General features: G+C 39.5%; 1 protein-coding gene and 1 non-coding gene across 2 annotated transcripts; both read right to left on the minus strand.

Moving 5' to 3' along the window:
- Window positions 1-10,472: 10,472 nt before the first annotated feature.
- On the minus strand, window positions 10,473-25,207 carry LOC133780501 (cold-responsive protein kinase 1-like). Its single transcript, XM_062220205.1, has 12 exons — window positions 25,030-25,207; window positions 24,787-24,920; window positions 18,359-18,384; window positions 16,796-16,799; window positions 14,861-14,958; window positions 13,131-13,297; window positions 12,367-12,789; window positions 12,123-12,283; window positions 11,867-11,940; window positions 11,624-11,774; window positions 11,364-11,513; window positions 10,473-10,550 (listed from the first exon to the last, which is right to left on the minus strand). Exons 1-12 carry the CDS (start codon window positions 25,205-25,207, stop codon window positions 10,473-10,475), a joined length of 1,644 nt encoding a protein of 547 aa, XP_062076189.1.
- Window positions 25,208-68,433: 43,226 nt separating this feature from the next.
- Window positions 68,434-68,540, minus strand: LOC133780875 (small nucleolar RNA R71). Its single transcript, XR_009869683.1, has one exon. It is a non-coding gene; the product is annotated as a small nucleolar RNA R71 (small nucleolar RNA).
- Window positions 68,541-72,089: the final 3,549 nt, after the last annotated feature.

Consider the following 72,089-nt stretch of genomic DNA (forward strand, 5'->3'; position numbering starts at 1 on the left):
CATGAAATCCACAGAAATCTTAGGAGAAATCAAGCTTGAATTTCTGAAAATTGATGGTGGGATTTGGAGGTTTAGCTCAAGAGTTAACCAAGAACAAATCAGGGTAAAGGTAAGCAATTAATTCTTTTTCTCAAGTTAAATTTCTGAGATTTTGTTGGGTTGTGAATGTTTATGGGTTTTTGATATTCAAGGTGGAGTTTGAGGCTTGAAACTTTGAAGATAAGTCATGGGATCCTTTGGGAAACGATTCTACAACTGAGGTAAGGTTTAAATTAAAGTTTGATGGTTGAAATTGAGAATTTCTATGGTTGGTTTTGAGTTTTAGGTTTGAAATTTCATAAATTTGGAATTTGGATCTTGGTGAGTGCTAGGTTGGATTTTTGGTGGAATTGTGTTGTTTAAACCATCCTAATGTTGTGATTATTAATTGGTTTTGAATTGGGAGATTTGGGATGGCTTTAGGTGAGGTTTTAAGCTTGAAAATGGTGGGTTTTTCTGGGTTCGAAGGGTCGGGCCGCGGCATAGTTCTTGGAGGGCCGCGGCCCTTGAAGGCTAAGTTGTGCTGAGGATGGAGGGCGGGCCGCGGCATGGTCCTTGTAGGGCCGCGGCCCTTACCTGTTTCTGGGCGTTTTTGTGGCCCTGTTTGGGGGCCATGCCGCGGCATGGTTGGGCCATGCCGGGGCGCTTAAGGAATTTTGGGATTTTGAGAATTTGGGCTTGGGAATTTAACCTAGGGTGCTCGGGGTTGAATCTTTTACAATGTTTGGTGAATTTCAATGTTTCGAGTACTAGAACTTGGTTTAGAAACTCATTGGAGATTAATCTTATTGGTATCCATTATCTTGGTTGTGACTAGGAGTTAAGCTAGTGCTCGGGAAGTGGATCGTGCTCGGGGGCCGTCATTTTTCTATTTAAAGCATTTGGAATTAAGGTAAGAAAACCGTAACACCCGAGAATAGGGCATGGCCCCACTGTGTGATTGTAGGGCATGGCCCCAGATTGTATTATGTGCAAATGTTTAAACCTTAAATGAATCATGATGTGTGTGAATGATTATTTCAAATGTACTATATGTGTGATTATGATGAAATGAACGGCAAGGGCCGAGTACGGCGTAGGCCGGGGCGGCCGTGGGCCGAAAGTAACACCTAGCACATGGGATGCTATAATCAAGGCGGGGCCCGGTGGATTCATGTGTTATGCTATAATCAGGGCGGGGCCCGGTGGATACATGTGTTTGCTTAGTCTAATGGTTGACTTGTTTATCTGTGGATTATCTGTTATGATAAAACTGTATACATTGCATATGTTATGTTCTGCATGGGTTTTCTTGCTGGGCTTCGGCTCACGGGTGCTCCGTGTTGCAGGTAGGGCAAAGACCAAGTCAACCAACCATGAGTACGGAGAGCGTGAAGCGACGCGTACATGTTTGGCCTGCCCGACTGCTTTGGTTGGGGGTTTATTTGAAAATGGCTGTAATAATCTATGATTTTATGATTTATCAACTGTAAACTTATTTCAAGATGTAAATAGTTTTCAAACCTTATTTTTGGGATCCCAAAGGTTTAATACTAGCAGTTTTAAATGAAACGACGCATTTTCTAAGATTACAGCCTTAAAGTTTAATTAGTCACACTTTTGTCTCAAAACCTCGGTTAGCGAGTGCTTTGCACACTGTTTTGTCTTAAAAATCACTTAGTAACGGCTCTAAGGAAGTAGGGCGTTACAATAAAGGACATGAGCTCGTGTCTCGCGGCGGCGTCTACCAACTGATCAATTCTCGGTAATGGGAAGCAATCCTTAGGACAATCTTTATTCAGGTCAGAGAAATTGATGCAGGTTCGCCATTTTCCGCTTGGCTTCAAGACCAGGACGGGATTCGCAACCCAGATCAAATATTTTGCCTCACGAATGAACTCGAACTTTAATAACCGAGCTACTTCTTCTTCCAATGCCTCAGCTTGGACTGTTCCCAAACGTCTCTGTTTTTGGGATTTCACATGCTCGCTTTTATCCAAGTTTAGGGTGTGCATGATCACACTCGGGCTTATTCCCACCATGTCTTCATGAGACTAGGCGAACACATCTATATTCCCTTGTAAAAATTTAACTAGCTCCTTTTTCCTATCATAGCCAAGATTTTTCCCAATCTTAACGACTCTTGAAGGGTCTTTGGGATCTATATTTATCTCCTCGAGCACCCCTATAGCTTGGAGCTCTGACCTGTCCTCGCCCATTCATGGGTCGATATCATCACTTGGGGCGATGTCTCTATCCTTTTTTTCTTGAGGTTCTTCCGTCTTGGAGGTAACTTCCACTTCCTGGGACTCCTCACCTCCGTCACTTATGGCCATTGCTTGCTGGCCGGGTTGTGTTTTTCCCTTCATGGAAATGCTATAACATTCCCTGGCAGCGAGCTGATCGCCTCTGAAAGTGCATATTCCCACAGATGAGGGGAATTTGATTGCTAGATGGCAGATAGAGGTTATGGCCTCAAACGCTATCAACGCAGGTCGCCCCAAAATCGCATTGTATGCGGCTAGACAATCGATGACCACAAACTTAAGAAGCTTGGAGACAGTCTGTGGATCTTCACCCAATGTTACCACTAATTTGATCATTCTGATAGCTGCCAACCCTTCACCAGAAAACCCATATAGAATCATGGAAGTTTCCTTCAGCTCGGTTGTAGACAATCCCATTTTTTCTAGGGTGGACCTAAAGAGTAGATTCACATAACATCCATTATCTACTAGTGTCCTCCTAACTCTCTGGTTGGCGAGCTGAACTGTTATCACCAGAGGATCATTATGTGGGAATTGGACATGGCTGGTATCTTCCTCTGTAAAAATGATTGGTTGTTTTTCCAATCGCTTTTGTTTTGATAACTGTTGTTCCAGGGCGAATTCTACTCCGTTATAGGATTTCAGTTCGTTGATATATCTCTTCTGGGCACCTCTACTCGTGCCTGCTAGATGAGGTCCTTCCGAAATGGTGCTATATCTCCTCATGTTATTGGAGGAGGATTGTCCTGATTCACATGAGCTCCGGCTTGATTCACTAGAGCTTCCAGAACTGACGGAGTGTTTTGTCCAATGGGCTGACTGGGAGCTACTCGATTTCAGGCGTACTGAGCCAAAGGTCCTGCCCTGATGAGAGTCTCGATCTCATCCTTTAGGTGTCTACAGTCGTCAGTATTATGAAGGCAAGCATAATTTTCCAAGAAGGCGACATAATTTCAAAGGATCTCTCTTCGCCCTTTGATTCTTTAATGGTTATGGTTTCTCCCATGGAAGGCGAGCATAATTTGCCAAGAAGATGCGCTCTCTAGTTTCCGTGAGATCGGTATATGTTGTGTAGACCGGTTTAAATTTCTCCTTGGACTTGTTTTTCTTTGTTCTGTTATGGTCGCCCTCACCATTTCTCTTTCTCTTATTATTTCCCCCATGGTTATTTTGGGCAACGGTTTAAGCCATAGCTGCTACATCCGTTACCGCTCCAACGGGCTGGACAGGGACTTGGCTGGTTCCTGTGACGGAAGCACGCGCCTCTTCTAGGTTAACCCACCTTTGAGATCGGTTCAAGAACTCGTCCATAGTACTAACTCCTTTCCTCTGTAGCTCTTGCCATAGGTCGCCTCCAACAAGGATTCCCATCCTCATTGCCATGAGCTTAGAACTCTCATCAGCGTCTCTAGCCCGTGCAACAACATTGGCAAACCTACTTAGGTATGCTTTCAACAGTTCACCGGGCTATTGCTTTACATTTGCTAGAGAGTCAGCCTTAATCCGAGCTGCTTGAGAAGCCCTGAATGCTCTATTGAAATCGGCCGAAGAACTCTACCACGAGCTGATTGAATGCCTCTTGTACTGTTTGAACCACTGCCTAGCTGGCCTAATCAGAGTCGAGTGGAATATTAGGCATCTTAGCTCGAGCCGGATGTTGTGGGCCATCATCATGGTGTTGAACATCCCCAAGTGGTTAGATGGATCTCCATCTCCGTCAAACTTTGACAAATGTGGCATCTTAAAACCCTGTGGATATGTAGTCGCCGCAATATTCTGGGCGAAAAGCTCAAGCTCATCCTCTGAATCGCACTCATCTTTCTCTTTTTATGAAATGAGCCTTTTCATTATCTCCTCTATCTGAGCTAACCTTTCGAGGGTTGGGTCCTTGGTTCCTTGGTTATTTTGGGGTTGTTCAATAGCTCTCATCCCATCGTACGCATTCGGCGGGTTGTAGTCCCTCCAAGTTCAAGCTTGGTTTGGTGGGACGTTCTCGTTATCACGTACTTCAGAAGGACCTCCCCCTTGATGAGTGTAACTAATTCCTTCATTTGGCGCTGATTTTCTTCTCTATGAGTTTAGGCGATCTCGCAGATTAGGTTGTGGATCGAATCGAGGACTCTGAGTCGAACTCAGGTGATTTCTCAGATCCCCTTCGGACCTGCCACTTTGATGGATTTCCGTCCAATAACTTCCATTAGCGAAGCTCACTGATCGCGGCTGAGGCTGAGGATCTGGATTATTGACACGTGTCCGTGGGACATAAGTAGGGGCAGAAAGAGGAGGATTTCTCCTGCTGTCCCGATAAACAGGAATGTCCCGTGCAGAACAAGGCGATATCGGATGTCTTATGGGTGATGGGGGATGCCTGACTGGCGAGGCAATTCTTGTCCCATCAGGGCGAACTAAATTAGCCCTCAGTCACTCTGCTCCACCATTTTCTAACTCTTTGTGTCTGGAAATCCGATCGTGACGTAGGAGGGTTTCGACTCCTCCTCGTGGGTTGGCATGGGTATTCCCAGGCACGTGCGATGGTGGTACCGAACTTGGGGTCATGGTTCTAACCGATCGACTGACCTACCGATGACCCCTTGGAGGGCCACTAGGCTGAGCATTTTGGCGATCTCACGCTGTGGGCACAGAACTTGGGGTGGCAGTTCTGACTGATCGACTTGGTTTAGATCGGTTATTCCTGTGGAACTTATGAGACCCACTTTGCCTCTTTCCGACATTAACGTCGATTGCAAGATAGGGTAACCGAGTCAAAACCTCCTCGATTTGCATGTTTTCCTTAGCAAGATCGCTCCTTAACGACATGTTTTCCAATTCTACTGTAGTTAAGTAGTCTGGGTTTGGATTCGGTGGCAATGACGTAGAACTCCCAGTATCGCCGTGGCCCACCGGTTGCTTTCTCGGTCATTGCTGAACTTCAGGGCCATGCTCATTTGAAATAGCGGTATGGTGGGCCCCTGCCCACCAGGCTGTTCCATCTCATTGTCATGCATTGAGCGAGTGACAACCATAATGAGATTTGATTGGGATTTTGATGAAAGCACTAATTTTCCTCTCAATGAAAGCACCAAACTGTTGACGCAGTTTTTCGCCAACAGTGAATTAAGAAAATAACAAGGTTGAATTAGTGCTTGATGATAAACTAAAGTAAGAAAATAACTCTCAAGAACAATGGTCTTTTTACGTGGTTCAGTGGTTAAAATCCACCTATTCCATGAGTCTACATTGTTACTGCTTTTCTCTCTCTATTTTGACAGAGTTTCAGTATTACAGAATAATCCTCCTCTTTCCTGCCCAATATTCTCAGTATTTATAGAGAATTTCCTTGGACAGGGTTTGGTAACCGTGTGAGTCAATCACGAATTTACACATTTATTACATTTAATATGAAATATTCCCATTTATACTAGGATATGATCTGATCATGAAATAAATAGTCTCCTAATATCCGGGACATTAAATATCACAGGCTGGCCATAAACGATCGTATACAGTATCCGGGTTTCGGGGATCCGTGGATAAGCCATATCTTCAAATTACCCTGAGCTGGATATACCGTTGAGCTCGTACTAAGGAGGTCGTGTTTTATGAATATTATAAGCTCGCGCTTATCAATTTATGCATCCCTAACTCGTACAACCATCATGAAAATTGTGTTGTCTATATGAAAAATACATGGACTCCTTGGCTATTTCTTCCATGCATTTATTTGCCAGCTTTACACGATCTGAGTGAAAGACCTGTGCTGAAAATAGGATACACATTTGCCCCCCAAGTCCCTGCTTGTGGTTTATGACGTCACCTTCTGACCTACACAGTAGGGACTTTTAGACTTCTATAGCAATAAACCATGCTGCCCACTACTCGAGTAATGGACACGTGGAACACTACAATTAGCGTCTGTTTGGGTTTCGAGGACTGCAATAATTGTCTTGTCAACTTTTTGCCGCCGTTTTGTCTTTTGAAACATAGCCCTTGGATCTTATACTGGCCAAATTGGATGGCTCCAATTGATCTATGTTGTTTATGTATAAATAGGATAGACAATTTCCACAGTTCACCACCTTTTATTCGAAATCTTTCTTCACCTTCTCTCTTCTACATTTTCAATTCATTTTTCTTTCTCAGAGAAAAGAAACCCAAAAATCTTTTGTTGCAGCATGTCTCCGAAATCCAGTTACTCAATTACTCAGGAGTCTTCCGAGAATTCTTTCTTGCAAAATCTACTTCTTCCATCGACGAACACACTGTAAGTCTTATTGTTTCGAAGAAACTTTTTCTTTATTGATTTCTGTGCTTTATTTACCATCCTCACCCATGCTTCACCTGTAACACCCTACTACCTTAGAGCCGTTACTAAGTGAGTTTAAAACGGAAATTGTGCAACTAACTGACTCTACGAGGTTTCTAAAATCAAAAGTGTTACTTGATCAGAAATTAAGGCTGTAGTCTTTGAAAATGCTTAGTTTCATTGAAAACATTAAGTGTCAAACATCTGGGATCCCAAAAATAAGGTTTACAAAATATTTACAACTCAAAAATAGATTTACATCTGGTTAACTATCAAAAGAATAAGTTAATACAGCCATATACAAAATGCCTCCAACCAAAGCAGTCGGGTAGGCCGAACATGTACGCGCCGCCCCCACGCTCTCCATACTCATGGCCAGTTGACTGACTCTTTACTTTTACCTGCCACACAGAGCACCCGTGAGCCGAAGCCCAGCAAGAAAACTCATACAGTATATAACATATGCATAGAATATAGCTGACATATAATCCACTGATAAATAGGAAAACCATCAGACTGAACAAGCACGGCCATGCCCCCCCAGAGGCCTTACCAAAGCCTGGGGTCTCGGTCCTTACCATAAGGATAACTCATGTATCCATTGGGTCCCACCCTGGCTATAAGCACTCCATGTGCTAAGTGTTACTTCCGGCCCCAAGGCCGTTCTCGGCCTTCGCCGCTCTCGGCCTTCGCCGCTCTCGGCCTTAGCCGTTCATTTCATTATAATCACACATATAGTACATTTTGAAATAATCATTCAAACATATAATAATTCACTTAAGGCTATACATTCGCACATAATACAATCTAGGGCCATGCCCTGCAATAACACTGTGGGCCCATGCCCTGTTCTCGGTTGTTACGGTTTTCTTACCTTTCAATTCGATAGCTTTGATCACCTGACTCCTCGAGCACGATCCTACTCGAGCCCTAGCGCTCACCTAAACAAAATCCATAAGTCAAAGTCATTACCAAACCTCAAGTCCAAAACCTAGCCTCGGAACCAATCCCGAGCCCCCGGGAAGTCCTAGATCCACAAAATAAGGTGGTGGAATCGAGCCCTGAACCCTAGGTCAAAATCCCTCAACAAAAGCCCAAAAACCCCTTTCTGTGAACAGTGCAGCGCTACAGCGCTCTTAAGAGAGCGCTATAGCGCTACAAGCAGAACCACACATCCCCAGAAACAGGGCCTAGCGCTACAGTGCCCAAAGACTAGCGCTGTAGCGCTAGTTGCAGACAGGCAACACCCAAAATCGTTTTCTGGGATTTCTTTCAACCATTTCAACCCCAAACTTGTCCAAATCTTTCCCAAACCCAAAAACAAACTTATCAACACCTCACACTCATCCCAAGCATCCCAAGAACTCATAACCCAAGCTCAAGCAACCCAAAACTCAAGATCTACCATAATGAATCCTAAACCCAGAAATTCAGTCAATCATCATAGTTAAGGACTTAGAAATCATACCGTAGATGGAAATTCGACCTTGAGTTGAACCCTAGACCTCCTTAGCTTGCTCCTTCTCAACCTTGGCCTGATTTCCCCAAAAATCCCCATCTATTTAGCTTAAATACACAGCTCAAACCAGTCAAACCCTAAAACTGAAATTTCTAAAACTTACCTCAATGTTTGATGAGTTCTTGCTAATCCTTGCCAATCTTCAAGTCTTGCTTAGGATCCTTGATGCTCAACTTACCCTAGCTCACCACTAAGCTTAGCTCCAAGAAAAATGAAGGGAAATGGTGGGAGAACCACAAACCGATCCTTTGAAGAAAACCCACACTGATTTTTCTCTCTTTTCTTTTTCTTCCTTCTTCTTTCTTTTCTACAGCCTTATCACTATTTTCTACCAATTCCACTAAGTATAAAGCTCCCTTTAACTTATCTCTAAAAATCCTAAAGACCAAAATGCCCTCCCTATTAATTCTAAACCTTTTTGTCCATGTAGGGCCATGTTAGTCATTTTACCCAATTCCCACTAATTCCTCGAGTGTCTCTAATAATTTCTCGCTTGCTACCCAATACCTGATTAATCACCAAATATATCCCTCATCATCAAGATTAACCTCAATATATTTTCCAAATTCCCATTTAAACGCCCCAGGCTTAACCCCAAGCCAGGTATAAATTCCCACTTGACTTTTCCGCTAACCCGCTCATTCTAGGATCGTCTCGAGTCACAGATCACAGATATCAACACAGTCATGCCCAAAATGGCCAAATTACAATTATGCTCTTTCTAAGACAATCAGGTCTACATGCATACTAATACACATAGTCATGCATCTCAAATAGTCAAATAGTCATATAACATGCATTAAATCATAATCATTTATTTAACTCATTAAAGTCACACACAAAATCCCATTATGCCCTCCAGGCACACTAATCAAGGCCCTTAAGCCTTATTAGCGAAATTGGGTCGTTACATCACCATAGTTAATATTAGGTTGTTTTCTCAATGTTTTTGGCACATAGGCTTCAACTTAGGTTTACTGAGAAGCTCTTAGAATATTTCTTAAAACTATGATTTTCACATAATTGGGTCATTTCTGGGTAAATTTTGGTAGCTTATGGCGAATTTTAGGAAATACCCATTCGGGATATATAAGATGAAAGGTTAGGGCTCAAAACCAGATTACCTAGGGAACACGCTTCTTGGGTGGTTTTTCTCTAAACCGCCCCCAAGGATAGTAGTGGCCGGATTTTCTGACATACAGATCCCTAAACATCAGGGGTCTGTTTGGAAACCGAAGTGCGTAGCGTAAGGTAGCGCGTGGGATCACGCAACGGGTTGAGACTATCTCAGCTCGTATGTTAGAGATAGCATTCTCCCCCGTACCTCCGTGTCATAACCTTTACAAAATCTTAGATCGCCTACTAAGTAACTCATCATTCTTGTTCGTTAGGCGATCTAATGGCATCCAAGAAGAGCGTTTCGAAGAATAACCGACGTTAATGTCAAGTCATTTGGATATGGAGGACTTGCTAATCAAGTCATTTGGATATAAATGTGTAACTAAGGACAATTAGTGGATTATGGTTTAAAGATTTTGATCGTAGAAATAGTTGTGTCGAATCCAAACTAAGTAGTTTAAAGGTTGTTTTTAATGATTTTTATTTAAAAGAGTTGTTTTAGAAAAAATACATGATTATTTTCTATATTCATTTGTATGTGTTTTAAAATTTCATAGTTAAAGATCTACTTGTTAAGCGCCTCTTACTCGTGAGGTGTGTTACAATTTCACTCTTTATTTTAGTCAAATTTCTTGTAATATAATATTTTTTACCCTTACAAGCTATAATATAATTATATATAGATATATCATAAGATACACGAATGTTCATACAATTATTATAATAATTAAAAAGAAAATTAACCGAAATAGAATGCATTAATAATTTTTTTAGATTTTATAAAACTAATAATCATATGACTAGAATGATATTAATTATGTGATATAATATTAAGTTAACTAAACAGAGTGGAATGAAATGATATATTCTTTTCAACAACAAGTGACATATACAATCAACCTAAAATATCATCTTTATTCAATGCAAGTGGGTGTTGATTTTATATTCTCTTATTGATAAAATAGCTCATGAATTAGTTGAAATATATGTATACTGAACATAAAAGTAAAAAAAAAATCGATCACATGTTACAGATTTAATACAATATGTTAACTTCCAATTATTGTTCTTAAAACGAAAATTTTACTATTTGCTAGATATACAAGGAATCAAGACAACAAGCTTATTATATGCCATATAGCGTTTGACATAGTTTCTGAGTGATTTACACCTTAAACAGTGTATTTATCACCTTTATTAACAATAACAAACAAATTAATAAATGAACTAGGGAACTATGATGACATCACTTTGTATAAGGGGGTATGAATTGGTCTCCAAAGTGATGGAAATTCTCATTTTCCCCTTCAAGAAGACGCACAACCTGTGATTATAAGAATATTAGAATAATTTACATAATTATCCAGTATTGTATAGTAATTATATACTGGACTTAATGAAATTGATGTAACACACTCTACATTTTAACTATACAAAATTTGAAAAATTAAAAAAAAAATTGTTACTTTATGAGAGTAAGATTATATTGGTTAATTTTATTATGTCCTTTTATAATGAAATTGGAGAGTTTATCCAGCCACTTAAATAATCCCCCCTAATATGTGATGAAAACTTGAGATACTTTATCCTATCTTATCCCTATATTCATGTAAGAAAAAATATTACAATTTTGCATTTAACTTGTTTTCTTCTAATTTATTGTCGGTAAATATCGACTCCTTTATTTTTCTATATTTTTTCTTTTAATTTTTTTTTATTCTCATCCTATCCAATCTAATCTTACTTTCCAAAAATAACCTTTATGAATTGACGAAGATATTTGTCGATTTGCGACAACTCATGCAAAGTTTGTGTTTTGGTTGTTTTTCTAACTCAAGGTCACTTAGAATAACTAGTGATGATAACATTGAAAGATTAAAAGGTAAATGTATTCCTAACTGTATTTATACATTTTCCACGAGTTCTATAAATATTTTTAGATGAATTTTGACAAGATTTACTTATGATTAATGGAATATTGTTGTGGTCAATATTTTAGTCAATTTAAAAGAGATTCATCAATTAAAATTGAAAAGAAAAATACATCTATATAGATACATACAACCCCAAACCAGTCTTCATACATATATAGGCATCAATATACTATGCTTGTTAATGAATCTTTAAGTCTACTTACCTCTCCAACAGATGGACGCATTTCAGGGCTTCTTTGCACACATGAGTTTGCAACTTTAGCCATACGGTACAATTCATAAGTATCATATGCATCGCCAATCCGAGGATCAATTAGTTCATGTAGTGCTAGTCTCTGGATTATAGATTGCGCCTAAGATTTTCATAAGATAGATAATGCTTAAAAATACATGCAAAAAAATCAATTTGTTATCAATGAGTACTTTACGCTTGCACGAATTCAAAGCAAGAAAACCAACGTACCCACTGCCTTAGAGACTGTTTTTTGTCATCTCCATTTACATCAAACACCACTTTGTGTCCTGACATTAGTTGCAACAAAACAATTCCATATGCATACACATCTGTTCGCACAGAAACAATGCCATTTTCTGCATACTCTGGAGCAAGGTATCTACATTTACAGGAGGAGGCATTACCTTAAAACTGGCTAAATGAACACTTTGAGCTTAACCCATCAGTTAAATTATTGAATCAAGTTCTCACCCTAATGTACCAAGTATCCTTGTTTGCCAAGAATCATCGCTTGTTTTCCACTTTGCAAGACCAAAGTCAGCTAACTGGGGATTATAAAGGACATTGTTTCATTCACTTGATTAATTTCTTTAACCAACAAGAAAAGTTTCCTCTGTTGCTAGCTCATTTATATAATTTGATCCAAGTGCCAAATGATTGGCAAGAGATGAAACAATTAAAAAGAAAAAAAAATGAAAGAGTAAATCTTATTCAAAGTAAATTTTACCATTGGAATAAAGTCATGGGTTAGCAATATATTGCTTGGTCGCATGTCCCGATGAATTATAGGGCCTCCTCGACATTCTTCATGCAAAAAACGCAGCCCTTTTGCAATCCCTACAGCAATAGCAAATCTTTGGTGCCATTCAAGAGGGGTGGCAGTTTTATCTACAAAAGTGCCTTTATCAAATTACAAAATACAATGCTATATTCTATTTACTAGATAAAAAAGATCTAAACCAACCACTTACCAAACAAATGCCAATCAAGAGACTTGTTGCATATATACTCATAAACCAAAATATTGAATTTCTCTTTTGAACAATAACCAAGTAGCATCACTATATTCTTGTGGCGTGCAAAGCTTAAGACGTAAACCTCAGAGTGAAACTCTGCAAATCCTTGATTGCTTTCTTCTTTACGTACCTTTGCTGCAATAAGTTGTCCATCTTTAAGTTTACCTTTGTACACATGACCATATCCACCTTCTCCTAATAAGTTTTCCTCGGCAAAATCATCTGTGGCTAACTGAATTTCAAAGTAATTGAATAGCATAGCATCTTTAATATAGTATGTATCAGTTCTTGCTCCACAGATTGTGCAAAGAATTGGCGCTTCTGAGCATTTATGTCCGAATAGTACTCTTTCATATCGGTTATGTGCAACTCTACAATCTATCAAGTAATTATTATCAAAGATTCCAGTTTAACCCATCATGTCAAAAAATTTAAGATCTCCATTATTTATTTATTGGCTAAGATGTGCATTCAATGTCTTTATACAATTATATGTATTGTCTACCATGTCTACGTGTAGTTGTTTAACGTATATAGAGTGCCATAACTTTATATACCTGGTTCATTTGGCCATTCTGATCTGGTCGAAGAAGAAGACATCAAGTTGCTGCTATCAGAAATTACCAAGGAACTATTAATGCATATTGGCAAGGTTTGGCTAGCGAAAGATATACTGGTAACATCAGAACTTTGAGCAGTATTTACAAGGTGTGTACTACTTAATATAGGCACAGGCTTGGAGAGATATATAAAATTTTTGTATTCTGTAACATCTTCATCCTCTTTAGCCTCATTTTTTACTATTTCTATGGATAGGCCATCCTGAATGAATGCCACCTTACAGGGTATCTGCTTCGCTTGGAGCCTCATATCTAGTCTCAAGTGCCTACAGTTGGGGTTTGCAATTTTTTATTTACACAGAGTGTATAATAACAATAATAATAATAATGGATCATCAATATAATTAAACTCCTATGAACATACAAACTTATAATGTTTTTTATAAGAAAATAAATAACTAGGTGGATGTAAAAGATATAATGAATTTCTTTCTTTAAAGCACGTTATTAGTAGTTATTAGGACTTAGTTGGTCATGTGCATACACTACTAGAAAAATGTCATTTTGTGTCATTTTGGGCCTGGATTGATTGCATCATGAAGGAAATTCTTATAACAGTAACACCATGCAGTTCATGACTACACTGTGCCAGGGACCAACAAACCTCGTTTATAAATTGCACAAGGTTTGAAACAAGCTTCAAGGCCGTGGTACGAAAGGTTTTCTGCTGCTGTGATTGAAGAATAGTTTGTTCAATCTACAATGGATAACTCTTTTTTTTAACTCAAGTATGCGTGATCAACATTCATGGTTTTGCAAGTATCTACTGTTGATGTCATCATAGCAAGAAATAATGCAAGGACTGTTAAAAAAACAAAGATAAGACCAGATATGAGGTTTCAATCAAAGATAAGACCAGATATAAGGACTTGTGAAACTTGAGGTTCAATCTTCATTTAGAAATCTAGGTGCAAAGTCTATAAACATGTCCATAGAACCAAACTTGGTTAAACTATGAGTTTTTACAAATTGAGATTTTGCTTCTAGCTAATTTTCTAGGAGGTATATTTATAGGATTTGTATGTTTCTTGAATACTCTTTGATTTTATAAAAATCTAAGAAGCAACAAGCTGTGTCTAAATCCTCAGCTAAGGTAGAATACCGAGTGATGACCAACATTACAAGTAGCTTTCTTGGTTGTTATAATTTCTAAAAGAACTAATGATCAAGCATGAGGAGCCTACAACTGTACTTCACTGCAGAAAATCAAGATTTTCATGAGTGAACTAAACATTTGAGATTGATTATTATTTGGTTAAATAGAAAATTCAATCTAGAAGCATAGCTATATTCCATGTATCAACTCAACACCAGCTTGCTGATGTGGTCACCAATGCATTATTTTCAACTTAGTATCATCATGTGATTCACAATATAGGTCTACTAAACTCATGTAGACCATCTTGAGGGGGAGTATTGACAATTAGGATGTTATGTCAATTAAGCTATTGAGCTATCTAGCTGTTATAGCAGTTCGTATTTAGTTGGTCAATTGCATAGTTAGTTAGAGCAGTTCGTTGCTAGTTATGTGCTCAAAAAATAGTTTTAGCACTATAAATACTTGCTATGTATTCATTTTCTTGATTAATTCAATAAAAGATATTCTCACTATCTCTTTTTTTTTCTTAGTTTTCATTCTTCTGACAATAATAAAGCTCTTATGAGTAAACAAGTTATAATTTTCCCCATTTTATATGAGAACGAATGGCTCATTGGATAGAGAAGAAATACTGAGTCTGTTATCCTAAGCACTCCATCAATAGAGCTATTTTATGCAAATGCTTTAGAATGGATACCTTTCCTTGATAAAATTAATGCATAAGAAATACCTATCCAGGAAAACCCAAGCTGCATTGTAAGTTGTAACCTCTTGCAAAATAACCTGCTTAATAGGGAAGCCAGCAATGATTTTGACTTCCACGCTGATCTGGAGTAACAAGGAACTTAGGGTGATGAGCAAAGAAAAAACGACAAAGGAAAATCAGTCATCTTGTATATAAGACACACACCCACATGGTAGAAATATGTATAAACACAAATTTAGTACTTTAATCACTGGTGGATTTTAATGTTAAATTTAGAAAATAAGATTGGATTCGATATCCTTTACCATGTGATATAATTATGTAATTAGAAAATATATCAAAATAATTAGTTTAACCATCAAGTTACTCGACTTAGCTAGCATATTGTTATCTAGTCCAACTGAAAAAATTTGAGAAATAAATATCTCATCTAAACTTTCATCTATTTATATATCTTATTTCTATATCTCCTTTCCATAATTTATGTTTGCAAATGATATAAATTTCATTAAATATTTCTTTTATGATTATTTTTTATTTTGTTAATCCCATAAAATACTATCCTATCATAAGAGTAAAACAAGGGCTTAAATACATTAATTATTAATAAGATCTTCAAATCTAAAGAATAATTTAACAAAGTTGTCTACATTTAGATCTTTGCCTGTTTGGAGGCTATGTATAATACACTATCATGAAAGTAGAAGCAAGTGGAAATCTATATTGTTAATTTCATAGGTAAAGAAGTTGGTAACAACTTACTTCTATTCTTTTTGGGTTTATACATTTTTAGACCCTCTGTTTTTCCTCATTAACTGTTTGGACCTTGTGTTTTGACAAATTATTTTTTGGATAATGTGTTTTGTAAAATTGTTCAAATAGGCCCCTAAACCTGATTTTGATGAACAAAAAATTGAATATAACAACACAGTTCTTAGGCAGAATGACTGTATTTTTGGTATGAGTTGTTAGTTTAATGAATTATTTGTGATTTTAGTTCAAAAAAATTTGATCAAAATCGGGTTTAGTGGTCTATTTGAACTATTTTAGAGAACATAGGGTCCAAAAAGTAATTTGTGAAAACACAGGGTCTAAATAGATAATGAGATAAAACACGGGGTCTAAAAATGTATAAACCCATTCTTTTTTAATGTTTTCTCTTCTATTCTATTTTCAAGAAGTTGAAAAGATTATATTGTTAGAATATTTAAAATGGATTAGCATAATCATTTATAAACTCACTCTAATGTAACACTAAAGTATTAGTGCATGTTATGGACAATTATATGTTTACATATTTTGTATTGCATGATATTATATGTGGGTCATAATATAATAAACGCAATGCACCAAAACGCTCGGGCCTATTTACACACTTTCTAAGGCTATGTTTGGTAGAAAGGAGGGACACTAAGATGGATAGAGTGTTTGAATTATAGTTAGTAGGATGGATAGAGAAGATAATTGATCTCGTTTATGTTGTTTGATATTAAATGTGAAGTTGGAATAATGGAGATGAAATTAATTATTAAAATTAACATTTTATCTTTTAATATAAATATTTATTATTTTTTAAAAGGGTATATATATGTTACTTACATAGTAGTTTTTGTATTTTTATTGGATTCCTCCATTTTGAGGGATTGAATCTTTAAGCTTTGGAGGGAGCATCTCTCATTTCCCTTCCTCTCTCCCTCTTATCAAACAAAAAGATTCAACCTATCCTTCCATTACTCTCCTCCACCTCTCTCTATCTACTCATCTCTCCTCCCTGCCGAACATAGTCTAAGTGTTTCATTCAGCCCATTGATCCAAGACAATTGACTATTAACCTTGGATATCTCTTTCCAATAAGCCTAATCTAGTTGTCACAAAAAGGGTTAGTAAATACTACAATTTCATGGTTATGTTGTGTGGCTATATTCTGGAGAAAAATTAAAGATGGTATAATCCATAGACACCTCTTGCATTGGTCTTTTCATGGTGTTTACATTTTAAGGATCAGTTTGATTTGTTAATATAGTTTGCTAATCGTAAGAGGTAATTATTTATACTTGATATATTTCAATCATAAATAGGATTACATTCAATATAATAGTTTTACTGAGACCTTGTTTGTGTAAAATCTATAATTTAGATTTTTATCAAGCTCCTATTATATTTAATTCAACAATTGGAGCTAGAGCCATCCTATTTATTTTGAAGTTGTCAAAATACTTTTATAATTTTGTTCTCCAATTTTAGAGTATTTTTGTGGGTTTAAAAATCAAGTTTTGAAAATTAATTTTGGCAAAAATTATTGTCACTTCGAGGTCCTACATATTAAACACAAGTTGTTGATGCATTTTATTTAGCCTTTGTTTGTTAAGGATAAAAAGTGGAAGGAAGGAACCATTTGGAGAGAAAATTGGAGAGAAGATAAAAAGAATGGTGGTTTGGTAGGAGAGAAAATAAGGAAGGAAAGAAAAATGAAGAGAAAAAAAGTGGTGGGGTCCACACTAAAGAATAAGAAATATTTTCAAGAACATGCTTGAATGTAACTCACAATTGAAAAAAAAAAAATTTGACCAAATCTTTGGCATGGATGGATTGGGAATCTAACTTGGAGCATTTCTAGGAAATTTTGTGTGTTTATGGTGGTTAGAACAACATTTTTTTTTAATGATGTTGGGTTGACACTGTCTTTTAGATAAATCATAGGGACAATGCCAAATGGTGTGTCGTTTCTCTCACTAATTAGATAAATGATCTGTCTTTTCGCACATGGACAAACAAGACATGTCATTGGAATAAGACTTTATATTAAAAAAAAAATCACGCATTCATGAGTGTGGGAAGGCATGTGGGTGCTTTATTTTGAGTCTCTTAGCTTTAATTAAATGTACGCATAACTTATAATGATGTTGTTTGGTAACACTTAAAAAAATAGTTTTTTATTTAATTAATTAAAAAATTGACAATTAAATATAAAATGTGTTTGGTAACTCTATTTTTATTTATTATTTTTTTTAATTTTAATTAAAATTTATTAAATTTTGAAAATAGAATTTTTTTCACTTTCAAATTTTTTTTAAACAGTTTTCAATTTTTCCTTTTTTTTTCTTCACTTCTTCAAATTTACACATCATATTGTTAAACAAAAAATAAAAATAAAAATTATCAAACACATTTATTATTTTTTGTTTTTAAAAATAAAAATAGTTACCAAACATAATTTTATTTATTAAAAATAAAGAAATAAAAATAAAATAATATTTCCATTTTTGTGTTTAAACCATTCAAAAACAAAAATTTTACCAAATGGGCCCAATGTATTTTTATTTTATTATTTAAATTTTGTTTTTCAATTTTGTTATTCAAATCTTTTATAGTTTATTCACTTAATGATTTGTATAATTTTATAAGCTTGCATATTCTCATATTAATGAATAAAAGCTTTTATTTAGCGTATGAAATATTTTGTATTGTAAATGTTGTTCAATTAACATTATAAAATTGTGAGATTGTGACAATTTTGTATACTTATGTGCACCTGTTGCCAGTTTAAGCTTAATTTTTTTTTTTGGAATATCCTCTATACCCCCAAGTCCTTGAGCATTCGTCTTTGACCTCAAGATCACCATCCTCTCTGTAATATCCTATACGAATTTTTATTTATTTAATTAGTTGCATTAATTAAATATTTGATTAATTATGTTGTGAAATAATGTTTGATATGTTATGGTATGAAGTGATGTTGTTAATTAAAATAATTAAGAGGATATTATTTTAATTACCAAGATGACGAGTGGATCACTTAGGATGAGTCTTTGAGGACTTTAGTATAAAAATAAATATAATAAGTTGAGGTATTTATTTTTATGAAGTATAGTTTTGAGTTGTTTCTCATTAGAGCCCTAAAACAAATTTAGAAAAATTATTAGGCTATCATGGAATGTTTTGAGGACATTGAGATATAATTTTATATGTTAGAGATACACAATAAAATCATATAAATATTTTGGAGTATAATTTTATTTGTTGGATAGACACATTAATTGTATAAATTATGATGGACTACAGTTTGTGAGTTGTGACTTAGCCGAATTTATGGTGTAATGGAAGGCTTTAATGCATAGTTTTCAAGTTGGATTATTTCTGGAATAGTAATACTCAATTATGAAATAATGAGTAAATAAAATATGGTCAGGGTGATTTTGGAACTAAGTGGTATTTTTGTTGATTGTTTGAGAATAAATGTGTTAATAGTGCATTTTTGCACATAAAATGTCTATAAGATACGCATAGTGTACGACCACTTCTGAAAATTTGAGGGAAATGCCATTTTTGATTTTTGGGAAGTTACCAAGAGTTTGCGAGAGGAAAAGGCTGAGTGGGGGCAGTTACCATTTCACCTCATCCTCATTTAAAAAATTAGAGAGAAAAGAAGCAGAAGTAGATGAAGAGAGAACTTTGTTATCTAAGTTTGGTTGGAAGAATTGTTCACCAAGGGTGAGCTTTGATCCTTTCTCTTCATGGTTTCAGTTTTAGAATGGTGTTCTAAAGATCCATTATGTGTGTGTAGAAGTTAGAAAGCAAGAGGGAGAAGAGCACCATAGAGTTTCGGCCTAGACAATCTAAGAACAAGGGTAAGTTTGATCTTCCTTTTCCCATGTGATTTTGGTCATGGTGTCTTTTTTAGAGATCATTGGTTATGATTGTAGAGTTTAAAGATCAAGAATAATGGAAAATCATAGGTTCTGTCCATTAGAGGTAAAGAGATGTTCTTAAGTTTTCTTCTCAGTTTGGTGCTTTATCTTGGATCTTTGATGATAGATTTGGGTTGTGATTATTGTTAAATATTTTAATGATGATGATCTTGGATTAGAGGGGTTTAGATCTAAGTGTGGTTATGGATTTTGAGTGCTCATGGGATAATTACATGAGAGAGGGGCGGTTACCAAATTTAGAATCCACCCCTGGCATTAATGAATGTTGGTCAGTGGTGGTTTTGGGTTTTGGGTGTTAGACCTTATAAGGTCATGTCTGGGTGTGAGTTCAACCTTAGAGAAGCACTAGTCATTTAGGTTATGGTGCAAGGCTGAGTGTCTAAGTAATCATCAAGGTGGCAGATATGGTGGTGATGCTTGTCGGTGGTTATTGAAGATGATGATGATGGTGGTGGTGGTGGTGGTAACCGTGATGATGAGAGGATGTTGAAGATGATGATGACAATGATGGTAAGGAGCCAAAGGTTTGGGTGAGAATAGTATAGGTCATGCACAAAGCTCACGTAAATGTCTAAATGACCCAAAATGGTACGAGTCCTAAGGCTCAAGAATTTTAAGCAGGGATCGGGAAATATTTATGAGAAATAGAAAATATTCTAGGACTAAGATAAATGTATAGAAGAGTTTAGCGCATAGGATTTGAGCTTGGTACATGGGATTTGGAATCGGGGCTCCGGAAATTTACTTTAAGATTGAAAGTTTAAGATTGAGACCTGGATAGTAATTTCGAGGATGGGAAAATACTTTGAGCACTAAGACGTGATAATATAGAAAGGAAGGATTTAAAGTTTTTTTCTGCTAGGTTTGTACAAAGGATCCTCTCCAAGTTGCAACACTACTCAAGGCACAGATCTCTGTAGTTATCGACATGGGCAATTCCTATCAAACTTGAATTGAAGCTGGTCATGGTTTATTAAGAATCCACTCTCTTACTAGGTCATGTCAATTGATGGGATCTTTGATACTATGTAGTAATAAAGATGGGTTAGATAGAAGATCTGCGAGTCATTTGCTGATCTCATAAGGCCATAATATTGCTGCAAGTCTAGAATATTCATTCAACACTAGATAACCAAGGTGTCCACTACCATTTTGATGATGTTAGGAGAAAGCTACTCAAGTCTCGCATCTTATGAAAACAATGAAAATCTAAAGCAATGGTCGCATTGGGATTTGATGAACCACAAAAATTTCCCAAAATAAACAAAAGTCCACTCACTTGGTGGATTATTAAATAATTCCTCACAAAAGGATGTCCTTATGCCAATGGTCTTGGGGATTACGAAGCTCCACTTTAGACACTCCAAGGATCCTCAGGTCATCTTTGTTCATATTAGAAGCTTAAGCATGGTTATATTGACCAAAAGCCAACATAAAAATAACTTATTGAGTTATTTCATCTTAATTATCGTGTAAGTTATCAATCTTTAAGGAAATGAAGTCAAATTCTTGCACCTATTCCACGAACTTTGACCTTCAAGTCACCATTGTCTCCCTCAAGGAGTCGAGTCTAGCCAAAATTAGGGGGGGCACTCTTATCATTTTCACTATCCTCATGTTGATGGTGGTGGTACAGCCAAATCAATATTTCAAACGCTTGAATATAGTTTTTTTTTTATCAAAGCTCTTTTTGATTCTGATATCTTATTTATCAATGTCAATTGGGATCTAGAAATTGTGTGTTAGCATCTCCTTGACCTTTCGAGAGTTCCCATTAGAAATTTGTAGCAAAATTTTGCTCATAAAGTTACTAGAGCTAGACCCATTTTGAGACATGTTTTTGAAGGATGAAAAAGAAAAAAAGGAAAGAAAGTTCCTAAAGTTCTCAAGAGTTTTTCGATGATGTGGCACAAAAGCCTGAAGACTCACCTAAGAATATTTGTAAGCCCGATTAAACAATAAAAGAGTTCAAAATGATTTTTTGACTCGAGGGTGAAGGTGGACTCTCAAGCTTTAAAGAAGGAAAATGTACAAATTGGATTATTTGCCTTCGGTTTAATAGTAAACGCGAGAAGTCATTCGTAATAGTTAGATTGATTCAACAGTTTGAACCAAGAATGATATTGGGGAACACCATGATTACACTTCAAGGCTCAAGGTTGCTCTTTAGTAGTTCAATCATATATTATAACTCATAGATCACAATAAGTATCTAATGTTATGAAGTGATGTGGATCACCGCCTTTGCAGGTGACAATCAATAGTTGTTCACTATGTTCGATAAGACTATTATACTTCCATTAGCTATCTTGGGAATTAAAGGCATGAATTATCGACAACGACCAATGGTTGCCATTAAAACTATAACAAAAATGCTTGAAAACTCTTGTAAAGAGAAATTACATCAACCTTATTTGGCTAGCTTTTGTCCCAAGGAAAAGGCTGCTAACTTATAGATCCCAATTGCCTTAATGAAGGCTCAATGGCCCTAGGATTTCAAAGTCTCTACCTTGTATCAATCCATGTCAAATAGCACAAGCCCACCACGACCTCAAAATTAAGATAGATATTATGATGTCAACAACATCTGGCTAGTTAGGAGATGGATATTCAACCCCTATCTAGCTAGGTCTATTTTGAGGAAGAGCTCTCTCATTCTATCATGAACCAAAAAGCCTTGATGAAGACTCAATGGACTAATGAGTTCCAAGGCACTTCTCTACTATGACCCCACATGATAGTGCAAGCTCATTACTAACCTGCAGATGATGTAAAGTGTACAAACTCATTACCCTTTCATTAGGAGAATAAAAGTAGGACCAATTCATTTGGATTATGACACGCAATGATGCCTATTATTCCTATTGAGGCTCAAGGAGCCTCAACAAAGACCCAATAGTTCGAGGTGTCTAAAGGATATACTCAGCCATAACCTCATATTGAATGGTGTTGGACCTTGATGACCCTAAGAGTATGAATGATCCTCAGAACTGATGTAGCCTTAAATTTGGGATCATAAGCTTAGGTTAGGTGGTTGAGAGCCAAGAAGCACACCAAATTTTTTTTTTTCATGACCGCTACGCCTAAGGGGAAATTGTTGGGGGTATTTTCGTCATTCCCAATCATAAGAACGAAGATTTCAAATGTTGGTGAAGCCCAATTGAAGTCCATAGAGAACATCGTAATTATGGCCAAGACCAGGTCCATATATGTGGCCAACCATTGAGTCCAGCTACATTTGCCTCACAAATTAAGCCAAGAGTCATTAGGCAGGCTTACACCTTTGAGCCATCCATTGACCTATGGATTGTCCCTTGACTTCATGATGGCTACCTCTTTCCATTATGCTTTAGGTGTCTGCCTTTAAGTTTGCTATTGGGCCTTGAAACTAGAGAAATGCTATCACTATGTCAGAAGAATTTTGTCATGCATGACGACTTTGGAAACATGCCTATGTAATCACATTCTTCTCACTTTGCAAAAGGGGAATGTCGTGGTTGTTACATCAGCATGGGGAAGCAAATCCATTCTGCCTCTCGAGGATTGATCGTCCTTCCTAGCTTAAGAGGTAGCATCCACACTGCTACCTAATCAACAAATGAGGCTTCCTTTAGAAGCTTCAATTGGTCCAATGGCTAGAAGGCACCTCCATCTGCCTATAAGATTTTTTTAGACAAGGGATTTTTTTTACATCAGTTTATGACTGGAGTCGAGAGTCCTTGCGCCCAAAAAGCGTCGGTCAACAACTTTGGCTATTTCTTTTTGGTGACATAAAAAAAAGTTTTGTTGTAGTGTAAACTCATTTTTTTAAATCAATTGTATTAATTTCTTTCATTCAAATAATTGATTTCAAATGTCATAAAATTACAACTATGATGTATATTTAAATATGTAGCATAATAAGAAAAGTTTCTAAAGAAATTAATTTTTGCATCATTATTCTTCATAAACAATGGGTGGAGGAACTTATGGTATTTATGTACGAATGAATTTGAAAATTAGATTGATATTGTTGTTAGTTTTTCTTGACTTTTTTAATGAAATTGACATGGTAAGATAAATAATATTATATATTTATTTCCATTTTTAATTGGCTAATTGATTACATTTATTTATCAAATTCAGAGGATTATATGAAATAAATCACATTTTGGAAAGAAAAAATAATAATAGCCTTCTATGTTCCTATAGAAGCGATGTGGAAAGACTTTAAAAAGGCCAAAGCGGTGTGAATATCAATCTTACCATGTTATTACCAAAGTGAAGTGAAAGACCTTATTTAAATCTCTCCATATTGCTTCCAAACAGACATAAAAGACTTATCATGTCGGCTATATTCACGTAGCTTTGAGAAGGAACGTGAATTCTTCTCACGTCTTTTTTAAAACAACATCAAATATTTTCTAGTTGGGGTGCCCATGGACTAACTCTCTCTAAGTTTTTCAACCATATCATTAGGTCAATAAATTAACTCTCAATTTTGAGTACTCCTTACAATTTGCATGGTTGGGTTGTGTTGGTGTTTTGGAGAGAAAATCAAGAGAGCAGTGTCCACCTCTTGATTTGTATATTCATGTTGTTTGTAGGCTTATTAAGATCAATTGGACTTGTTAATATACTTTGCTAATTTTAACATCTCATTTCTAACTAATTTAATCTATATACTTCAATTGTAAATAGGATTATATTTAAATACATTGTTTGATTGATGAACTTATTATTTGTGTAAATTCTATAATTAAGATTTTAATTAAGCTCAATAAAATTAAATTCAACAATCACATAATTAGCAATTATTATTTGGTTTATTCCTTTATGGACCTTGTGTTTTATCTCATTACCTGTTTGGATCATGTGTTTTAACAAATTATTTTTTGGACCTTGTATTTTGTAAAATGGTTCAAATAGACCCCTAAACATGATTTTGATGAACAGAAAATAAAATATATCAACACAGTTGTTAGGAAGAATGATTATGTTCTTATTATAATTTGTTAGTTTGGTGAATAATTTATGATTGTAGTTAAAAAAAAAAAATTTGTTCAAAATCAAGTGCAATGGTCTATTTGATTCATTTTACAAAAGAGATGGTCAACAATTAATTTATTAAAACAGACGACCCAAATAAGTAATGATAACAAAATAGTGGGTCTAAAATGGTATAACATTCCTAGTTCTTTTCATTATTGTACAGCCAACAACTAATATTACTTCTAGAACTTTAATAAGAGAGTATATTACCCCTTCAATTTCACAAATTTCAGCACTATGCATGAGCATTCTGACATACGCATCAACTTTCTTTGAAACTTCTTTCTCCGTAGCTCTGTTGCTCGTCACAAAATTTTCTGAATACGCTCTTGTATGATAACCCACTACGCCAAACATAACTAGAATTAAATAAAAACAAATAATAGAAAGAAAATCAATGTAAAAAAAAAAAAACTTGCATAATCTCGTTGGCACATTTTGTTGACCACTTACTAGGGTGATGTAGAGTGTGCAAGATTCCAAGCACTACAAGCGTATCTCGGGGTCGAAGAATGTCACCCCTCAGTCGTACGTTATGAACAGTTCTCTGAAGCTCACCCTCCGCTCGGTCCTTGGTGGCATCATAAATAATGAGAACGTGAGATGGCGAAAGAGAACTCACCATATCCATTATAATCACCAAATACCTCAACTGGGTTTGGACTTTGAAGCTTTAAAGCTTATTATGTCTATAGGTAATTTAGATCGAAGGTAACTCTCGTATTTAAATACAGCGTCCTATAAGATAGAGAATCATGGTGATATGACACAACCATACAGATAGTACTTCTAAGAGTACTGATTGGTTCTTCAATATTAGAATAATGTGGAGGAAGTAGTTTTCAGATAACTTCATCATTCTCTCAAGTCCTCTTTCATTGTAAGCTGTGAAGATATGCTATGGATATTCTATTTCAAATATTACAGATGAGTATAAGCATGGTGGCCGTCTTCAACAGGGACAAGAAGTGCATTCTCATGCGTTTGGAGACAGCAACGTGGATTATCATTTTAATGATAATTTATATATGTGTATAACTTTTTTCATGGCTTACATTTTTGTCGTCTTCTTTACTCGAACTCTCCGATCAACTATTTGTTTACATATTCGTTTTCTTATTTTAGGATTATGTTTTTAACTCTTAGATATATCATGGGCGGGAATTATGGTGCCTATTTCATATAGATTTTTTTCTACAGAATTTACATTATTTGAACATTACTGTACCTCTTTATCATTTCATTAATCACTAAATTTCTACAACAGATGAAAATTTTGAAAAGTAAAAATAATCACAATTCTTAGCATTTTTAACGATATAATCAGTTAAACCTTGTTAAATTTAGATTCTAGCACTAATAGGGATGTAAACGGGGAGGGGCTGGGTCGGGGATGTCTCCCCATCCCCGTTCCATCTCGAGTCGGGGCCCATCGAGTATCCTTTTTATAAACATGTTTACTTTTTTTTTTTCTGAAATCTGTCAAATAAATTAAAATAACTAATAATTTTTTAATGTACAATAATTAAAAATAATAATAAATTATACTATTAGGAAACATGTATCTTATATAAATTATTATATTATATATTTGTTATTATATTTATATTAAAAAAATAAATTCAAATAAAATTACCTTGTGGGTTAAATTGACATCCTTAAGCACTAACAAAATTAAAATTAATGAGGGAACCAAAATAAAGGAGAGATGAAAAAAAATATGGATTATAGAAATGAGGTGCTCAATAATGTACCGTTCTCAATTAAGAATTATTTAAAATAAGTTTTTATGATTTTTTAAAATCCTTAAAAATCTCTCTATATAATCTCTTCAAATAACTATTTGACTATTCTGCATTATGTGCCTCTCTGACTCATGGTGTAGAGCTCCTCTATTTCTTTGGCGGTTTCTTTTTAAAATTTCGGTGGTATCATATTTCAACATGAATAATGAAGATCTTGCCTCTCTCTACGATTCATTGGCTTTAGAGGATGAAGAGAAGGATGAGTTCTCTGATGTTATTGGTAAATCTCTCTTGGACAAAGGGGAGGATAATATTGCAAAGTCGCTCGTGGGATGAGTGATTACAACGAGATTTGTCAATATGGACAATTTCACATATGCACTAAGGTATTGTTTGGGTCAAAATCTTCCCCCAAATCTTTCCATAATTTCCTTTAATTATAGATTTTATGCATTGTATTTTGTTGATGAAGATCAATTGAACCATAAACATTAATATTGTTGGCATAACCAACAATATAAATATGTTCTTCCTTGAATGGAGTTGAAAGAACAAAAGGGGGTGTACCGGCAATTGACACTCCGATGCTTAAGTCAGCACAATGTTCTCTCTCTCAATTCTCAATCTATTCAAACTTTGATCAGATTAAAGTTTGAGGTCCCCAAATGTGGTTCGTGTTCTATAATTTATTGAAAAATCACTAGGAATAAGGTTAGAGAAGCTTATTGTGAATGGTCCACGTGTCTGGCTTCACTTACTTTCTTCCCACCTTCAAATTTCCTTAACATGATGAGCTCAAACACTCACTATTTCTTGCGACTACTACAAAAAAAGTTTTTATGTGAGCCCTAAAAAAGTCTTTATAATTTCTCTTTATAATCTCTTTAAATAACTATTTGACAATTCTGCATTATCTGTGTCTCTGACTCATGGCATAGAGTTCACCTATTGAGTTCCCCTATTTCTTCAGCGATATCTTTTTAAAATTTCGGTGGTATTATATTTCAAGATGAATGATGAAGATCGTTCATAACTCTACCATTCATTGGCTTTGGAGGATGAAGAGAAGGATGAGTTCTATGAATTTATTGGTCAATCTCTCTTGGACAAAGGGGAGGATAATATTGCAAAGTCGCTCGTGGGACGAGTGATTATAATGAGATATGTTAATCTGGACAATTTCACATATGCAGTAAGATATTGTTTGGGTCAAAATCTTCCCCCAAATATTTTCTTTTATTTCCTCTAATTATAGATTTTATGCACTGTATTTTGTTGATGAAGATCATATGAACCATAAACATTTTGTTGGCATAACCAACAGTATAAATGTGTTGTTCCTTGAATTGAGTTGAAAGAACAAAAGGGGGAGTACCTGCAATAGACACTCTGATGCTTAAGTCACTACAATGTTTTCTCTCTCAATTCTCAATCTATTCAAATTTTAATCAGATTAAAGTTTGAGGTCCCCAAATTCGGTCCGTCTTCTACAATTTATTGAAAAATGACTAGGAATAAGGTTAGAAAAGCTTAGTGTGATTGGTCCACGCGTCTGGCTTCACTTACTTTCTTCCCACCTTAACCTTTCCTTAACACGATGAGCTCAATCGCTCACCGTTTCTTGCGACTACTACAGAAAAGGTTTTTTATGCGAGCCCTAAAAAAGTCTTTAGCCCCTCCCCTCGCGTGCCCTCTATTTGAGAACCTTAAAAAATGAGGATTTTTACGTGCGCCCTAAAAGAATATTTTAGCATGCGCATTGCAAGCCCTAAAAGAATGCTTTTAGGGCACGCAGTACGCATCCTTAAAGATCCTGTTAGGTGCTGTTGACCCTCGATTTAGCCAATGACACGGAGTCAAATATACGACAGGATATAGAACGACGCTTGAAAAGATAATCTAATGGAAAGGAAAAAACACCAAAAAATTATAGTGGTTCGGCCCCAGTGATTGGTAATGACCTACGTCCACTTAGTGTATTGTTATTATTGAACTTCAAAGCTGTGATAAAAAAACTAGGGTTCTTTGAGTTTCACAAACCTTGGAAGGATTACAATAGAATGATGAACAATCACTATTGTATATTTCATGCATATTTATAGGCTCAAGGAAGGTTACACATTCTAACGTGTCCTATCTTTCCTTAATAATCGTGTATCAAGGATAATTATGAAGAAATATTCAAATGCAGTTAATATTAGATTACAACTTAAGAAGGAAATAAATCGGGCTTCACGATCAGCCTGGTCGTAAAAATTTAATGCTGGCGATGAGGTGTGCTCTTGGTTGATGGCCGAACAGCACCTTTGTCAAAGAATTCCGCCACGTGTCAATCCACGTGTAAGAATTCTTTGCCACGTCATTAAAAACCATTTTTGGGTAAACATTTTCCCCCCAAGTTTATTTATCGCGATCAGTAATAAGTAAACTTAGGAAACCGACTCTTCGAATACCCCACGAAATCTGTCAAAAGCGCCCATGCTTTCTCGAAAAAGGTGGCCAATCATGTCTAATCAGGTCATTTCAGTTTCCCAAGAGTGTGTCCTACTGCCATTCCACTTCCCCATACTTAGAAAAAGTAACTCATGATTGCCTTTTTTAACGTGCCTCGGTCTTCATAAATAACCCTAAAGTTACCATTTTTACCTTTTACTTGTCTTTTCCCTTTTGAAGAACACTGAAGAACTCGCACCCTAGAGCCCAGAAATTTTCAAACACCTATACTCAGAAGTTCGACAGCTCTCACCTTCGGAATTCAATCTTTATCTGTGTAAGCTTCACAAATTTTCTTGTCCTTTTAGTTGCTATTCGAAACTGCCTTATGCGTGTTTTTATCTCTGAACCCCTTCGTGTTCTTGGCTGAAAATGTATGGGGATTGTTTGCATGTTGACAAATGATTGATAGAGTAGTGAAATATTGTTCCGTAGGAGTTAGGAGCCAGTTTGGTAGTCGAGATTGTAGATTTAGGGCGTAAAATCGAAGTAAAAATTCGATTTTTAAGCTAGGTGAAAAACTGGGTTTTTCCCGCCCCTTCGGAGTCGAAAAAGCTTTTTCCCAAAAAAATTTTTACTTCCGCTTTTCAATCTGTTTTTCAAACTGCTCGTATAGAACTTAGTGTTTCTGTTAGAATGCTACTAGTCGTATACGCGAGCAACGTTATTCCAACTTTCAGCACAAGCTTTTAAGCTTTGCATCTTATCTCCTCCTTTCTTTGTTCGCAGCTTTCATGCAAGATCTATGGGGAGGAGAAAGACCCATCGACGATGACTTATTGGCTCAGCTACTTGAGAACGAGGAGCAACCGTCATCGCTAATACCTGACATTCCCTTTTCTCGTGCCACTTCAAACACTCCATCCATCCTTATCCAAAATATGGCTCGAGCAAACACTACAGCCCAGAAAAAGAAAACTCCCAATCCTTCAAATCAGCTTGCTCCTCGGGCTAAAATTCCCTCGACCAGTGGTCGAGCAAAAAATATCCTTGACCCCAATATCCAAACTCATGCTCAGCCCTGAAATGCTATTCAACCAGATGTTGAGTGGTATGTTGTACCTGAGAGCCGGGTGACAATCAGGATGATCGCCAACTACATCAGAACATATGGATTCCCGGGGGTGACATTAGTTCGACCCAATCAAGACCAAAGGGCGAATTTTCCTGGAGGCGCCTTCAGTGCCTGGTCGAGATACCATATTAAGGCAGGGGCTACCTTGCCTCTTCATCAATTCTTCCAAGGGGTGGCCAACTACTTTGGGGTTGCCCCTTTCCAAATAACTCCCAATGGGTATAGAATGCTTGCAACACTCTATATCCTTTACAGTCACAAAAAATGCCCTGTGCCAACTCCTCATGAGGTTAATTATTTGTTCGACCTCAAATCCAACCCCAACCAAAAAGGTATGGGGTTCTTTCACTTTTGTCACCAGGAAACTAGGCGCACCTTCCTGACTAACACCACTCACATATCGAACGTGGAGAGGTACTACCAGGAGTATTTCCTTATGACCGACATGATCGTAAACAACCTGGCCTTTACTCAAGGAGGTAAAACCTTTGTACCACTAGTCGTTAGTCTTTATTTAGTGTTTCCTCTACACTTTCTTAGACTTTTAATGCCTTTCAGGCCCATGGCTGCGACCAGACCCCACTCTAGACATGGAGTTGAGATCAGCCCTCTTGGCCAGTATGACTGACGTGGAGAAAAGCATCAAACATCTGGTCACAGAGGCTAACCTTAGGCTGGTCGGCCTTTTGGCCCCTCATCAGGACATGAGGGAGTCAACATCGGGGATGTAACATCCTGGAGAGCCAAGACCGCTACACTGTGTATTTATAAAGGTGCAGGACTTGCTAATCAAGTCATTTAATTATACCGTGACATTTTTATCAAGTGTGCTAGGGTTAAAAGAAGTTTTGGTCTCAAAAGATACATTCTATAAAATTAAACAGTTTTACATAAGGGATCCCAAAAAGGAAATAGTGTTTGAAAGTTGATTTACAAAATCTCAAAAGTTATAGACAATCATTGGCCATACTAAGGCAAAATAAAAATTTCCGGCTCTCTCGTCCCTGCTTTCCTCTCAACCGTGGCGGCTGAGCAGCCGGTCATGTACATTCAGCTTGCAGAGCTCTCCGAATCAGGGCCGATCAAGTTTGCCCTTGCCTTTACCTGCACCATGCATCACCCGTAAGCCAAGGCCCAGCAAGAAAAAATAATACACATCACATACAGTATTAACAAACAATTAACTCCTTAAGCATGTTTAACCACTCAATATTCATGTTAACTCTACAACATACAATCAGAGTCAAAGATTGTAACGACCCAAAATCGCTAATAAGGCTTAAGGGCCTTGATTAGTGTGCCAGGAGGGCATGTTGGGATTTATGTGTGATTTTATGAGTTAAATGCATGATTATGATTTAAAGCATGTTATATGACTAATTGAACATTCGAGATGCATGACTACGTGGTTAGTATGCATGTTAGGTGAAATAAATATGCATGTGAACCCCGTTTGCATGATAGGGGTAAATTGGTAATTTTAGCCCGCTGAGGGCATATATGTGATAATCGTATCCTGTGAATTGTACCACGTGAGTGTGGTGTTATTATTGTGATGCACATGCCGAGACGGTCCTAGAGAGCAAATTAACTTAAAAGTCACAACGGGATTTCTATACCCGGCTCGGGAGGAGCCTAGGGGTACCTTGGGAATTTTATGGTTAAGTTGAGATTTAGCGGGTTATGGTTATTGGTGATTGAGTAACCTGGGTAACCATTAGTTACTGCTGTGAGTAACAAGTTTAGTTGGAAAATGGTAGAATTGAAATATTAGTGAAAGGACTAGAGTGCCCTTGAGGACTTAGTTGGGAAAGGATTGTTTGGAGGGGTAGCATGGTCATTTGGCAAGGGGTTTAGACAATTTTCAGCTGGGATTATAGGGTACACGGTTTGGGCATTTGGGTTATTTGATGGCTTTGTTAAAAATAAAGAGAAGGGAAGTTAGAGCAATGAGAAGAAGAAGAGGAAGAAGAGAAGAAGGGAGCTGAAACTTGAAGGATTTAGGGGGAGAATCAAGGAAGCTTAAAGGTTGAATTCTCTCTTGAGGTAAGGATTTTATGCAATCTTTAGGTTTGTTTCTATTTTTGATTTGAGGAATTTAAATGCATGAGTTAAGTTTTAAGTTTTGTTTGAGTTTGCTGAAATTAGAAATCAAAGGGTGGATTTTGAGTGTGATTATGTTTTGATCTTGATGCTAGTGTTTAAGGGTTGTTGGGTGGTTCATTTGAGGTTTTGAAGTGATTTTGGGGCTTAGGTGTGAGTTTGGGATGATTTGGGAGTGTTCTGGATGATGAAATGCAGAGGAAAAACCTAGTTTTTCTGGGTTCGCGAAGGAGCGCCGCGGCGCGAGGCTGTTTGCAGTCAGGGAGCTCTCTGACTTCTCTGGGCACCGCGGCCCTTGCGGGTAGCGCCGCGGTGCTACGCCTTTTTCAGGATGGGAAATTTTGCAAATTTGAGCTTTTGCTCCGGGGGTTCGGGGGTTTTTTCCGATGAATTGTTTTAGGAATTTGGGAGTCCCGAGAGTGTGGGATTGGTCTCGGGAAGTGGTTTTGAATTGATTAGTATTAAAGGATGTTTCATGTGTGTTGTGACTAGGATATTGGAGAGGCTCGTGCTAGAGGACCGTGCTCGCAGCTTTAGTGCATCAGGAAGCTCGGAGTACAGGTAAGAAAACTATAACACCCGTAGGATAGGGCGGGGGCCCATAGTGTGATTGCGGGGCACGACCCTATATTGCATGATGAGATGATTGCAGGGCACGACCCTATATTGCATTACATGTTAGGGTGTAGACTTAAATGAATTGATATTTGTTTGAATGTTGTTTGATTTATGCTATATGTGATAATAGTGAAATGAACGGCTATGGCCGAGGGCGGCAAGGCCGAGAACGGCAGCGGGGCCGGAAGTAACACTTAGGACATGGGATGCTTATGGTCAGGGTAGGACCCAGGGGATACGTGTGATATCCCTACGGTGAGGACCGAGACCCCGGGCTTCGGTAAGGCTTCTGGGGCGGCATGGCCGTGTTTGCTTAGTCTAATGGTTGACTTGTTTATCTGTAGATTATCTGTTATGATAAGCTATATAAATTGCATATGTTTTGTTCTGCATGAGTTTTCTTGCTGGGCTTCGGCTCACGGGTGCTCTGTGTTGCAGGTAAGGGCAATGACTGAGTCAACCAACCATGAGTACGGAGAGCGTGAAGCGACGCGTACATGTTTGGCCTACCCGACTGCTTTGGTTGGGGGTTTATCCGAAAATGGCTGTAATAATCTATGATTTTTATAACTGATCAATTGTAAACTTATTTTTAGAAGTAAATAGTTTTCAAACCTTATTTTGGGATCCCAAATGTTTAATACTAGAAGTTTATTGAAACAACGCGTTTTTCTAAGATTACAGCCTTAACTTTTAATTAGTCACACTTTTGTTTCAAAACCTCGGTTAGCGAGTTCATTGCACACTGTTTTGTCTTAAAACTCACTTAGTAACGGCTCTAAGGAAGTAGGGCATTACAACTTGGTATCAGAGCGAGCCAAGGTTTATTGGTTCTGGAGATCGACCGAACATGTACGCTCGCTGTCAGTGACAAGCTCAACTCAGGGTTGGTTGGTATGAATGATTGACATGTCTGAATATATGTTTGAATGCCCTGTTTGCCTGCTTATTTATATGGAGCATGAGAAATGAGTTGACATATGCAGGAGATACTGTTGGGCTGGGCCCTTGATTATTGCATGTTGAGATTAATGCATGCTGAATAACATTATTATGCATGTGGATGAATATTGGCATAATGGTTCGCATATTGAGTTTATGTGGTTGATTGTTTAAATTGAATCCGTATGTTATATCCGTTTATTTGCTTGTGTGAAGCATGTTGAGACCTGGTTATACTTAGTGGTGATAAAATTTGGTAGCTAAATGTATGACATTGTGGATTTGACCTAGTATATGCTTGTGTGTGCATTATACCTGTGGATATTTGGATCTAGTTGTGGTTTGGTTCAGAGTTTGAACCACAGAGTTCAGGAGTGGGTCAGTTTTGACAGATGAACTTGTGTTGTCTGTTCCTAGAAGGGTTTTGGGGACCCGATATTGTGTTGGAAAGGGGGATTCTAGATATAAGTTGGAGTTGAGATCTCCAGTTATCCCTGGAAGCAGCAGCAAAGGGTCACTAGTGTGTGAGTAAGCTGTGGAGTTTGTTAGTTGAGATGGGATAGAAGAAGAGCGGATTTCTCTGGGGAAATAGCTGATTTAGATGTGTTAACAGTAAGGTTACCAGTGTTGGTTTACTGTGAGGTATGGACAGATAAGGGTATTATATGAAAGGCTTAAAGGGTGTTATCCTCGGGTTTTGAGGAGAGTTCGGGTTGACAAGGAATTTACCAATAGACGGGCATAGTTAATTCCACCCTTGGTTAAGAGGATGAGAGATCCTGATTAGAGGGTTGTATTAAATGTTGAGGCAGAGAGATGCCTGGAAATGGTACTCGGGCTGAGGTACTGGCTTAATGGGTTGGCAAGAACCTAGATGATGGATGGTTAGAAGAGGTTATAAAGGCATGATCTGAATTGTGGAAAGTGGAGGCCTTATAAGTTTGGTTTGGACTGATAGGGTAACAACAGTGTAAATTAATGGGTTTGGTGAATCAGGTAATTCATTTTGGGAATTTATACTCACGGATGTATCCGGAATTGATGGCGACCCACTTAAGGATATGAGATCTGGAATAGTCTAAGGTATTTGGGCCGCTCTGATGTAAGGCCTTATCGTCTGTATGTGGATGGCGGAGAGGGCCATGTTGTTCGAGGAACTGATGGTGGATGATTAGAGCATGAGTGCTAGGGCCGCAATGGCAGTGCTTCCTTTGATGGAATTAGTAAAGGTAGACTCGTGATAATCAAGTTAAAAGAACCCCGGATAGTTCTGTGGCTTCTGGTTTTGCCAAGAAAGGGGGAAGGTCTGGTTGATAAGATGGTACTTTTATTGTTAGAATGCCGCAAGGAAGGATTCTCAATTTTTGAGGTAGAAGGACCCCAGACAGTGCTTGGACACCTAATTTGAGTTTGGAAAGAAGCCTGATTGAAAAGGTAGTAATCAAGATGGTGACAGGAACCAGGGAGGTTATTTAGTATGCACATGAGTGAGAGGATGCCACCTGAGAGGAGGTCGGGTGAGGGCATGACTTCTACATAGAATGACTCGAGATGTTAGGATGGATTTCCCATGGTGCGGGAAACGGAGAACTGGAATGCATCGATACATTCAAAGTTCGAGGCTGAGTCCTCAAGGATGAGTATTTAACTGACAAGCTTATGCTTTGGGCATGTAACGAACTGGAAGGACTCGGTGTTAAGAATGCTCCGAGAGGGTGATGGACATAGAGAGGTTGCCTCAAAGGTGCCACTTGAGAGGCTAAGGACAGTAATACCTATTGAGAAGAAATTTGAAACTCTGGCAGATGCATTGTAGAGGATATCATCTGGAGTACGTAAAGGAGACAGAGCTGACCAGTGGGAAAGTTATGTGGGTATGTAAAGAAAGATTTAGGGAATACTTCAAGGTCGGACTACAGATAGGATTGGTATAAGGAATGTAGTAAAAGATGGTTTTGGCTGACAGAAAGTCTATTGAAGCAATCGAAGGAATTTGGCCTTGGAGTAGCCAGAGTGTTATACTGCAGGGATTGATTAGCATCGTCAGATTAGGACGAAAAGTACAAGGTTGGATACAATAAGGGACGATGTCTCCAAGAGTTGATCTATGACCTGATTATTACCAGTTGGAAACCAAGGGTAGAGACATTTCGGGAATTTGTCTAGTTTGCACCGGGTAGGGTGTGAGGAGTTGGTAACAAAGACTCTAGAATGGTTCAAGCTATAGCAGCACAGGTAAGTTCTTTAGGCAGAGAATGCATGAACGGTATGGACAAGTCCCCTTCAAGCTCACGAGCAGTGCGTGTGGATTACTCCCAGACGAAAATGGTGAGCAATTGACTATGCGGAAGACGTTTGTACCCAGAGGGCGGAGTCTCAGGTAAGGTTCTACGGAGTGTTAGTTTGGGTGTCATCGGGAGTACTTAGATTAGAGCTACATGAAGAAAGGACAGGTAAGAGAAGAATTGATCTGAAGTCACAAAGAAGCTAATGAAGAACGTTTGAAGAGTAGAAAGCATAACAAGACTGGTAAGCACGTCATCTATTGCACAAGCACCTCCGGAGACAACTACATCAGAGATGAGGAGAACAGTAAAACTCGAAGTTAGACGGACTGAGTGGTGTCAAATCAGAAAGAAATTCAGAAGACAAGGTAAGATTGTTTAGTATCTGGTAATGCTGGAATATGCGTATGTTTTGGTTAAGTAAAGGGTGATTGCATAAAGGACCTGATATATGGTAGAGTTATGGAAATGTGGGAGTGCATCACGATTTGGGCACGCCCAGGAATAATTGACGCGAGGATGGATTGAGCCTTGCGGGAGGCGACTGAATGGATCATGGTTGATACACTTGGAACGTTAAGTCGACTGTTGTGCATGGCATAAGGTACTTAAGTCTTGGGTATTAGTAAGAAAGGTTAACGTTGAGACCCAGATGCGGTGAAAAGTAATAGACGGATGATCAGTGTTTGAAATCCTCGATTGAAAGAGGGGAGATGTAATTGGAGGCGGAACTCCTAACATTGAGGCGTGTGTCAGTCAGGGGATAACGCCATAGACTATAATAGAGTGGACAAGGCAACGACTGAGATTGGCGTAACGCTAGTAGGTATGATTAGCTGGTGAGTGTCACTGAGCTATGGAATCCGAAGTGTCGGCTTTGGTTGAAGCAGGGAAGGACCCTGCTAAGGTGGTACAAGTTAGGATACCAGGAATGGATGAAGGATCCAATTAGATTCAGCTTATGAATGAGAATTCTGAATGGACATCATTCCACCTCCTAGGGTACGTCGTACCGGGAGGGTCGAGGGGGTGACAGAATCTAGTGTTTTCCTTTGGACCCTGAGGGGTTAGGTGATGTGGTAGTGTATCATGGGAATAGACCACTTTAGACCTTGAGTAAAGTGTTTGGACATGAAAAGTTTTAACTCAGTTGAGGGAGTTAATGTTGTTGGGTCAAGTGAACTGGTTTCAGGATAGAACGTCGATGATACTGAATTGAGGCCCTATAGTATTTTAAATTGTTGGAATGGATTAGAGAACGAAAAGAACAGAGTGGGAACCTGGAACTATCAGTTGATTGCAAGTGGTGTGGCAGTCTGAAAGTTTATCGGATATCTTGAAGAATTGAGCGCTGAGTGGGCGAATACTTGAGGTATTAAGGGAAGTGTAATCCCTGGTAAGTTAGTCGTGGTGGTAGTTGCTGGTGTCTTGTTAACGTAACGCGACCTAGGGCTTGATAAGAGGTGAAGGATAGTGAATACTACAGGTTGGCTTTAGTTCAGAGAGAAAGCCAAGGAGGTCGTTGAAACTTCTTAAGGCAGGAGTGTCTGCCTATTTGAAAGAATAAAGAGCTGGTAAATTGCTAAGTTATGAGGAAATAAAGTTTCGGAAGGAAAGAGTTGCGTCTCTGCGTAATAACAGACGAGGATCTGTAAGGTGTTCAGAGAAAGAAGGGAGAGTTCTGGCTCTTAATTCAACATAAAATTCTGAAGTTGTAATAAGGGTTAGGCCAGCGGGGCCTACAAGTTGATCCCACCTAGTAGAGGTGACGACTTTTGAGTATCTCTGGAATCAGGAATAAGACAATGAATTGGTCATCGTAATCTAGGCAGACCCTGAGGTTTCAGCAGGGTTGCGCTGTAAACAAGAAGCTATCGAGAGTATGGCTATTAGACAAAATCTTGAGGGGCAAGATTGTTACTCTTGTGAGAGTGTTGTTGAAAAGTAAAGTAAAGGCGGTGGGCCTTGGAAATTATGGTCAGAGTTGCGGGTTTACTGACTGATGTGTTTGGATAAATTTCGAGGACGAAATTTTTATGAGGAGGGGATAGTTGTAACGACCCAAAATCGCTAATAAGGCTTAAGGGCCTTGATTAGTGTGCCAGGAGGGCATGTTGGGATTTATGTGTGATTTTATGAGTTAAATGCATGATTATGATTTAAAGCATGTTATATGACTAATTGAACATTCGAGATGCATGACTACGTGGTTAGTATGCATGTTAGGTGAAATAAATATGCATGTGGACCCTGTTTGCATGATAGGGATAAATTGGTAATTTTAGCCCGCTGAGGGCATATATGTGATAATTGTATCCTGTGAATTGTACCACGTGAGTGTGGTGTTATTATTGTGATGCACGTGCCGAGACGGTCCTAGAGAGCAAATTAACTTAAAAGTCACAATGGGATTTCTATACCCGGCTCGGGAGGAGCCTAGGGGTACCTTGGGAATTTTATGGTTAAGTTGAGATTTAGCGGGTTATGGTTATTGGTGATTGAGTAACCTGGGTAACCATTAGTTACTGCTGTGAGTAACAAGTTTAGTTGGAAAATGGTAGAATTGAAATATTAGTGAAAGGACTAGAGTGCCCTTGAGGACTTAGTTGGGAAAGGATTATTTGGAGGGGTAGCATGGTCATTTGGCAAGGGGTTTAGACAATTTTCAGCTGGGATTAAAGGGTACACGGTTTGGGCATTTGGGTTATTTGATGGCTATGTTAAAAATAAAGAGAAGGGAAGTTAGGGCAATGAGAAGAAGAAGAGGAAGAAGAGAAGAAGGGAGCTGAAACTTGAAGGATTTAGGGGGAGAATCAAGGAAGCTTAAAGGTTGAATTCTCTCTTGAGGTAAGGATTTTATGCAATCTTTAGGTTTGTTTCTATTTTTGATTTGAGGAATTTAAATGCATGAGTTAAGTTTTAAGTTTTGTTTGAGTTTGCTGAAATTAGAAATCAAAGGGTGGATTTTGAGTGTGATTATGTTTTGATCTTGATGCTAGTGTTTATGGGTTGCTGGGTGGTTCATTTGAGGTTTTGAAGTGATTTTGGGGCTTAGGTGTGAGTTTGGGATGATTTGGGAGTGTTTTGGATGATGAAATGCAGAGGAAAAACCCAGTTTTTCTGGGTTCACGAAGGAGCGCCGCGGCCCTGTTCTTGGGCGCCGCAGCGCGAGGATGTTTGCAGTCAGGGAGCTCTCTGACTTCTCTGGGCACCGCGGCCCTTGCGGGTAGCGCCGCGGCGCTACGCCTTTTTCAGGATGGGAAATTTTGCAAATCGGGGGATGTTTCCGATGAATTGTTTTAGGAATTTGGGAGTCCCGAGAGTGTGGGATTGGTCCCGGGAAGTGGTTTTGAATTGATTAGTATTAAAGGATGTTTCATGTGTGTTGTGACTAGGATATTGGAGAGGCTCGTGCTAGAGGACCGTGCTCGCAGCTTTAGTGCATCAGGAAGCTCGGAGTACAGGTAAGAAAACTATAACACCCGTAGGATAGGGCGGGGGCCCATAGTGTGATTGCGGGGCACGACCCTATATTGCATGATGAGATGATTGCAGGGCACGACCCTATATTGCATTACATGTTAGGGTGTAGACTTAAATGAATTGATATTTGTTTGAATGTTGTTTGATTTATGCTATATGTGATAATAGTGAAATGAACGGCTATGGCCGAGGGCGGCAAGGCCGAGAACGGCAGCGGGGCCGGAAGTAACACTTAGGACATGGGATGCTTATGGTCAGGGTAGGACCCAGGGGATACGTGTGATATCCCTACGGTGAGGACCGAGACCCCGGGCTTCGGTAAGGCTTCTGGGGCGGCATGGCCGTGTTTGCTTAGTCTAATGGTTGACTTGTTTATCTGTAGATTATCTGTTATGATAAGCTATATAAATTGCATATGTTTTGTTCTGCATGAGTTTTCTTGCTGGGCTTCGGCTCACGGGTGCTCTGTGTTGTAGGTAAGGGCAATGACTGAGTCAACCAACCATGAGTACGGAGAGCGTGAAGCGACGCGTACATGTTTGGCCTACCCGACTGCTTTTGTTGGGGGTTTATCCGAAAATGGCTGTAATAATCTATGATTTTTATAACTGATCAATTGTAAACTTATTTTTAGAAGTAAATAGTTTTCAAACCTTATTTTGGGATCCCAAATGTTTAATACTAGAAGTTTTATTGAAACAACGCGTTTTTCTAAGATTACAGCCTTAACTTTTAATTAGTCACACTTTTGTTTCAAAACCTCGGTTAGCGAGTTCATTGCACACTGTTTTGTCTTAAAACTCACTTAGTAACGGCTCTAAGGAAGTAGGGCATTACAAAGATACAAGTACATTTCAATAACAATCAATTATACAATAATCAGGATAATCAAAATAATTAGGACCGATAACTTAGGCCGCACCCTCTGTTTAATCCACTGACTCCGGCCCGCTTAAACCGAGCTCAGTGCATAATAAGTTGTCCTTGGCTACCAGTGGCCGAGCCGCACCCTGTGCACTAGTTTAACCTTGGCTCGCTTAGGCTGTTGGTTTACTATTTATATGGCATAATACCATTCTTTCAAGCATACATATTAGGGAGCCCTTAGTCCCGTTACAAATATACAACCGGGTGCAGTTTTCTTACCTTTAACTTCTTTGTTTATTAATTACAAGCGACGTCCCTCGAGCACGATCCTTTCCCGAGCAGTAGCTTTAACACCTAATCACAACCAAGGTATTGGGTTCCATTAATATTCAAGTATAGGTTTTCGGGGTACAAAACTAGCTTCCGGGAAATCAAATCTCACCAAGCACGGTGGTGAAATCAATCCCGAGCACTCTAGGCTAGATTCCTGTGCTTTAAAACCATAAATGTTCAAGTACACACCTAAGGGCTACGACCCTTGAAGCCTAGCCACGGCCCTGCCCTAAAAACAGAACCTAAGGCACCCCTGGAAGAAGTCACGCACCGCGAATGTAACGACCCAAATTCGCTAATAAGGCTTAAGGGCCTTGATTAGCGTGCCAGGAGGGCATGATGGGATTGATGTGTGATTTTAATTATTTAAATGCATGGTTATGATTTAAAGCATGTTATATGACTATTTGTTTATCTGAGATGCATGACTATGTAAGTTAGTGTGCATGTAGGCCCGGATCGTGTTAGAAGGGGCATAATTGTAATTTTGGCCATGATTGGGCGTAACTGTATTGTTATGTGTTGATTGTTGAGGCCACAGTGGTATGTGGATGTACCTGTTCTTTGTGACTCGAGGCGATCCCAATGAGCAGGCTAGCGGAAAGTGTTGACAGGAATTTATACCCAGCTCGGGGCGAGCCTGGGGGTATAAGCAGGAATTCAGAGAAATGGATTGAGATAATTATTTGGTGATTTATCAGGTATTGGGAAGCAACGGGAAAATATTAGAGACACTTGAGGATTAGCGGGAATTGGGTGAATGACTAAAATGGCCCTACTTGAACAAAAGGATTTAGAATTTATAGGGAGGGCGTTTTGGTCATTTGGCTTTTGGAGATAGGTTTTTATAAGGCTTTATAGAGAGAGGGAATGCTGAAAGAAAAAGAAAAGAAAGAAGAAGGAAAGAAAGAAAAGAGGGAAAAACAGGTGGGTTTTCTCAAGGAACGGTTTGTGCGTTCTTGCACCGTTCCTCTCCGTTTTTCTTGGGGAAAAGCTCGGTGGAGAGTAAGGGTAGGCTGAGCATCAAGGATCTTAAGGTTATACTTGAAGATTTGGCAAGGATTAGCAAGAACACATCAATGTTTGAGGTAAGTTTTAGAGATTTTCGGTTTTAAGGGTTTTGATGGTTTGAGCTGTGTTTTGAGCTGGATTGATGGGAATCTCAGGGGATTTCTGGGCAAGCTTTGGGGGATAGCAAGCTAAGGAGGCCTAGGGTTGAATCAAGGTCGAAATTTGCAGCAATGGTATGATTTCTAAGACTTTAACTTTGTGGTTTGCTTGAATTTCTGGTTTAGGGTTGTTCATGGTAGATTTTGAGATTTGGGATAAATGATCTTGGGATTTGAGGATTTGGGATGCTTGGGATGAGTGGAGAGTGTTCATAAGCTTGATTTTGAGTTTGGTAAAGATTTGGGGAAGTTTAGTTTGAGATTGGGTGAAAGAAATCGCAGAAATGCGATATTGGGATTTCTGGGCTGCAACTAGCGCTACAGCGCTAGTCAGTGGGCGCTGTAGCGCTAGTCCCTGTTTCTGGGGGGGTGCATTCTGCTTGTAGCGCTACAGTGCCCTCTTTAGAGCGCTGTAGCGCTGCACTGTTCACAGAGGTGAATTTTGGGTTTTTGATGATGGATTTTGACCTAGGGTTCGGGGCTTGTTTCCGCCACTTTGTTTTGGGGATTTGGGACTTCCCGGGGGCTCGGGATTGGTCCCAAGGCTAGGTATTCGGACTTGGGGTTCGGTGTTGACTTTGACCTATGTTTGTGCCTAGGTGTGCGCTAAGGCTCGTGTGGGATCGTGCTCAAGGAGTCAGGTAATCTAAGCTATTGATTGGAAAGGTAAGAAAACTATAACACCCGAGGTTAGGGCATGGCCCCAGATTGTATTATGTGCAAATGTTTAAACCTTAAATGAATCATGATGTGTGTGAATGATTATTTCGAATGTACTATATGTGTGATTATGATGAAATGAGCGGCAAGGGCCGAGTACGGCGTAAGCCGGGGCGGCCGTGGGCCGAAAGTAACACCTAGCACATGGGATGCTATAATCAGGGCGGGGCCCGGTGGATTCATGTGTTTGCTTAGTCTAAATGGTTGACTTATTTATTTGTGGATTATCTGTTATGATAAAACTGTATACATTGCATATGTTATGTTCTGCATGAGTTTTCTTGCTGGGCTTCGGCTCACGGGTGCTCTGTGTTGCAGGTAAGGGCAATGACTGAGTCAACCAACCATGAGTACGGAGAGCGTGAAGCGACGTGTACATGTTTGGTCTGCCCGACTGCTTTGGTTGGGGGTTTATTCGAAAATGGCTGTAATAATCTATGATTTTATGATTTCTCAACTGTAACCTTATTTCAAGATGTAATTAGTTTTCAAAACTTATTTTGGGATCCCAAATGTTTAATAATAGAAGTTTTAATGAAATGACGCATTTTCAAAGATTACAGCCTTAACTTTTAATTAGTCACACTTTTGTTTCAAAACCTCGGTTAGCGAGTCCATTGCACACTATTTTGTCTTAAAAACTCACTTAGTAACGGCTCTAAGGAAGTAGGGCGTTACAGCGAACCTTGCTTTGGGCATCGCAGCGCTTACCCCTGGCCGAGCCTCCTTGGCTCCTTTGCATCCTAGGGCCGCAGCACTCTAGAACAGAGCCGCGACCCTTCCCTTCGTGCCCAGAAATTCCACCATTTTCAACACCTAAACCTTACCCAAAATCATTCCAAAGCTTCCTAATTCAAAACCAATTAATCCCAACACTTTTAGAATGACTTAAACAACATAATTCAACTGACAACTCAACCTAAAACACATGAAAATCCCATCTTCAATTTCTGAAACTCAAGAACTTCAAACACTAAAACCAGCCATGCAAAAATCAAATTTAAACATCTAATTCACAAATTGAAACTCACCTCTTCTGCTGAACCACTTCTCTAAGCAAAATCCAAGTTAACTCCCAAGCTTTCCACCTTAATTCTGCCCTTAAACATCAAAATCACAATTATCTCAATAACCAGCCAAAACTCAGAATTTCTAACCACAAAGGAGGGAATTCGATGCTTACCTTAGTCCTGATTAAGTTCCTTGGATAACCCTTGAGTTAATTTGCTAAATCCCACCTTCAATTCTCAGAAATCCCAACTCAAATCCTCCAAATTTTCTCTATTTTCTTGTGTTTTCCCTAGTTTCCTTGAGAGAGAATAGAGAGAAAAGGCTGAGAATAAGGGGTCGGTTTATTTTGTGTTCTACTGTTTTCCTTTAATTTAGTCTTCCCTTGTCCCGTTAAGTCAATCCTGAGGCTCGGGGTGTTGGAAACATCCCCGAGGGCAAAACAGTAAATTTCCCCAATATTCTAGCCTAGACTTCCTAACCTCAAATATATCTCCATATATTTATTTTAATAATCCGATAGTCTAAATAACTACCCGATACCTAAAATACCCCTGACTTATCCAAAGTCAACTGTTAAGCCCCGTTGTGACTTTTCCCGCTATCAAGCCCTAGGATCGCCTTGAGTCGTGCTCTGCAAACCTACCCACATAATAATGTGGTTTTCACAAATACCATATATATCACATTCATATCAACATAATCATACAATCATTTTAATCATATAATTATGCATTTAAATTAATAAACTCACTCAAATCACATTTAACTCAGTTATGCCCTCCCGACACACTAATCAAGGCCCTTAAGCCTTATTAGTGAATTTGGGTCATTACAGGGGAGTGCTACTGGCGGAGAAGTTCCCGAGCAGCACCCGGACGTGGAACAGAGTCCTCTGTGGAGGGCCACTGGAGTAACAATCAGGGAACCTTCCAGCACCCCGCGGGCTGATGCTCCCCCTGCTTCAAAGGGAAAAGGGAAAAAGAAAGCCACCAAACCTCTCGTGCCCCTCAACGATCTTTGGATGAGAACGGTACTGATCTCTCACTCTTATATAGCTTGCCAATTCCCTATCACTTATTTGACGGGGAGGGAAATCTTAAGTACTCTCCAAATTTAGATTCATCCTTCTTCATGCCAGAGAGTGAGTGTAAGACTAGTAGAGTATATAATATAGCGACCAGTAATAACTCGGGTATTTCACTTACAATTCTCTTTATTTCTTTTCTTGACATAACATACTTAATTGTTTGTACTATCTCACTGTTCGAATATTTGTTTCTTTTCCAAATATGGACTTTGAGTCCGTGTTCGACTTATACAGCGCCCCTGAGGTTCCCGAAGCTCCCTCGAGTAAAAAGAAAGCGAGCAAGAGGCATCCTGGGGAAAGCAGTAAGATGCCTCAGGCTAAGAAATCTCGCACTGCAGGCCTCCCGGAGGATGGACCCTCAGCCAATGCAACTCCACCACCTTCTCCTCACAAGCAGCAGACTCCCCTGCTCCTGCCGGGTCAACACCATCTCCAGCGGCCCCAACTGACCAAACTCACCAGGCTGGTCCTGCTTCCACAGGGGGCGACTTAACAGGTCATGCCTTCAGATCAGTCAAGGATAGAGTTGCAAAAATTGTGAAGCACGACCGCTGCTGAGAGGCGATGGCTACGACTAAGACAATGGATGTTGACCAGATCCTAACCTGCACCTTGAATGAATTTGCCAGTGTAAGTTATCTTTTTCTGTTGAGACAACTTCCTATATATTCTACAGTCAACCTAATTTTGGCTCTGATCGCAGGCATTTCTAACCCTTACTGCCGGTCGGCTCCGCTTGGGTGCCGTCACTCTGCATAAGGCCATCGAGCAAAGGAACAACTTCAAGGAGTCTAACCACATCAATTACTGCGCGGCTAAAAAGCTCAAGGAGGACTTTACTGCGAGTAGATAAGAGACTACAACCTTGAAGGGCCGGATCGAGGAGCTTGAGAAAGACAATGCCAGCAATTTGGAAAGGTACAAGAACGCCACGAGTAAGTGTTTTTATGACTTCTGGAAACACAACCAGGGGCGGACTTCAGCTACCTTCCCAAACACGCAAGGTAAGCTGAGATAGCTCGCGGCGTGGCTCGACTGGCAGAAGAGGAGAGGGAAAGGGTACCTGCCTCGCCCGAAATCTCCTTGACGACTGGCATGGACGGGGCGGACAATGACGCTACAGATGTCGACGACCAAGACACCCCTCAAGATCCTCCAGCCTCTTAGTCTTTTCCCTTGTTTATCTTTGTGTTGACCCTGATTTTGGCCAACTAACACGGAGTCAAATATGCTTGATGTGGACAAATACGTTGAAATGAATGTGATGACAAAAATAATAAAACACACAGGAATTTATAGTGGTTCGGCCCCAGAATCTGGTAATAACCTACGTCCACTTGAGCTGTTATTGATATAAAATTCAAAGGAGTGATCAAAGAACTAGGGTTCAATGAGTTTCACAAACCTCTGAAGAACAAAAGAATATATTGAAAGTGATAACTCTAATACACTCGTAAAACTCTAATCTCCAATAATTCGAAAGCCAAAAGTCCCCTTCCTTGAGCTATCTTTCTCTATTTATAGGCTCAAGGAAGATTACATTAATTTGTTACAGATATTCTTTCCTAAATAACCGGATACTCAGGAAATCATGGGAGATAATTTCAGGTATGGTTATAACTACCTAAGATTTTCTCCAAATATAGCGAGTATACGACCAAGCTGGTTGTATATAATCATTGAGCGTTGCGCCATAGATATCTTTCTGGTCGATGGTCGAGCAAGATTCCTGCCAGATGTCAGCCACATGTACTAAACATTTTCCATGTCATCCAAGAATGTTTGTTGGATAACACTTTGAATCTTTTAATTACACGACTTACTGGTCGTGATGTAAAGACTGGTTTTTTTATTGCTGCATGGGCAGCTATTTTCCTTTTAATCAGACAATTACATCCGAGCAGTACTACTCGCAGTGTAAAGTAATTTGTTTTTGATATTATAACACATTTTTATTTTATTATAATATCTGTTCGCATGACCGAACTTAGCATAACACTTTGGTTTGATTTAACAAAATACAAAATTTTGAAAAATACTCTAAGTACCCTAGCATGCTTTCACTTATTTTTCTCATGTGTTTACATACCTTTTAATGATATGCTTTGCTTACCTGTACCTTATATGCCCCTCAAGTGATCGAGGAGCTTTAGGTCCTTGGTCCCTTGCCTTGACCAAAATCTGTTTGAACAATGCTGCTCGGAGCAAAATAATTAAAATTGTAATACAACAAAACAACACACGTAATGAGCAAATACTTGTAATGAATACAATAATAGGCAAGAAATGACTGGCTGCGCACAGTCCCTTATATTCCTCGTAATAAATGGACGAAACATGTCTGTACGAGTGATCAATAAGATCTTACACTTATAAGCGATCAGTCACATAAAATGTCCAACCCTTTTTCAAAACTTGTAAAAAGTAAAATTAACAGAAGCCAATTCTTTAAGAAGAATTTTGTATTGATAGTACTCGCGCAGGTGTTCTCCATTCCAATAGTGAGGAATGAGATTTCCATTCAAGCGAGCAAGTTTATAGCTGCCTGGGTGAAGGACTTCTTCAATCTGGTATGGCCGTTCCCAATTAGGTCCGAGTACTCCAGAAGCTTGGTCGCGGGTGTTTTGAAAAACTCTTCGGAGTACAAGGTCTCCAACGCTGAACTTTCTTTCTCGCACTTTAGAGTTGAAATATCGGGCGACCTTCTGCTGGTACGCAACTACTCGAGGTTGGGCTTGTTTACGTTTCTCATCGATTGAGTCTATGGATTCCATCAATAGCTGGCTGTTTGAGACTTGGTCGTACGTTATTTTGCTATGCGAAGGCGGATCTAACTCAACAGGTAACATAGCTTCATATCCATAAGCCAAAGAGAATGGAGTATGACCCGTTGCTGTTCGGTGGGAAGTTCTGTCCGACCAAAGTACTTCAGGCAATTGTTCTGGCCACGCCCCCTTAGCTTCTTCTAGCCTTTTCTTTAGTGTATCCTTCAGCGTTTTGTTGACTGCTTCAACTTGTCCATTTTCTTGGGGATGAGCGACTGAAGAGAAGCTCTTGATAATACCGTGCCGCTCGCAGAAGTCCGTGAATAAATCACTATGAAACTAGGTGCCATTATCCGAGACGATCTTCCTTGGCAATCCATAGCGAAAAATGATGTTTTTGATCACAAAATCCAGCACCTTTTTGGTCATTATGGTTGCCAGTGGTTCAGCTTCGGCCCATTTGGTGAAGTAGTCGATGACAACCACAGCATATTTGACACCGACTTTGCCCGTGGGCAAAGATCCGATTAGGTCGATACCCCAAACTGCAAACAACCACAGGCTTTGCATATGTTTAAGCTCATTAGGGGCTGCCCATGGGATTTTGGAGAATCTTTGACATTTGTCACACTTTCGCACAAACTCCATCTAATCTTCATTCATTGTGGCCCAGAAATATCCTTGCCTTAGGATCTTTTTTGACAAACTCTGCCCCCCAGCGTGGTCTGCACAAAAATCTTCATTCACCTCTTTCATTAATTCTCTGGCTTTCTCCTTTGTAACACATCTGAGGAGTGGCATTGAGTATCCCCTTCGGTACAAAATTCCATCGACCAGGATATACCTAGCAACTTGCCACTGAAGGGTCCTGGCTTGGTTTCTGTTCGTTGGTAACACGCCTTGTGTCAGATACTCGACATATGGTGCCATCCACGTATCCGCCATCTGGATTAACAGAGTGGTCTCCTCTGCTTGGAAGCTTGGTACAGATAGTCGTTCGACTAGCACTATGTTCAGAGTGTCAGTATCCTTTGCACTTGCCAATTTGGCCAAAGCGTCCGCCTTGGAATTCTGATCGCGAGGTACTTGTTGGAGACTGTATTTGTCGAACTGAGCCAATAGATCCTTTGTTTTGTTCAGATAGGCAACCATATTTAAACCTCACGCCTGATATTCTCCCAGGACTTGATTCACCACCAGCTGAGAATCCCTATAGATGTCAAGCACTTTTATATTCATGTCCCTGGCTAACCGCAATCCAGCGAGTAGTGCTTCATACTCAGCCTCATTGTTAGAAGCGGTGAAGTCAAATCTGATTGCGTAGTGAAATCGATGCCCCTCCGGCGTTATCAATATCACTCTTTCCCCAGCGTGGCACTCGTTAGAAGAACCGTCTACAAATAATTTCCACGTGGGGGCTTGGCTCTGACATTCAGGCTTGTTAGGCTCATCAATCTGCTCACTATTCGTAAGTTCAGTGAATTCTGCAATGAAGTCAGCCAGGGCTTGTCCTTTTATTGCTACTCGTGGTAAGTAAGATATGTCGAACTGCCCGAGTTCGACTGCCCATTTGAGCAATCTACCTGCAGTCTCTGGTTTTTTCAGGACTTGTCGAAGAGGGTGGTCGGTCAAGATCGTAATTGGATGAGCTTGGAAGTAAGGCCGCAGTTTCCTGGACGCCAAAATTAAGCAATAGGCTAGCATTTTGATGGGTGGGTACCATTGTTCTGCTCCAATCAGCCTTTTCTTACATAGTAGACAACCTTCTGTACACCTTCTTCTTCCCTTACTAGAACGACACTAGCAGCGTATTCTGTGATCGCCAGGTAGATGAATAAAGTTTCTTTATCAACCGGCTTTGACAGGATGGGTGGTTGCGCCATATGTGTTTTTAGTGCTTGAAAAGCCTATTCGCACTCTTCCGTACATTCAAACTTTTTATTGCCCCTGAGTAGATTAAATAATGGGACGCACTTATCTGTTGACTTTGAAATGAATCTACTTAGAGCGGTAATTCTTCTGGTTAAGCTTTGAACATCCTTAATCTTTACTGGTGATTTCATGTCGATAAGGGCTTTAATTTTCTCTGGACTGGCTTCAATTCCTCTAGAGTTAACTATAAATCCCAAGAACTTCCCTGATCTTACTCCGAAGGAGCATTTAAGGGGATTTAACTTCATCCGATATTTATTCAAGACGCTGAAGCACTCCTGCAAATCCCTTACATGCCCTTCTGCTTTCTTTGACTTGACCAGCATGTCGTCGACATATACCTCCATGTTTGTGCCGATTAGCTCCTTAAACATGTGGTTGACAAGTCTCTGATAAGTCGCACCAGCGTTTTTCAAACCAAAGGGCATCACTTTGTAACAGTAGAGCCCTGTATCAGTTCGAAAGCTAGTGTGATCTTCATCGGGGGGATGCATACTAATTTGGTTATACCTGGAGTATGCATCCATGAATGAGAGGATCTCATGTCCTGCAGTGGCATCAACCCGCTGGTCGATCCTTGGGAGTGGGAAACAATCTTTGGGGCATGCTTTATTTAGGTCTGTAAAATCCACGCACGTACGCCACTTGCCATTCGGCTTGGGCACTAGTACGGGATTAGAGACCCACGATGGATAAAATGCCACCCTGATGAACCCATTCTCCTTCAGCTTCTCGACTTCTTCTTTTAATGCCCTTGATCTATCTTTGTCGAGCAGCCTTCTTTTTTGTTGCACTGGTGGAAAACTCTTGTCGATGTTTAAGACATGGCTGATGACTACAGGATCTATCCCGACCATATCTTTGTGCGACAAGGCAAATACCTCCTGGTTCCTCCTTAAAAAATCCACCAGTGCTTGTTTTGTTGTTGTCTCTAAATTTTTACCGACTTTCACAACTCTGGTCGGATTTTCTTCATCGAGTTGGACCTCTTCAAGGTCCTCGATGGGTCCCACTTCTTCTTCAAAATCCCTAAAGAAAGGATCCAAATCCCTATCCTCAATTTGGGCAACGCCCTATTTGGTGACATTATCACCTGAGTGGGCCTGAACATTAATTGCCATTTGTAACTCCTTTCCAGTAGTGTCTCTCGATACACCCTTCTTCGCTTTGGTGATCGAGGCATTGTATCACTCCCTCGCTTCCCTCTGGTTTTCCAATACGCAACCTATCCCGGCGTCTGTTGGGAATTTCATGGCGAGGTGCCATATCGAGGTGACGGCTCGCAGGTCGACTAAAAACGTTCTCCCAATTACAGAATTGTATGCCAAAGGACAATCAACTACTATGAAAGTAGTGAGTAATGTCCTATTAGCAGGTGTGGTGCCTGCTGTAATTGGGAGTCTAATTGACCCTGTTAGGGCGAGCCCTTCTCCGGAAAAACCATAAATGGTTTGGTTGCATGGTTCCAGGTCCTTTACGGACAACTTCATTCTTTCCAGCGAAGACTTGTATAGGATATTGATCGAACTTCCTATATCGACCAATACCCTCTTCACCATCATGTTTGCAATCTGCACGTCCACAACCAGCGGATCGGAGTATGGGAATCGCACGTGCTGGGTGTCGTCGTCAGAGAAGGTTATCAGTTCCTCCTCTATTCGAGCCTTTTTTGGTGCTCGATCCTCGACACTCATCATATCGATGTCTTGGTCGTGGCGTAGGGTTTGAGCGTATCCTTCCCTTGCCTTCCCACTATCTCCTGCAAGATGCGGGCCTCTGCAGATGGTGAGTAGAGTGCCTGCCACAGGAGCTGGCTGTAAAGGTGGCGAGCGTTGGCGTGCAGGTGCCTGATCATTACCACCTTGAGCCTCTCGTTGAGAACCTCCTGCGGCTCGCACATATCTTCTTAAATGCCCCTGCCTTATCAGGAACTCAATCTCGTCCTTCAACTGGTTACACTCGTTTGTGTCGTGCCCGTAGTCGTTGTGAAAATGATAGAACTTTGTTGTGTCTCTCTTGGAGATATCTTTCCTTATGGGTGAGGGTCGTTTATAGGGCACGTTTGAGATGGTCACCTGATAGACCTCAGCTCAACTTTCGACAAGGGCAGTGTAGTTGGTGAATCTCGGTTCATACCAACTACCTTTGGGGCGCTTACTCTTGGAGGTCGAGGGTTCATTGTTCACCCGCTTTCCACCATTTCTACCATTGCTATTCCTATTTCCTTTGCCATTGCCATTAGGTTTTTCTGACCCATTGGCGGGTTTGGCAGGATCTTCCTTGGGCCCCTTGTCTTTTGTTGGCAATTTCCCTTCGTTGGCAATCGCGTCTTCAAGCTTGATGTACCGATCAGCTCGATCTAAGAACTCTTGGGTGCTCCTTACCCCATTCTTTCTGAGGCTGCTCCAGAAGGGTGAATAGCGTCTAACCCCAACAGTTAGGGCCATCATCTTACCTTCATCCCCCACAGTCTTGGCTCTAGCTGCAGCTCGCATGAAGCACTGAACGTACTCCTTCAAGGGCTCTCCCTCTTTCTAGCGTATTTTGACCAACTGGTTGGCCTCAGTGGGGTGCACACGACCTGCATAGAACTGTCCGTAAAAATCCTTTAAGAACATTTCCCAGGATACTATTCTAGCAGGAGGGAACTTATAGAACCACTCCTGGGCAGTGTCAGACAGCGTTGCGGGGAAGATGCGGCAGCGGGCATCTTTTGACACCTTTTGTATATCCATTTGTATCTCAAACTTATTAACGTGAGATACTGGGTCTCCATACCCATCAAAATTTGGCAGTGTTGGCATCTTGAATTTACTGGGGGTTTCAGCCACAACAATCCTCTATACAAAAGGGGTGCCTCTCCTCCGATCGTACTCAATGTGGGATGTTCGCCCCCCGACCAGCTGCTGCACCTCCTTGTTCAAGGCATCGATCTAGGCTTGAACAACTTCTGGGATTGCTGGGGCCACAGGTGCCGGGGGAACGTAGTCATCGTGCTTTTCCTGGTGGTGGTTAAGTACGTCCCTCAGATCATTGTCTCTTCGTCGATGCTCGTTGGTTCCCAGTCAACTAAAGACGTTCTGCTGCCTGGGCTGCTCCCCAGCATTATGGCCCGCTGGTCGGTCCTCTCTAGGTGGTGGGCTTCTGCCTCCACCTCTTTCTTCGTTCTTCTGACCAGCATTTCTTTTGCCAGAATCGGCTTCATTGTAGTCGTGGCTGACTATGGTGTGATCAGCTATTCACTTTGTTGCCTCCTTGGGCTGGCATTTCCCGAGTGTTAGGGGGAGGCCTGCGCTGGTCGGTGGGTCCCCGTGCATTGTTATGCCGTGGGGAGCCCCTGACCGCAGAGCCTGTCTTGGAGTTCCTTCTGTTGGCAGAAGGACGCTGCCCCCTGCTCGGTAGATTCGGCTCTTCATCCCCTAGGCGTCTAGGGCTGTGGGGCAGTTGTCCGGTCCTATTCTGCCTTAGGCACGAGGGATTGCCTCAACCAGCCTGAGATGGAGGCTGCTGCTTAGGATCCCTAGGTGGGACATCATCCTGAGCCACAGGCGGCTGCTCCGACCTTTGGCTTATTGGCTGGAGCGGAGGACTAGGATTAGGACCCCTTTGAAGCGGCCCGTTTGGTGGCTGGTCTAGCTGGGAGGCTGGTGCAGCCTGATTCCTAGCCAGCTGGATGGTTGCTTCAAGGGCGGCCATGGCATCCCTCTGTCGATGATCCATCTCAGCCTGCCGCTCGCTCAGCTTCTGACGCTGGTGTTCTATTTCTCGTTGCTGCGACGCCATTATCTCTGTATCATTCTCTTGATTGGCCCTCAAACTTTCCAACTCATCCTGCAACACCCCCAGTGTTGCCTTCAAGGTTTCAGAATCTAACTCCTCCTCATCAAACTCCAAATGTGGTTCGTCCTCAACCACATTTTGGGGAGGAGGCCGGGATGATGCAACGCCAACGGCCTGTCCAGTCTTCTTGGATGTTTTCGCCATTATATTCTTTCACAAGCTCTCAATGAAAGCACCAGAATGTTGACCCTCGATTTAGCCAACGACACGGAGTCAAATATACGACAGGATATAGAACGACGCTTGAAAATATAATCTAATGGAAAGGAAAAAACACCAAAAAATTATAGTGGTTCGGCCCCAATGATTGGTAATGACCTACGTCCACTTAGTGTATTGTTATTATTGAACTTCAAAGCTGTGATAAAAAAAAACTAGGGTTCTTTGAGTTTCATAAACCTTGGAAGGATTACAATAGAATGATGAACAATCACTATAACTCTTTCTCTCTTGATATCAAGCAAAAAAGCCAATGAATCCAAAAGTCCCTTCCTTGAGCTATTTTATGCATATTTATAAGCTCAAGGAAAGTTACACATTCTAACATGTCCTATCTTTCCTTAATAATCGCGTATCAAGGATAATTATGAAGAAATATTCAAATGCAGTAAATATTAGATTATAACTTAAGAAGGAAATAAATCGGGCTTCATGATCAACCTGGTCGTATAAAAAATTTAATGTTGGCGATGAAGTATGCTCCTGGTCGATGGCCGAACAACACCTTTGTCAAAGAATTCTGCCACGTGTCAATCCACGCGTAAGAATTATTTGCCACGTCATTAAAAACTATTTTTGGGTAAACATGTGCCATTAAATAAATTTTTTAGGGTTCTCTTCGCGTACCCTAAAAGAACGTTTTTAGGGCATGCAATAAATTCCCTTAAAAGCTATATTTTTTATTTTAAATTAAAAACTATTAGTTAAATGAAACATTTATAAAGAAATATGAAAACTTATAGATTAAAATAACAAAACTTATACATTCAATGAGATAGTTACAAATCTAAAAAAAATAAAATTTGGAACAAATATGAATAATAAATCTTATCCAATTTATAATACAAAACTAAAGTTGTATTAAAGGTGGAACCCCATAATAGCATAACTTGACTTGAGGATGGATTCTTCAATCAACTTTTTTTCCTTTTGATTTTTTTTTTACTTTCTAGAGGTTCTTTGAGGTGTGCAGTTGAGGTTAAAAATTCAATCACAAGAGAAACCTGAAAATTTAATAATAAGAAGTTGGGAAGATTATAAAGTATTGAATTAAATAAAATAATAAAAATCAATCAATCATGTTCAAGCTTAGTAATTTCAAACAAGCCATATTAGTCTCCATAGTTGTCCAAAAGATATTCATTCAAAGAACCAGTCAACTAATTGTTTTGCAAATAGCTTTCATGAATATGGATATTATGAGAGCCTAAGCAAACTTAATTTATCGTAATCGAAGACATTTTCAATTTAAAACCATAAATATCATGGTAAGAAATAATCTAAAATCAAGTAAAGAATTTTTATTTTACTTTTAAACGAAATTACCTTGTATTTATTTTAGAAGAAATACAAAGGCGGGGAAAGCCACAAGTAACTAAAGCAAAAAATTATATACATAAACATAACCATTTTTTAACTTTCCTACTAACCAAACTATTGAAAATTAATAGTCAGGTTTGTACATGAAGTATAATCATGTTAATTTCAAGGAGAAACTATACATGATCCCGAAAGGAAAAGAAAATCAGCCACAACTACTTGAGATACAACTGGAAAGGACTTCAAAATCTATACAAAAAATTATTCCACTCTTGTAGAGAAAAATTAAAGTAATTAATTTACTGATAATCAAACAAATCAAATAAAAAAAAATTTAATTATAGGATAATCATAGACAAGTCTACATAAAATCGATCAACATTTTTCCTATACTAGCAATGAACCATTTGCTAATATCAATTCAAACAACACACATTTTTTCTTCCATATCTCATCGCAGCACACAAGTTTCTAGATCCTACTTCACTAAGACACACAAGTTCTCAACCTTCTGTTATCATCACAACACACAATAACAATCTTAGAACCTACGTCACTGTGGATGAATAGTTAAGATATTTATACTCGCCTAACATTAGCATCGTATTAAAACAAGATTCAGAGACACACCTCTTGTAAACTGTTGTAAATAAAGTTTCCTCCCAATTTGAACTTATCAAATAGAATAATGTATTAGAACACAAGTAAAATAACTCATGTTTTTTTAATTATTTGGTTTTGTTCAATTATATTACTATATGCACTCGCTCAAATGTAGAAAGAAAAAAAGTCCTAATATCATTAACCATCGAATTGATTACTATTGGACTATTACATCTTTGCTAACACTTTAAATGTACAAAATTTCTGCTTCGCGCAACATCAATGACTTCTGCTATCCAAACTTTTCTTTCCATCCTTGTCTTTGCTACCCAAACATTTCTTCGTTTGGGTAGTATGTGCATAACCTCTTGTTCTTTCTTCACGAGAAAAGAGGATGAGCCCTGGGGTACGACTGGCTGGCATTTAGGGTAGACTGGCTTACGACTACTACCAAATGGAACAACCATTAGGCAAAGCTGAGCTGCTGAAGATTTCAACATTTTTTCTCTAGCACCCAAGGAAGGTTGTCTTTGAAATGGCAGTTGACTTAGAAGTAGTTATGCACATCCTCAACTTTCCATTCTCGCCTTGCCCCCGTTTGGCAGTCGCACCAATTCTCAAACAGTGTAGATATCCTCTTGCTTGTTAGAATTCCCATTGCTGGAAGCATTGAGCAAGAAAGAGTGTGTTCTCTCGAGGAATACCTACTTCCATCCGAGCAATGCCACTCGCTCAAGAGCCACAACCCAGACTGGAAGTTGGGAGAGCGCGGGCTGCATGAAGTGGTGGGTTCTTACTGTTCATGCTCAAGCTTGATTGTTCTTCTCATTCATAGGGCTAACATCACCCCCCCATTTGCTCAGGTCTGATTGCTCTTCTCTTAAAAAGTGTTGTCGTTGAGACCACCGTCTTATTCGTCACCGAGCCCTCTTTTGCATTTCAAACACCGTGTTTGTCGAGAAAACTCTTTGATGGGTTAAGTGTAGGTTAATTCGAAAAGATAACCTGAACCATTGATGAAGGTGAATCATGATTCAAGACTTGGTTAAGACTTTGAAATAATTGTAAGGCGTAGAAAATTGAGAACATCAATTCTTTTGTTCAAGGCTATGTGTAATGGTTGATAGAAGAAATTTTATCAAAAGGGTGCTATTTATAGGCAAGGTAAGCTTGCATCCTATCGACTTATATTTAATTGCCATAATGGCCCTTGAACATTATTATTGTAACTTCAATTGATATTTTGCGATTTCCCCCGATTTCGAATTGTCTTAGTTGCCTGCTCTAAACTTGGTGACAAGATTCGTTTGTACTCTGGCGAAGGGCACTTTCATTTTTTATTCTTGCACTTCACAGTATCAAGTGATTAACGCTTTACACCACAAGGTAGTTAGTACTCCGCTCAAACTTCCTGCAAAACAAAATTGATAATCACAGTATTTTTTTTCTTATTAATTTGTTGTTTACCAAAAGGAAAAACGTTAGTACTAATAAATCGTTGCTTCAATATATTCTACAGACATGCTCTTCATTACTAAAAAATGCAAATTATTGCTTATTTGATACACAATTGGATAGCCCAAAATTGCAAAAATGTTGAGCACAAAAACTACTGAGCACCAAAACACTTTGTGCGCAAACTACACATAAAAAACAATACATTTTAGAGACATGGAATTCAATGTTCTAGGCAGGTGTTTCACCCTATGAATTTCTTGCAACGTAAAAGAACATTTTCCTAGGACCTCGCTATCTGAAATGGTCATTCCCAATTAGGCTCGAACTTCTTCTAATTGCCAGTATATTGCCTGAGCACCCATTCACCCCCTCTGAACTTCGTGGGATTAACTCTTTTCTGGTATTGCTACTAATCCAATACCTTATACTTCGTATTATGAATATGAGCCACCTGTTTGAATTCTTCAAGAAAATCTAAATTATGGGCAAGCTACGTAGCATTGAGAGTTTCAGAGGCTGCTATTTCTGTGCGCAAAGTTGGCAGACAAATTTCTGTTGGGGTCACTGCCTTTGTTCCATACACCATCGCATATTGTGACTTACCATTAGAATTTTGTGCATTATTTTGTAGGCCCATAAGACCTTTATCAAGTCTTCCAACCAATCCCCTTTCTTATCTTCTAAGACCTTCATGATATTATTAAAATTACTTTATTGGTGGCCATTTCTTGCCCACTCCCGTGGGACAACTGACAAACAAAAATCCCAAGTAGACTTTGAGTCGTTGACATAGTTCTTTCTCCTTGGCATTATTGAAGGGTGTCCCATTGTCTATATAATCTCTTTTGGGATCCCAAAATGACAAATAATGTGCTTCCAAATGAAATTTACTATGTCTGCCTTTCCCACCGTGTTAGTGAGTAGCACATAATGCTCCCCAAGCAGCTCTAGGTAGTTCCCAAACTACATCCATTCCCCATTTTGTAAGTGACCATGGAAAAGTTACTGAGTGGAGAGGGTGAGCAGGTTGATGTATCAATGGTGTGTGTCTTTGATACTTGTCACACATTTTAGCATATTGTCCGGTTTAGTCATCATGTACGACCAATAATACCCTGCCGTTAGACCTTTATGCACTAAACTACGCTCCCTAAATGATTGTCGCACATCCCTTCATGAATCTCCTCAACCAACTTGTTAGCTTCATTCAGATTCAAACATCTCAAATATGGGCCATTGAATGACTTCCTTTAGAGTTGTTCATTGATCAACACGTACCTTGCAGCCTTAGCTGTAGCGTCCCAAATTTGCTAATAAGGCTTAGGGCATTGATTAGCGTGCCTGGAGGGAAATAATTGATTTAATTATGTTAATAAATAAATTTGATGATTATGTGATTAGAAATGCATGTTTAGGTGAATTAAATATGCATGTGGGCCCCATTTGGCTATTAGGGACATATTTGTAATTTTAGCCCGTTAAGGGCATAAATGCAATATTTGTATATATTGTGATTGATACCATGAGTGAGTGGTGATATATTTGTGATGCACGATCTGAGACAGTCCTAGGGAGCAGTTTAGCTAGAAAGTCATAAAAGGGTCGAATACCCGGCTCGAGAGGAGCCTAGGGGAATTTCGGGAACGTAACATGTGCTTGGGAATTGTTGAGTAATGGGTAGTAATTTGGCAATGATTTGGACATGTGGGATTAGACGGAGATTTATAGGAACAATCGAGAATTAGGCGGATATGACAAATGACGAAATTGACTGTAGTGGCACGTGAGAACTTAGATTAACATAAGTGGTAATTTGATATTTTGGTAAGGATATACATGGTTTAGAGCAGGCTGGGTATTCTAGAGAAGTCACTGGAATTAAGGAGAAGGAAAGGCTGGTGTAGAGCAGGTTGCTCTATCTCCCTCTCCATCGATTTTTTTTCTCTCTCTCTTTCTTGTGGATTTGAGGCTGAAGCTTTAGGAAAACTGAAGGTTGAGGCAATTAAAGTTAGCTCAAGGTAGTAAAAATTAGAGGTAAGATCCCGGACTTGATCTTTATGATGAATTTCGCTAGGATTAGACGTTTGCATGGATATGGATTCTAATTTGGATGTTGTTGAGTATATAAATTGTTTCTGAGATTTGTGTGGAAGGAAAGTGTACACTTGATTCTAGATTAAATTGGTGTTTGGAGTATGAAATTGAGGTTTATGCTTGAGGAAAACACAAGAAAAATGGTAAATTTCTGGGTTTGGAGGCTCGAGCCGCGACCTTATTCTTCTGGCGCTGCGGCCCGTGTGTGGCGAAGAGGCTGGAAGCCTTAGTCTGCCAAGGCACGCTGCAGCCCAAGGTTTGTATTGCCATAACCCGTGTCCCTCATCATAGAGATATTTTTCCTTTTACTTGATCGCCCCGCGACCCTTAAGGGGCTGGGTCATGGCTCAAATTCAAAATATTGGTTGTTTGAAGGTTTTTAGCTTGGGAACCCAAATGTTAAGGCTTGGAAAAGATTTTACCACCCAGTTTGGTAGAATCCAAGGTCCGGAGGCTAAAAATATATTTTGAAGTTATTTGTTAGATTGGAACTTGATGGATGGCTATTATGAATAAGTTGTGACTAGGTTTCCAATGAGGCTCGGGTTACAGGACTGTGCTGGAGATTGCGGTGCTCAGCAACCTTGGGACACAGGTAAGAAAGTTGTTGTACCCGTAGAGCAGGGCGTGGCCATATTGTTTGTATTGTACGGCATGGCCATATGTGATTGAATTGCAGGGAGTAGCCCTATTGTTTATGCTTAGTATATGTTTAAATATTTGATGATATTATGTTATTTGGTGCATATTTGTGAATGAACGACGAAGGTCAGGAGTGTCAAAGGCCGAGAATGGCAGAAATCCGAGTACAGTAAGGGGCTGAGAATGGCGTTGAGCACGCAGAGTGAAAAGCCGAGTACGGCAAAGGGTCAGGAACGGCGTTGGGCATGCGGAGTGCAAGCTCTTAGGGAAAGACCCTCCTAGGATGCTGGAGTCATCCTCCCGGTGAAGACCACGAACCCAAGGCTTGGTAAAGCGCCTGAGATGGCATGGCCGCTATGTGTTTACCCTGTTGGTTGCTTTGTTATATGTTGTTTATAAATATGCATATGTTATTTGTTTTGTGTTCAGTTTTCTTTCTGGGCTTCATCTCACGGTTGCTTTATGGTCCAGGTAAGGGCTAAGGAAAGGTCGACCAACCATGAGTACGGAGAGTGTGGAGCAATGGGTACATGTTCGGCCTACCTGGCCGCCACGGCTAGGGTTATTTTGGGAAAATGAAATGTACTGTAATAGTTTTTTTGTCGCCTAAGTCGACCACGTGTAAATTTTGATCTGTAATATATATTTTCTAAACAGAATTTTGGGATCCCAATTGTATAACTTTCTAAAATTTCAATAAATAACCCAATGTTTTATATTTAATGACTTTTAACGGGTTTTATCTTTATTTAGTCACACTTTTAACCTAAAACCTCGATTAGCGAGTTAGTGGCACGTTTTAAACTCACTCAGTAACGAATCTAAGGAAGTAGGGCGTTACAACTTGGTATAAGAACATGCCACGTTTTATGGTTCCTGTCGATCGACCGAACATGTATACTTGCTGCTAGTGACAAGCTCGACTGAGGGTTGGTTGGTAATTATTGAATTACATGTTTAAATGCTTGCTAAAGTGCTCTATTTGGTTGAGTATTTTAATAGAGCATGATGAATGAGTTGATATATGCATGATGATAGGGTATGGCCCCTTTGATTGTTGTATGCTATTTGTGTTATGTAGATTTTTTTATTGTGGTTGGTTGATGCGAATTGGGAGGTGGTTTTTTTGGATGTTGTTATCATGCCTGATAAAAAACGTCATTGATTGCAGGCATATTGTGAGAATGCCTCGGCGATCAATTAGACTCCGCGACAATAGGGCCGAGGATGACAACCAGGGTCAAGACCCTCCATTTGCCCCACCGAATTGGCAACAGTTATTTGCCGAGATGGAAGCTAGACTTCACCGAACAGAAGAAGAGCTTCAATAGTTGTGGCAATAGGCCCCTCCTCAGGGCATTAGGTTGTAGGTTCCACAGGCTATTGCACTGGTGCTAGTCGAGCCTGTTGTGGAAAATAGATGGGAACCTTTGTATGAGAGGTTTAGGAAGCAGCATCCTCCCACCTTCGAGGGTGGACCAGACCCACTGCGGGAAGAGCAGTGGATAAACATAATTTCTTCCATCCTCGATTTCTTGAGGGTGGAAGGGAATGAGAGAGTAGCTTAAGCCAGCTACATGTTGAGAGAAGACGCCCACACCTGGTGGGATGTTGTGTCGTAGAGAAGGAATGTTACAGTTATGATCTGGGAAGAGTTTAGGAATATTTTTTATGAGAAGTATTACAGTGTCGCAGTCCAAGTTGAGAAGGTTGATGAGTTTACAAACCTAACTCAGAATCGAATGACGGTTACTGAGTATGCTTTGAAGTTTGACCTATTAGCGGTGTTTGCGCTGGATTTGTTGCCGACTAACATGGCACAGAGAGATCAGTTTGTGCGGGGATTGAATGTTATGATCACTCGTGACGTCAAGATAACCTTGGATCCGGGGACTACCACTTATGCACAGGTAGTGGACAAGGCCCTTAGAGCTGAGGGGGCCGAGGATCAGATATGGAGAGAGGGTGCTACTAGGCATGATGCTCGGAGGACGATGCCTCCTTTTACTGGATCGAGTCGGGGTAGTGGCCCCAGTGAGCAGAAGAGAAAAGCTTCAGACTCTTCTGTTCCTCCTAGCTCAAATAGGAGGGCACGGGTGCTTTCAGCGACCGTCAGGGTGAGGGATACAACTGGAGGGGTATCCCAGTGTTTCCTTGGTGCAGACGATGACATCAGGAAGAGTGCAGGATCAGGGCCTACTTTACTTGTGGGAGGATTAGAAATTTGAGTAAAGATTTCCCACAAGCCAGAAAGGAAGAGTCAAAACAGAGTGATAATCTCGCTCCTGCCAGAGTATTCACCTTGACCCAGAATGAGGCTGAGGCTAGCCCCTCAGTCGTGACAGGTCAGATTTCTGTGTTGGTTCTTCTTTTAATGCATTGATTGATTTGGGGACTACTCATTCATTTGTTTTTGCTAGAGTGATAGATCAGCTGTGTAGACCTAGTGATTTGTATGCTATGGGATTTCAAACTTTGCTACCGACTGGGGAACTGGTAGTCTCTAGGAGATGTGTTAGAGCATTGCAAGTATAGATAGACAGTAGAGAGTTGTCTGTTGATCTGATTGACTTAGTGATGGATGACTTCGATATGATCCTGGGGATGGATTGGTTATCAAAGTACAGGGCGATGATTAACTGCAAGCACATGATGGTGACCTTTTAACTGGAAAGGGTGGTGGCATTTGTATTCATGGGGACAATGAGTGGACCGCGAGTACCTAGGATTTCAGCACTGAAGGCTAGAGACCTGATGCAAGAAGGTTGCATAGGATTCCTAGCAAACATTGTGGATACCTCTAGGGTTATGTCAGTTGTATCGAGTGAGACCAGATTGGTATGTGAGTTTCTAGATTTCTTCCCCACAGAATTGCCAGGATTACCACCACATTGAGAGATCAAGTTTATTATAGAGTTAGCACTGGAGGCGGAGCCAGTATCTAGAACACCTTATAGAATGGCTCCGGCAGAGTTGAAGGAACTGAAGATTTAGTTGCAAGAGTTACTGGATTTGGGATTCATCAGACCGAGTTTTTTGCCATGGGGTGCTCCAGTATTGTTCGTCAAGAAGATGGATGGATCCTTAAGGATGTGTATTGACTTCAGAGAGCTGAACATTAAGAAAAAGTATCCACTACCTAGGATCGATGACTTGTTTGGTCAGCTACATGGGAAGACAATGTTCTCTAAGATTGACCTTCGGTCAGGCTATGACCAGTTAAGGATAAAATATGAGGACATACCAAAGACTGCTTTCTGCACAAGGTATGGTCATTCTGAATTCCTGGTTATGTCATTTGGGTTAACCAATTCCCCAGCAGCCTTTATGGATTTGATGAATAGGGTCTTCAAGGACTATTTGGAAAAGTTTGTGATCTTATTCATTGATGACATACTGGTGTACTCTAAGTCAGAGACAGAGCACGAGCAGCATTTGCGCTTGGTATTACAGCGGTTGAGGGAGCATAGGTTATATGCTAAGTTCAGCAAGTGTGAGTTTTGGTTACCACAAGTAACATTTCTAGGTCATATTGTCCATAAGGAGGGGATTCTGGTTGATCCAAGAAAAATTGAGGCAGTAAGAGATTGGCCTAGGCTGAGCAGTGTACCAGAAGTTAAGAGCTTCTTGGGATCAGCAGGGTACTATAGGCAGTTCATCGAGGGATTCTCCAGAAGAGCCACACCATTGACCGAGTTGACACGTAAGAAGACTAAGTATGTGTGGACAGACATGTGCGAGAAAAAATTCAAGGAATTGAAGCGGCGACTGATCACCGCTCCATTATTGAGTCTGTCATTAGACAATGAGAGGTTTGTAGTTTATTGTGATGTTTCCAGACAGGGATTGGGATGTGTACTGATGCAAGCCAGAAAGGTGATAGCCTACGCATTGAGACAACTGAAGGAGTATGCGCAGAGTTATCCCACACATGATCTAGAATTTGCAATGGTGGTATTTGCATTTAAGGTTTGGAGACATTATTTATATGGTGAGAAGTGTGAATATACATCGAACATAAGAGTTTGAAGTACTTCTTTACTCAGAAGGATCTGAATATGTGCCAGAGACGTTGGCTGGAATTGGTAAAGGATTACGATTGTGATATTCTATATCATATTGGGAAGGCAAATGTGGTGGCTGACGCACTAAGTCAGAAGGGCCAAGGACAGTTGTTCAGTTCGAGTAAGATATCAGATAAGTTAGCTGAAGAGATGAGTAGAGTGGGTATAAAGTTGGTGGTTGGTTAGTTAGCCAACATCACTCTTCAGTCTACACTCCTTGAGAGGATCAAGGAGGCACAGGTGGAGGATCCCCAGTTGATAGAGCATTAAGAGAGTGTCTTAGCCAGAGTGGCTAAGGAGTTCTCTATTTTTGTGATGGGACTACTAAAGTACAAGGGCCAGATTTGCATTATGATTGATTCGGGTATTCAGCGAGAGATACTAGATGAGTCTCATATCACCCCCTATTCTTTACATCTGGGTACGACGAAGATGTACCAAGATTTGAGGACTCTGTATTGGTGGCCGGGAATGAAGAGGCATGTGGTAGATTATGTGGCCAAGTGTTTGAATTGTTAGCAGGCTAAGGCTGAACATCAGAGGCCAGTAGGCTTGTTGCAGCCTCTAGGGATTCTTAAGTGGAAATGGGAGGATATCACCATGGACTTCGTGGTTGGATGGTCGAAGATCATGGGACAACATGATTCCGTGTGGGTAATTAAGGATAGGTATACCAAGTCTGCCCACTTTTTGCCTGTGAGGATGACATATACTATGGAGCGGTATCCTGAATTGGATGTCAAGGAAATTGTACGAATTCATGGGGCTCTGAGGTCAATGGTATCCGACAGGGACCCCACCTTCACCTCCAAGTTTTGGGAGAGCCTATAGAAGGCTATGGGCACATAGTTGTGGTGTAGTATTGCTTACCATCCTCAGACGGACGAACAATCTGAGAGGACAATTCAGATACCGGAGGATATGCTACGAGCCTGTGTGTTGGATTTTGGGGAATCTTAGTGTAAGTATCTCCCTTTGATTGAGTTTTCGTACAATAACAGTTATCAGGCGACTATCGGAGTGGCTACATATGAGATGTTATATGGGAGGAAGTGCAGAACACCTAGACATTAGGACGAGATGGGTGAGAGAAGGTATCTTGGTCCCGAGGTTGTTTAGAGGACCAATGAGGTGATTGAAAAGATTAGAGCTCAAATGCTCGCCTCCCAGAGTCGCCAGAAGAGTTACTTAGACTTGAGATGTAGGAGCATAGAGTTTCAAGTTGGTTACCATGTATTTCTCAGAGTTTCTCCCTTGAGAGGAGTGAAACGGTTTGGTGTACGGGGCAAGCTGAACTCTAGGTTTGTTGGCCCCTTTGAGATTCTGGAATGGGTTGGAGAGATAACTTACATATTGGTGATACCTCCAGCTCTATCAGGGGTTCACAGTGTGTTTCATGTATCCATGCTCTGGAAGTATATATCAAATTCAACGCATGTGTTGAGTTATGAGAAATTCGAACTGGATTAGAATCTATTGTATGAGGAGAAGCCGGTTCAGATTCTTGACCAAGATGATAAAGTCTTGCGGAGAAAGACCATCGCCTTAGTGAAAGTGTTGTGGAGGAACAACAAAGTTGAAGAGGCGACTTGGGAACTTGAGATAGATATGTGGGATCGGTATCCCGAGTTATTCAGGTAATTTCGAGGACAAAATTTCTATAAGGAGGGGATAGTTGTAGCGTCCCAAATTTGCTAATAAGGCTTAGGGCCTTAATTAGAGTGCATGGAGGTCAATAATTGATTTAATTACGTTAATATACGAATTTTATGATTATGTGATTAGAAATGGATGTTTAGGTGAATTAAATATGCATGTGGGCCCTATTTGGCTATTAGGGGCATATTTGTAATTTTAGCCCGTTGGGGGCATAAATGCAATATTTGTGTATATTGTGATTGATACCACGAGTGAGTGGTGATATATTTGTGATGCATGAACTGAGACTGCCATAGGGAGCAATTTAGCAAGGAAGTCACAATGAGGTCGAATACCCAGCTCAGGAGGAGCCTAGGGGTATTTTGGGAACGTAATGTGTGTTCAGGATTTATCGAGTAATGGGTAGTATTTAGTAATTATTTATAAATGTCAAGATTAGACAGGGATTTATAGGAACACTCGAGGATTAGCAGGATATGACAAATGACAAAATTGACCTTAGCGGCACTTGAGAACCTAGATTGACTTAAGGGGAAATTTGTTCTTTTGGTAAGGATATACATGGTTTAGAGCAGGCTGGGTATTCTAGAGAAGTCACTGGAATTAAGGAGAAGGAAAGGAAGCAAAAATAGATAGTTTCTCTCTGCTCTCTCTCCCTCTCCATTGGGTCTTTTTCTCTCTCTCTTCCTTGTGGATTTGAGGCTGAAGCTTTAGGAAAACTGAAGGTTGAGGCAATTAAAGTTAGCTCAGGGTCGAGTACAAATCAGAGGTAAGCTCTTTGACTTGATCTTTATGTTGAATTCTGCTAGGATTAGAGGTTTGCATGGAAATGGATTACAAGTATGATTTTGGATGTTGTTGAGTATATAAATTGTTTTTGAGATTTGTTATAGAGTCTAGATTGTGTGGAAGGAAAGTGTAGGCTTGGTTATGGGAAAATACAGGAAAAATGGTGATTAATAGGGTTTGGAGGCTCGAGTCGCGACCCTTTTCCTCAGGCACAACGACCCGTGTCCCACAAAAGAGTGGCATTTGCCTCTGACTTGAGCGTGCTGCAGCTTTTAAGGGGAGGGGCTGTGACTCAAATTCAAAATATTGGCTGTTTCAAGGTTTTAGCTCGGGAACCCAAATGTTAAGGCTGGAGAAGAATTTTACCACCAAGTTTGGTAGAATCCAAGGTCCCGGAGACTAGAATTATATTTCAAAGTTATTTGTTGGATTAGAACTTGATGGATTGTGTTGAGTCTAGTTTTTGTCATGTTTAGGTGATGTTTTAAGTAATCTTTTATTTCGTTTTTCTTTCATTTAGTGCGGGTTTATGCTTTGTTTGTTTGTCTTTGTGAATATCAGGAAGAATTGAGCACTTGGAGGAAAATGTCAAAGAAAGGGAAGAAATAACCAAGTTTCTGAACATATTTTGAGAAAGAATGGATCTCAGCATAATTTGGAAGTGTTGGTGAATTTTTTGGATGAAAACTTGAAAAATTGAGAAATCCCTTAAGAGCCACGGCATGAGCAAAGTAGAGTCGCGGCTAGGTGGTGAAACAGAACCACTGTTTTGAAGGAGATCCATGGGCCACGGCATGGCTAGAGAAGGCCGCGGCATAGATGGGCATCAACCTAGAATTCGTCGACACGGGTCGCGGCATGGCTGACAAATGCCGGGGCATGGAGAGAACCTATCGCCCAGGAATATAACACGGGCCGCGGCATGTTGTATGTAGAGCCGCGGCCCGCCTCTCTTAAAAATTGAATCCTAGGTTTTTATAAGGCGAAAAAAGAGAGAAGAAACGATGGACGGACTGGGGGAGAAGTTCTTGCTTGAAGGCTGAAGGCTTGGAGTATTTTTATCTACATGTTTTTTTTCTACTTTCTGATGTTATCTTTAATTTTTGTTGTGATTAGCATTATGATTATGAACTAATTTTCTGTTTAGGATGTTTAATTAAATCAATTGAATCCCTATTATGAACTAATGCAATTTAAATTCTCTTCTTCTTCAATCTTCTTCAATTCCATATAACCTGTTCTTATAGACTGATTATTGATTGGCCATCTTTAGTCATATATATATGTTTTTAAGTCAAAATCTGAGAAGTGAGATTTAAATCTGCTGTGGTTATATTGGACATAATTCTAATTTGGAACGAAAGTATCTCAATTAATTGTGTAATTGTTTATTAAGTTGTCAAGATTAATGCTACCTTTGTGGTTCAATTTACCATAGTAATATAGGAAATTGTCACCTAGGTTGAGTTTATAATTCATAGTATGATTATAGGCTGCTGTATCAACTTGTTAAATGAATTAGGCAAAAAGAAGAAGAATTCATATTTGCATTAGGGAATAATAGGGAGGATAGTTGATGAGATTAAATATCCTAATTGTTTCTATAGTGGTTAAATCAAAAGTTTTACTATTAGTTTTTATTCCATTTAATTTTCAATTGTTGTTTCTGAACTTTTTAGTTTCTTTTGCTGTGTCTACAAAAATCAAGAATTTTAATTAATCAAATAGAATTAAAAAGATTGATTGATTGGTAATTGATAAATCAGTCCTTGAGGACGATACTTGGTTTTTACCATTTTATTACAAATTGCGACTGTGTGCACTTGCATATCAAAAATATCGCAACAAGTTTTTGGCGCCGTTGCCGGGGACTGAAAATAATTATCAATATCAGTCTAATTAATTTTTATTCTAATTTGATTTTAATTTCTCTTGTTTTTAATCTGTTTAGTTGCTTAATTTGTCTATCTCAGGTCAATTTTGGTATATGCGTGGCAGAAGAGGAGCAGACAGTCTTGTTCCTTTGAATCCTGAGATTGAAAAGTCTTGTAAGCAAATCAGAAAGAACAAGAGGGAGGCCCAGAAATCTGTGAAGATGGCACAGAATGAAGGGGATGGCAGGAATGTTCTAATTCCTGGAATTGTACAAGGGGGTAGGCTCAGAACAATGCTGAGAGGAGCCTGAGAGATTATGTACTGCCCACTCTGACGGGAGTACAAAATAGTATACGCCCACCAGCTGTAGAGGCTAACAACTTTGAAATCAAGCCAGCTATTCTACAAATGGTGCAATCCTCTGTTCAATTTAATGGGTTGCCTTCTGAAGATCCTCACACCCATTTGTCTAATTTTTTGGAGCTGTGTGGAACTTTTAGATACAATGGGGTGAGTGATGACGCTATTAAGCTTAGGCTTTTCCCATTTTCTTTGAGGGACAGAGCTAAAAGTTGGCTGAACTCGTTGCAACCAAACTCTATTGTCACCTAGCAAGATCTAGCTCAGAAGTTTTTGTCAAAATTCTTACCTCCTTCCAAAGCTGCTAAATTGAGGGGAGAGATTAATAATTTTTGCCAGAATGATGGAGAGTCTTTGTATGAAGCTTGGGAACGGTTCAAGGAACTCTTGAGAAGATGTCCTCATCATGGCATTGAACAGTGGATGTTAGTACAGAATTTTTACAATGGTTTATGTCCTATAACCAGAACCATTATTGATGCTGCAGCGGGTGGTACTTTTATGAGCAAGAGTGCAACTGGTGCTTATGAGCTGCTGGAGGACATGGCCACAAACAATCATCAGTAGTCTGAGGAAAGATCATCGGGGGTCAGAAAGGTAGCTGGGGTGCGTGAGCTGGATGCCATTACTGCTTTCACAGCTCAGGTAGCTACACTCACTAAACAATTACAACAGAGCATTGTATCTGCTAATGCGGTTCAAATGGCAGCTAGGTGTGAAATCTGTGGTGGTCCTCACTCTTTTGACCAGTGTCCTACCAGTATTAATAATAACATTCTGATGGATCAAGCTCAGGTTCAAGCGGTGGGAAACTTTCAGAGGCCATTCAATAATCCATTCTCCAATACTTACAATCCTGGGTGGCGAAATCATCCTAATTTTTCTTGGAGGAATAATCATGGCCAGCAACCTCAGTTTCAGGGTCAATTTCAGAATAATATGCCTTAGCCACCAATGCATCAAGCCTCTTCATCACAATATCCTAGGCCTCAACAATCAGTGAATCAAGCTCCACCTGAAAGGCCTAATGAATTACAAGCTGCATTGTTGACCCTCACCAACACTCAAACACAGTTTATGACAGAAACTCGCTCATCCATCAGGAATCTTGAGATGCAAGTTGGTCAATTGGAAAATATGTTACAAAGTAGGCCTCAAGGAAATTTTCCAAGTAATACAGAGGTGAATCCTAAAGAGCAGTGCAATGCAATCTCTTTGAGGAGTGGGAAGAATTTGGAAGAGCCAATCAAGAAGTCTATACCTGCACAAAAAGTTGACGTTGAGAATGAGGGTAAGGTAGAAGAAGAGGTTATTGAAGACCTTAAGAAGAATCAGTCCCCAGTGAGTTATGAGCACCACATCAAGATTCCATATCCTCAGCGACTTCAAAAGAAGACTCTTGACAAAAATTTTTCGAAGTTTCTAGATATTTTTTGAAAACTTCACATTAACATACCTTTTGCCGAGGCACTTGAACAAATGCCAAGTTATGTGAAGTTAATGAAGGAAATATTGTCCAAGAAGAGGAAGATGGAGGATTATGAGACGGTGGCACTCACTGAAGAGTGTAGCACCATTCTGCAAAGGAAGCTTCCTCAGAAACTGAGAGATCCTAGGAGTTTCACAATACCCTGCACTATTGGGAATTTTGAGAGTATGAATGCTCTATGTGATTTGTGGGCAAGCATTAATCTAATGCCGCTTTCTGTGTTCAGAAGATTGAAGCTTGGGGAAGCAAGACCTACAACAGTGACTCTTCAGTTGGCAGACAGATCAATAGCACATCCTCGGGGTATTATTGAAGACGTTTTGGTAAAAGTGGACAAGTTCATCTTCCCAGCAGACTTTGTTGTACTTGATATGGAGGAGGATTCCAACGTCCCAATCATTCTTGGAAGACCATTCTTAGCCACATGACGAGCTTTAATCGATGTACAAAAGGTGGAGTTAAGGTTGCGAGTCCAAAATGAGGAAATAAGTTTTAATGTTTTTACAGCAACTGAAATTCCTACCTGTTGTAGAGTTGATGTGGTGAATGATTGTCAAGATTCAATTGTTAAAAAGAAGAAGAAGACCAAAGAACGATTTCGAACAGTTCGACGTCGTATGAAAAGATTATTATGTGGCAAGTTTGAAGGTTTCGATGACATTGGGGATAATTTCAATATTCTCAATAGTGGAAGGGAATTCTCCTCGTATGACACGATGGCTCTCAAGGATGCAAGGGGTGGACTTGAACCCCCACCACCACCTCCGCCATACTGATGTGGCGTCAGGTAAGTTCTCTTCCTTTGTTCTTTTCTTTATCACATTGGGGACAATGTGCATCTTAAGTTTGGGGGGGGGGGGGGGAGCTTATTTGGTTTTATTTGTATTTTTTGCTTTGTTCAGTTTAGCTTTTAGTCTCTTGTGTTATTTTCTGTGGTTGTTTAGTGTAACTGTTAAGCCATCATTATTGTCTGTTGTTGCTTTGTCTTTGCCCGTGAAAAGGAAATTGAATTCAACTGTGTGCTTGGTTCAATTGTTTTAGAGTTTAATTTAAAGGTTTTGTGGGAAATTTTTAATATGTTTTGAAAATGCAACATTTTGGATTTTATTATATATGTTTGACTAGGGTTGGTGGTATGACAATTTGAATTTGATAGAACTTGCATTATTTGGCCTTTGAGGCGAAATCCTTGATGACATGCGTTTTGAAAAGTAATTTAGGAAGTTTTATTGGATCGATTGTGCTTTTCAAGCCAACCTTGATTTATTTTTCCCTAGATACCATCTTTGAGCCTAAAAGTCTACCTTTTATTGTTAAACACCTGTTTTGAGTTTAACCGAATACTTTATTATTTTTCAGTTCCTAGATTTGTACCATGAGCTTATAAAATATAAAAGGGGATTGATTTATAATGGGTGTTACTCTTGTGTATTGGTGTTGGTAATAGAAAAAAAAAATCAAGAAAAGATTGAGAAAGAAAAAAAAAAGAAAAAAAAAGAGATTTGAGAGAAACTACTTTTCTTTTGATGTTCCCATTAAAATGCATAAGTTTGGGAGAAATGTAGTATATAAAAAAAAAAATTAGTGTTTAACTTTCTCAATCTTTGGAAATAAAGAGGATCTTTGGGTTGTGTTAAATTGTGTTGTGAATATCAAGATTGGGTGTAAAGTTTATATGCTTATGGTAATGTTGATCCTAAATGACAATTTCATCTACCTTTGCCTAAGCCTAACGCTATAACCCGTGAAAGTCCTTTTGATTTCAAAACACGTGTTATTGACATTAGTGGAGAAGGTTAAGTAATGCAGGCATATTGGAAAATTGGTTTGTGGAATTGTCTGGAATGAGTTGAGCATATATGATAGAGTCCAAGTGTTGTAGTCATTTTCGTGATATATTATTGATTTCCCTAATTGAACTTTACAAATTGGACTTTAAGGAAATTGAGATGAAATTCTGGTCATTAATATTGCAATTGAGATTTCATGAGTTTTGGCAAAGCAGTGTAGATGGTAATGATGGTTTAGCGTGTTCATGTTGTGTTTGTTTCTTTTTGTTAGTTTAACTTGGTCTTTACTCGAGGGCAAGTAAAGGTTAAGTTTGGGGGAGTTTGTTAAGTCTAGTTTTTGTCATGTTTAGGTGATGTTTTAAGTAATCTTTTATTTCGTTTTTCTTTCATTTAGTGCGGGTTTATGCTTTGTTTGTTTGTCTTTGTGAATATCAGGAAGAATTGAGCACTTGGAGGAAAATGTCAAAGAAAGGGAAGAAATAACCAAGTTTCTGAACATATTTTGAGAAAGAATGGATCTCAGCATAATTTGGAAGTGTTGGTAAATTTTTTGGGATGAAAACTTGAAAAATTGAGAAATCCCTTAAGAGCCACGGCATGAGCAAAGTAGAGCCGCGGCTAGGTGGTGAAATAGAACCACTGTTTTGAAGGAGATCCACAGGCCGCGGCATGGCTAGAGAAGG

This window comes from Humulus lupulus, chromosome 5 (assembly GCF_963169125.1).
Source record: "Humulus lupulus chromosome 5, drHumLupu1.1, whole genome shotgun sequence".
Lineage (NCBI taxonomy): Eukaryota > Viridiplantae > Streptophyta > Magnoliopsida > Rosales > Cannabaceae > Humulus > Humulus lupulus.

Coding starts and splice junctions, on each gene's coding strand:
- LOC133780501 (XM_062220205.1), bottom strand. CDS start 25,207: ATGGATATGGTGAGTTCTCTTTCGCCATCTCACGTTCTCATTATTTAT. Junction 24,921..25,029: donor GCACACTCTACATCACCCTA/GTAAGTGGTCAA, acceptor TGTTTGGCGTAG/TGGGTTATCATACAAGAGCG. Junction 12,790..13,130: donor CAAGCCTGTGCCTATATTAA/GTAGTACACACC, acceptor ATTACTTGATAG/ATTGTAGAGTTGCACATAAC.